This window comes from Vigna angularis, chromosome 8 (assembly GCF_016808095.1).
Source record: "Vigna angularis cultivar LongXiaoDou No.4 chromosome 8, ASM1680809v1, whole genome shotgun sequence".
Taxonomy (NCBI): domain Eukaryota; kingdom Viridiplantae; phylum Streptophyta; class Magnoliopsida; order Fabales; family Fabaceae; genus Vigna; species Vigna angularis.
In genome coordinates this window covers 18,466,741-18,538,829 of record NC_068977.1, presented here as the reverse complement: position 1 = coordinate 18,538,829, position 72,089 = coordinate 18,466,741, and the positions used below count along the sequence as shown (strand labels likewise).

At 36.2% G+C, this 72,089-nt stretch overlaps 3 protein-coding genes across 3 annotated transcripts in view; 1 reads left to right on the top strand and 2 right to left on the bottom strand.

Moving 5' to 3' along the window:
• The first annotated feature begins 9,071 nt into the window (after positions 1-9,071).
• On the top strand, positions 9,072-11,950 carry LOC108346106 (protein SENSITIVE TO PROTON RHIZOTOXICITY 1). The gene is made up of 2 exons (XM_017585089.2): positions 9,072-9,243; positions 10,205-11,950. The coding sequence occupies exon 2, from the start codon at positions 10,234-10,236 to the stop codon at positions 11,770-11,772; it is 1,539 nt and encodes a 512-aa protein (XP_017440578.1). The 5' UTR covers positions 9,072-9,243; positions 10,205-10,233; the 3' UTR covers positions 11,773-11,950.
• A 36,341-nt stretch (positions 11,951-48,291) lies between these two features.
• Positions 48,292-53,952, bottom strand: LOC108344339 (FHA domain-containing protein PS1). Its single transcript, XM_052867745.1, has 6 exons — positions 53,573-53,952; positions 53,252-53,481; positions 49,524-51,977; positions 49,295-49,430; positions 48,834-49,192; positions 48,292-48,741 (listed from the first exon to the last, which is right to left on the bottom strand). The coding sequence occupies exons 1-6, from the start codon at positions 53,850-53,852 to the stop codon at positions 48,517-48,519; spliced, it is 3,684 nt and encodes a 1,227-aa protein (XP_052723705.1). The 5' UTR covers positions 53,853-53,952; the 3' UTR covers positions 48,292-48,516.
• Positions 53,953-69,439: 15,487 nt separating this feature from the next.
• LOC108343817 (uncharacterized) overlaps positions 69,440-72,089 on the bottom strand; it is a 4,002-nt gene continuing 1,352 nt past the window's right edge. Inside the window, exons 2-4 of the mRNA XM_017582209.2 lie at positions 71,809-71,914; positions 69,824-69,972; positions 69,440-69,730 (exon numbers count right to left, since the gene is read on the bottom strand). Coding sequence (XP_017437698.1) covers positions 69,635-69,730; positions 69,824-69,972; positions 71,809-71,914 — 351 coding nt within the window. The 3' untranslated portion in view covers positions 69,440-69,634. The remainder of the gene's footprint in view (positions 69,731-69,823; positions 69,973-71,808; positions 71,915-72,089) is intronic.

The window sequence follows — 72,089 nt, the reverse complement described above, 5'->3', positions numbered from 1 at the left end:
TTGTGATACCACTAGTCAATAGTCATTGTGACCATAAAGAATCATAACCAAATAACTAAAAAAATAAAAGATCCCAAGTAAATAAACGTTTTGGGAGTAGAATGTTTGCTTAGCTTTTGGATGTTTTGTCTTTGTGCCTTCTTAGGTGTTCTATTCGTGGACGTTTATCTTTGTTATCTACTCTTAAAGTTTGTCTTGAGGTGACCTCGATGATTACCTTTCCATTAAATTTCTCTACCCCTTAGACTTTATTGTGGAAAGGTTCATAATGAAATACAGTTCATCCTGGTTGGGTTTTAGTTTTCTTTCTACTTGAAGTTTTTGAGTGTCGCTAGACTTTCTATAGACTAGGTGTAACTTTTGGTTCGTTCATTTTTGGATCCAACTATTATAACATTAGGTTGTTCATCTACTTAACCATATTATTTCTTACACGAAGTTGAATATCTTGGTCATCTCTCCAACTCAAAGCTTGGGCGCTCTTTTAGGGGCGCTGAGCACCAGTTTTTTAGCAAGCTTGCCTAGGCGCCCTAAGTGGGGGTGTTGAGCGCTGACGATGTTGGTCCATGATCCAATGCAGCTATATATAAGGACGTTGACGTCCTAGAGGGAGTATCTTTTGACAGAAGTGACACAAATTCAAACTTTTCCAACTCTCTAGAGGCAGAAGTGGATGCAGAAGCTCTCCTCTTTGGTTTTTAGGGTTTATCTTTCATTCTCATTCCATTGTTCATCTAGTTTCTCCATGACAAGGGGGACCTAAATTCAATTTGTTGTTGGGGAGATGATGTAACCTTGTGAACTCTCATGTATTTGAATTGGTTTTAATTGATATATGCTTCTTTCATCAATTGATAGGGATTTTCTCATTTGCTCTATGCTTGTTATGTTTTGATCATTCATGGCTTGATTTTATGGTCTTCTTTGTTATTGGGAAATACATAGAAACCACGTTCTGGAGAATTTCTCCTAAAAGCAATATTGCCTAGAGATGAGGATAGGAGTTTGGTTGTCTTAAGCTTATAATTCGTAATGCAAAATTAATTATTAGGGATGCAAAGGATTGTGGTCTAGTAATTAAGGATAGACTTTCTTCGCCGAGGGATCGAGTTTTAAGTAATTTAGAAAGTGATATTAACAATTGACTGAAGAAAATGAATTCTTATATGCATGAGAGTAAACTAGGGGAAGTCTAAACCCAGCAACATACTCATCTCATAATTACAATATCATTCATTCACCTTTGTGTTTTTCTTCAATTGATCAAAAGTGCATTCATATTTAATTTATTGTTTTTGCATTCAAAACCCTAAATTGTTCTTAAAAGTCTTAATTAGTTAAGTTATCACATGACTATTTAGTGTCGTGAGTCTCTTGGGAAACTATACTTGGTCTTACCAATTATTATTACTTGATACGATTCGGTACACTTGCCAAGGTCTTAACAAGGTCCGTCTTCAGAGTGATGATGGCTGAAAAGTCCTCGATCAGGATTTTAATGCCATATGTAAGGTGGACATAATCCAAGTTGTACAATGATCTTGCATCAACTATGAGGTATCACACCATCACAGTTTGATGTACATTGGTGTTTAGAAGTTTGTTAGCAGGTCGATGTACCCTTTGGTGTGAACTCATTCATCGATAACCCGAGCAGAGGTTTTGGGAGGGGTTGAATTAGGGTAGCTAGAATGTCCAACTTTGTGAAGGCATGCCAAAATAGTACATGGTCGAGCTACCCTAGTTTGTCAGGACCTTGTGGACTCGTTAGTTAGGGATGGTTGCCGTGATGGCAACCAGGTCATCTTGATCTAAGTTGTTCACAGAAAAATCTTCATCGGAGAAGGTTATAAGTGGTAAGCGTCATGGGGAACTGGTTCTTAAGTTGGTGCTTCTTTGGTATATCTTTTGTACAACAAAGGAATTTCCTCCCCTATGAAACCTTTAGCGATTGTGTTGATGCTACCCCTTTCCTAAGTAGGATTAGATTGGATGATCTGGATCTGAACAACTAGCTGCACTTGTTCAGTTGTTGATCTTGGAAGGGATTAGGATTTAGAGGACCATGTTAGGTTAATCAAATTGTCCTCGGCCCTGACCCCGACCTATGAAGGAAGATTTACCTGCAAAAGACTGTTTGACGCTTAAGATAGTAAGAACGTACCTGCAAAAGATTCTTCGACGCTCAAGATAGTACGAATGTAAGATCATTATTTATAAAGGAATAAGTACGAGTTTCAGTGTGTTTTCCTGATGAAATGCATGTATGTATATAAGGTTTCGAGGACCATGTCGTTCATGTGGTTGAAATAAAGAATATGTCTTTTAGAGACATTCTATTAAAAGATTATTTAAAGGATATAAAAAAATTGTTAAAATTTTAGTGATGGATGTCTAAAAATTCACTATTTAAAAAGGTTTAAAAGTTGTTATTTAATAAAAATAACTCATACTAAATAAAAATAATTAATAATAATTAATGATAATTAATAATAATTAAAGATAATTAATGATAATTAATGATAATTAATGATAATTAATAATAATTAATGATAATTAATAATAATTAATAATAATTAATTATATGTAATTATAATTAATAATAATTAATTATATGTAATTATAATTAATAATAATTAATTATCTAAAAATTCACTATTTAAAAAGGTTTAAAAGTTGTTATTTAATAAAAATAACTCATACTAAATAAAAATAATTAATAATAATTAATGATAATTAATGATAATTAATGATAATTAATAATAATTAATGATAATTAATAATAATTAATGATAATTAATAATAATTAATGATAATTAATAATAATTAATTATAATTAATAATAATTAATTATAATTAATAATAATTAATTATAATTAATAATAATTAATAATAATTAATTATATGTAATTATAATTAATAATAATTAATTATAATTAATAATAATTAATTATCGAATTGAAGGAGGTGCTTTCACAATTATAATATATATTAATTATTACTTAAACATACCATGTGTATTTCAATTTTATGGCACTGACCTAACATTTTAAGATTTACACCTTCCATCATCCAATGTAAACAGAAAACCAATTTTTTCTCCAAATAACCAAACAGAATTTGTTACAATAAGCTTATAATGTAGAAAATTTGTATCAAAAGTAAAAAACTTAATTTTTTATAACTTTGTCTCAAAATTTATTTTGGATGACTTTTTCTATCCAAGGAATTTGTTGAACTTCAAATAATTTTAAAGGTTAAATATGTTTTTAGTCCCTGACCTATCAATGATTTTAAGTTTCGTCCCTCTTTGAAAGGTTTGTTGATTTTCATCCTCTTAGTTTGGAAACTCGTATTTTTAGTCTTTAAAAATCAACGCCGTTAAGTTTTCTATGAGTTGACAAACGGTGAGCCACGTGTGATGTCACATTCCCTGACTACTTTTAATTGACGTGACAGTAAAGGTGTGGTGGTCGATCGGCCTGGTAGGTGGTCGACCACTCGGTCTGGTGGTCGGTCGGCGTGGTGGGTGGTTGCCCTGGTGGTCGGCCTCTCAACCTGGTGGTTGGCCACTCGGTATGCTGGTCAGCCACTCGATTTGGTGGTCGGCCTGGTTGTCAGTCAGCCTGGTAGTTCCAGGAGACTGTACGCTATAAAAAGGATTCTTCAAAAGCTTAAATAATGAGTGGCCGACCGATCAGTAGACCGAGTACCAGACCGAGTGGCCGACCATCAAATCGAGTGACCCACCTTCCACCAGACCTTTACTGTCACGTCAATTAAAAGTAGTTAGGGAAGGTGGCATCACACATGGCTCACCGTTTGCCACCTCATAGAAAACTTAATGTTGTTGGTTTTTAAGGACTAAAAATGTGAGTTTCCAAACTAAGGATGAAAATTATCAAACCTTTCGAAGAGGGATAAAACCCAAAATGACTTGATAGTTAAGGAACTAAAAACATATTTAACCCTAATTTTAATCAACAAAATAATTTTAATACGTAATTGCTTGATTCTTTGGTCGTCCGCACTTACAAGAGTTACATCATAAGTTAAATTATCATAAACTTAAATTGGATATAGTTAACATGAATCATGAAAATACTTAAGGTAGATCTAACAATTAGATAACGAAATTATGTAGTATGTAACTAAAATAAATCCTTTTTTCGAAAAAAAGAATATAAATGAACGCATTTTTTATCTAATAAATTTATTACTACTCCCTTTATATTCATTTAATTATAAATTATTTAGAAAATTAGGACGTGTTTAATAAAACTAATAAATTATTAGTTACTTTAAAAGCTAAATAAAATTTACAAGGTATAAATTTCCCAATTTGCTCTAGACAAAATATAATATATATATATATATATATATATTAAATTTATTGTTCAATATAATAAGAATTATATATGTGATTAATCTATCTTGTGAATATAAAGATGTCATACTCTATATATAATAGAAGAAATATGAGCTAAACATAAAATACAAATAAGGAATAATAACAAACTAACTAAAGATAAAAGATAAAGATAAACACTCATATCAAACTGGTGCATACAAATCGTATATGTATCAAACTTGTTAATAATATTATTAATAAAGACTTGGTGAAAATGTTTGTTTCACCATTCAAGTGATACCACATTGTTAATGATTTGCGAAGACGATATAAAAGATGAAATATCAACCTAAAAGACTCCTCATGAGCAACAAATTTGGAAGGTTGATCCATATAATTTTCGTTTTGTAAATCTTCGTTGAGGAATGAATTGTTGACGTGGATAAAGTCATTATTGAAAAGTCACTACGACTATAAATAAACTAACAAAATCATGTTTGCCACTAGAGAAAAAGCATACATGGACATGCCAAATGCACATGGTGGAAGAAGTCATAAATGAACAGGAAAGAGAAACCCTAAACATCTAGCATTCTCCAACCAAAACACTTAAAAGAGGAAAAAGAACGACCTTGACGCCTTGAATAACTGTCTAAGAGGAGGAGACACGCAACCATGTACGACGAATCTAAAAGAGGAAAACATCGACGTTCTAAATCATTGCATGTGAGAAGATAGGACGAAATTAGGCCTTCAAAAAATTTTTAAGCTCATAAACTAACACTCATTAACTAGAATATTTTGCTTCAAATTACCATAACTAACCATGAACTAATTTGTCCCGAACGCAATAATCTAAAACAAAACAAATAACACAACAATTTTCATTTATTTAAAGTATATAAATCTTATATGAAACTTAAATATTGATAACATGTTCAAACAACACATAATTCTACATAAAACTTATGACCTCGTCACTTTTATATTCAGATTATTTATGAAAAAAATATAAAAGAACATAAATAGTTTCACTATGTAATTATTTTATTTAAGTAACTTCTAAAACCAATATTCAAAATCTGGAAACCAAGAATAAAGTATCATAATATAACAAAAGTTTTAGTATATCACCATTAATTTTATTAAAATTGTTGATAATATGATAACAACAATAAGAGAAGAACAAGAATTTTAAAGGAAAGAGAAATTTGCTTTGATTAAAAATATAATCCGATAAAAATGTTTCCTAGTTCCTAAACTATTATGAGATGTTATTAAATTTAAAAAAAATGAAGATTGAAGAAAGAAAATTAGAAAGTAGTTGGCAAAAAATTATAGAGGAAGAGAGTTATGAAAAGCGAGATGAAGGATGAAATATGTTTTTAAAATTTACACAATCATAGATATTTGATAGATATATATTTATTAAATGAAGTTTAAGTATTGTTGGTATCCTTCATCCAAATTTATCGGTGTATCTTTTAGCATCTTCCTCTTTTAAGCTTTTAACTACAATGTTTCCAAATTTTACATCCATCCTAATCGTTTTAATCTCTTCACTTAATTTAAACTATTAAGGGAATGGTCCCACGTTTAGGTTTCCTAGTAGAAAAACAAGATTCCTAGAAAAAAATACAAGAGTGTTCAAATTAAACTTTTCCAAAATTAAAAAATATTAAAAAGGTAAAATATCATTTTTATTAAGTTATTTAATGTAACAAAAATTAATAATTTTAGTGAAACTAACACATTATTTGATTTTAAGAAAATTATATAAACATTTTTAGTAATATATTTTACCTACCAACAAAAGAGACCTTAATCATCTACAGAAATAATAATTTTCAGGATTTATAATTATAATACGGTCATCATAGGTATAGAAAAAAAAAAACTAAGATAACCTAGAGAAGAAGAATTGAGATAAATGTATATCTTGATTGCTATATATGATATTGTAAAAGAAAAAAAATATACAAAAATAATTGATGTAAATGAGCTAATTTAGTTGGAAATTGAATTATAGGAGCATATGAAGGTGGTGGGGACTGTAATGAATTCCATGAAAAAATGTGTAGAAAGAATCTTTTGTTTACAGGTGTAGAAAGAAAAGAGAATGATGAATGTTATGTAGGGTATCCCCACTCATCTCTAATCAAACCACATCTCCTTTCTCATCTTATCTATCCTTTCATCACATCTCACATTTCACTTTCATACTCCAATCTAGTCACCCATTAAAAAATATATATGATATATGATTTTCTTTTTGTTAGTAGATTAATAAATATATGTATTTAATATCATTTCTATTATAACTTCTAACATATTTTAACTTAAAAATTAAGTAGGTATACACTAACAAATCTTAAAACCCTATGTTAATAAACTATGATGTAAGTATATTTCAAGAGAATTTCTAATTGTGTATGTCAATATATTTTAAATTGTATGTTTATGTGTAAGAGGAAAAACCTTTCTAGGTAAAAAAGTGCACCTGTCCAAATTTATCATCTTTTGTTAATTTCTATCTCTAGTAAATATAGTGTTAAAGAAGAGGGGTGAAGAATTTATTTTATCTCTAGAACATTAGTGAGTTTAAAATAATCAACTTACAAAATATTTATCGATTAATTAGATTTTTAATTTCAAATTTTTGATACAAAATTACAATTCATTTTTATTCGAAATTTTGATAAATTTTTATTTATAAATTTTAAAAAAGAATGAATATAATTTTTTAATCTAATTGCATTAACATATTGAATGTATTTTATGTTATAATTTGAGTTGTTTATACTTTTTGATTCATTTATACTTCAATGTTAGTTAAAAAATACATTTGATACTGTTTTGTTTTGATTTGTGAGGTCGAGGTCAACAATTCTCCTAACTTCTTTCGTCTATTGTTCGATCGATTTAAGGTTATCAATAGAAGGTATTGTGATGCCAAAGTCAAATAATCTAACAATGAATGCATATTAAATATAACCAACTTACCGTAATACCTCAAATCTATATTTATAGATTTTTTATTAGAGTTCGTATTAACATCGGTCTAATTACGACCCAATTTGTAATGGCCTTGTTTTTATTTAATATAATCATCCTTAGTCCTAATGCATGTTTAAGATCAACTGACCGATTTATATTTATCAAACTGATTAATTTGACAAAATTTCTAATTAGTGAATCTAACCAAACTGACCAGACAATCATACCATTGAAATATATTAAAAAAAATAACATAATTAAATTAAAAATATTATATTCATTTATTTTTTAAATTTTAAAATCAAAATATTTCAATAATTCAAAACCATTTCAATTCCACAATAAATATAAAAACATAATTTATATTTATTTACCTTAAAATAAGTGCACATAGATAAAAGAGAAATGGTTGTCCAATGATATGTAAAGTATTAAACTCATTTTTATGTAAACTGAACCAGTATTAGTTTCTATGTATTATTAAAGCAAAATAGTTTATCTCTCAAAATTATTATTATCAAAATTAATAAATTAACGTGAGAACTTTTTAAGGAATTATAATATAGAATATTTAATATATATTTAATTAAACTGATATAATTTTTCAGTCTTATTATCTATCTAAAAACATTCATTTCTTTAAAATGTTATAAATGTTAAATGAAATTTGATAAGATATTAAATGTGATGTTTAGTTAAACATTTATCTAAATATACAATTATATTTTAATTAAATTATTTTTAGGGTTAAATATATTTTTAGTCTCTAAACTATCTATGAATTTGTTTTTAGTCTCTCTTTCAAAGTAAGATACATTTTAGTCCTCTTTCTAAAAAAATCTTAATTTTTTGTCGTCCTTCCAGAAGAATAAAAAATTAACGTTTTTTTAATAAAAGGACTAAAATGTACTTTACTTTGAAGGAGAGACTAAAAATAAATTCTCTTAATAATTTAAGGACTAAAAACATATTTAACCCTTATTTTTATAATTTTTTTAATATAACAAGTGATGTAATTAATAATTTTTACATCATACTAGTAAAAATATATACGTGTATGTTCACTTTTTAATGATAAAAACATAAAAATTAGTTATTTAAAACATAAAAATTAGTTATTTAAAAATAAAAATAGTAAATCAAAATAGATAATTCTTTTTATGTAATATATATATATATATATATATATATATATATATATTATTTTGACGTAATTTTTTTTAGTTCTCATAGATTTATTATTCTGCAATTTTTGTCTCTATAAAAATTTAATGACATATTTAAATATCTAATTTTTTAAAATTAAATAAATTTAGTCAATATATATTATCTGAATTTTAAAAAAAATTTCAGCACGCTTTTTATAATAACATATGTTAAAACTTTTTCTTGAATATTGTTATTTTCCCTTTTGCCAATTTTTAGAATCTGAATAATATATTAGTAATAAAATAAAATTATTTAGTTTAAAAAGACTAGATGTACAACAATTAAGTTCATACAGATACTACAATTATAAGGGAATAAACTACAAAAAAAAATGAATTCTATTATTATAAAAAAAAAAACTTAAATTTAAGGAAGAATCATTAGACTGAAACAAAAGAAACAACGGTTGTGATTGATAGATGAAAAAGTTGATTAGAAACTTTGTCATCAGATTGGTGGGGTCCACAATTTGAGTGAACAAAATTGACCTATACAATTGCAGGTCATAATTGTGGGGTTGACCAAAGCTATCATGGTGCTGCTACTGTGTTCAGCACAACGTATGCTTACAAAGTGAATGCCTATATAAACATTTGCTTGAAACCCTTGTTTTCCTTCTCATGCCACCTTTTTTTTTCAATTGAAATGGAGCAATTTGCTTGGGGCCTCTTTTGATCTTTGAATCTGTAAGTGCTTCCATCCCCTTGTGTGGATTTTATTCTATGAATTTGTGTTGAATGCTCTTTTTTATTTTTTATTTTGTTAAGGGTTATCTCTGAATAGGGTTTTTGCTGTTTTGGGTAAAAAATTGATCTCTCTATTTTCTATGAAATCTGTTTTTCAATTTTGGGTTTCTTAGAACAAAGACTGAGGGGATGAATTAGATACAAAGAGTTTGAAGTTTTTCTTTATAATTGGGGCTTTGTACATGTTGAATTGCCGCTTCACCTGGGGAGTAACGTGAAGGGTAAAGGGGTTTTTCTTTGTTCTGATTGTATGTGGTATGATATAAATATTAAAAGGGAAAATTTTTTGGAATTTGGATCCTGAATATACTGTGAAGAAATATGAACTTGGTATTGTGATTGCTGTGTTTTTTTAATTATTGTGTTTGTATTGATTTAACTTAAGCCTTTGCTAGGTAATTACCCACGTCAAAAGTTAATTGAACTAAAGTGCAGAGAAAGATTTTGTTTCATGGTTTGATTCCTGTATTCAGTCGTAATTTCATGTGGCATGGGATATTTATTTGTACTCTTGTGGATATCTATGTTGAATGGCATATTTCTTCTAATTGGTGGTCATGCTTAATTTTCCTTTTATCGCTGTCCCCTTTTGTCTCTCTTTCCTTTCAAATTTTCCCTGATCACCCTTTATTATTTCTGCCTTGTTGGAACTTTGAAACATAATCTAATCCAACATGGTCCTTGGTTGTGGTAAATTATTTATAAACTATTGATGTTCTTTATGAATGATGAATGATCCATGTTTGGTATTTTTGTAAAAGAGTCTTGGTTTTTTATGGAGCTGACTTGGCTGTGTAATCCATGTAGCTGATCTTACCCAGTGGTGGGATAAGGCTTTGTTGTTATTGTTGTGCTTTGTACACTGTATCAGTTTCTTGATCATATTTCATTTGATTTTCAGTGATCAAGAATCTAGATAAAGAACTTGAAATGGATACAAATGGGAGTCTACGTGCCAACAACTGGGCAAGGTCTTCATCGTTAACCTCGGATTCCATGTCATTCCCAAATTTTGGTCTGCAGAATAATCAACCGAAATGGGATGATCCTTCAAATTCTGATTATGGGATCAGAGCAGAAGTACCTTTCAAAGACTTCAACCAGCCTTCTCAAACTCAGTCTCCACTTCCTTGCAACTCAAACAACGAGATTGAGATCCCAAATCAAGAAAACTGTCATCTGAATGAATCATCACAAAACAGTGCACTCCAAGATTGGGACCCCAATGTGATGTTGAATAACCTGTCTTTCCTGGAAGAAAAGATTCATCAGCTCCAGGATCTAGTGCACTTGATTGTTCGTCAAAAAGGCATTGGACAACCTAATGAACTTGTAACACAGGAACAGCAGCTTATCACAACTGATCTCACATCAATCATTATTCAGTTGATCTCTACTGCAGGTAGTCTGCTCCCATCTGTTAGGCACAACCTTGCAAACACAGCTTCATTGTTTGGACAGATTGATCAGCTTCGTGAGACGACCATTCCTTCCGGGACTGGTGGAAGTAGCAGCTGTATTCAGCCAGAAAATAATGGTGGAAAGAAAATGTCTGATCAGTCCATGCAAACTGATCTACCTAATAACTGTGAAATGGAGCCAAACTACAATGTGGTAGAACAAGAACTCAAAGATGAAGAAGATGTAGATGATGGAGAAAACCTTGCCCCTGGTTCATATGAGATTCTACAATTAGAGAAAGAAGAAATCCTTGCTCCTCACACCCATTTCTGTACAATTTGTGGGAAGGGGTTCAAGAGAGATGCAAATCTGCGAATGCATATGCGTGGCCATGGCGACGAGTACAAAACCCCAGCAGCTCTTGCAAAACCTCACAAAGAATCTGGATCACCAAAGCTTATCAAGAGGTATTCCTGTCCCTATCCTGGCTGCAAGCGCAACAAGGATCACAAGAAGTTTCAACCTCTGAAGACTATCCTGTGTGTGAAAAACCATTACAAAAGGACACACTGTGACAAGAGCTACACATGCAGCAGATGCAACACCAAGAAATTCTCAGTCATGGCTGATCTGAAAACTCATGAAAAGCACTGTGGTAAGGATAAATGGTTGTGTTCATGTGGCACAACATTTTCTAGGAAAGACAAGCTTTTTGGGCACATTGCTCTTTTCCAGGGCCATACTCCAGCCATTCCCTTGGATGACGCCAAAGGGGTAGCTGAGCCACCCAATCATGACAGCAAAGAAAACAGTAAGGTGGGGAATGTGCAGTTCAGTTTTGGATCAAGTCCTTCTTCAAATGGAAATGAAGTTGAACATGTGATGGATGTAAAAGGCAATTGTGATGATCCTCTAAGTTTTTTCTCATCATTGAACTTTGACAACAGCTTTGGTGGGTTTAATGAATTCACTAGACCTCTGTTTGATGACTCAGAAGGCTCATTCTCTTTTGTGATTCCTGGATCTTTCAAATCCGACGGAGTATCCAGCCCTGACAATCTTTTGTAACAGTGTTAGCATGTGTTTGTCTCTTAATGTGAGCAACTACAACTCTGGTTTGTATTAAATTTGTAAAGCCAGTTTAGTTTCCTATCCCTTCAAATTCTTAAGAAAGATGATAGATTTTCTTCAAGATTTTATCTTTTTTCAAAACTTCTGAATAGAGAAATATAAATTTGCACTTTTATATCTGGGTTCTTCAACATTCCATTGCTGTGCTACAAAATAACTTGCCGTTTACAGTTGATTGCACCCCCATAATTTCCAGATCACCTGTTCCGGAAATCTTTCAAAACAAAATTTTCAAAATATTCAAAACATGATTTCTGATCAGAATTTTTTCTATATTTTCAGAATAACTTTTCTAGAACAAATTTTCCAAATTCATGAGATGCCTTATATAGACTAGGATTTCCAGAACAAGATCTATGACAAGATATATGGAATAAGTTTCTTGAACATATGAGATATGTTTTGGAATGAGTTTTCCATAACGAGCAACCCAATGTTTTACTCATTCTTTCTCCTTCCTTTCAAGAGTATGGTGAAGAATGGAAGAGTTTTTAATCCTTTTGCTATTGGTATGGGATGCAGGTAGTAATAATGGAGGTGAAGGAAGAAAAAATCTCAGTATGAAAACTAGCCTATAATTCTTCCTCCACCTCTTGTGTATGATTTTTTGTATAGTTGATTTTTTGAAGCAAAAAAAAATACACGAGATTAATTGTAGAATCTTTTAATAGTAAGAAACTTAAACTAAATTTTGTAAACTATACATAAATGTCTGATCACTAAAAAATCATTTTCATTTCTTTTAGCTTAAACTATTTAACTATAATTTAATGCTTTATATTTATTTATTGTATATGACAACATTATATATGACTGGGTAATATTTTGTCTCTTGGCAAGGTGTTTGGTATTTTAAAAGTATTGTTGAGAATACAAACCATATACACATTCATATGTGTGTGAGCGAGATATAAAAGAATTTAATAGTGAAGTGTTAGTTTTTTTCTTTTTCTTTTTAATAAATTTTTACGATAGAACTTTAGAATATCAGTGTAATTGAGATGCCAACATTTATGACATTTATAGTGATATATGATCTGGGAAGTATTAATATATAAGACATTAGTTATAATAAAAGATAAAGAAAATTTGTGTTATCTCATTTCAAACAAACGACGGCAGTTTAATTTTATATATAGAAAACTTGAGATTTTAATTAAAATTGTGTGAAACTTTTAATATGGTTTGTTGTGTCTATAGTATATTTTTTACCTACTTTTATATGTGTAATTTAATAATAACAAATTAAAGTACTAAAATATACTATATACTATAATTTACAAATTTAACTTTAGTATTGTTTTGAATAAATAAATCTGAATATTTAAAATGATTTATTGGTTGACAGAAAATGATTTATTAAGTTACAATTAGTCACATTTTTATATCTTTGTTAAAAAGAATGGTAACATCCTAAAAATACAGTGTAAAACCATATAGAGAATAATCACATGTTAACAATATTACAGATCAGTTCAACGCTCGGCTATATATAATTACGGCCGAACGACCTTATATAACAGCAGGGAAGTAAAAACTAACGCTAGTTACCACTATTCTAACTGCCACTAGACCGAACGTTCTACAAAAGGAACTCATACCAAGCGGTCTTACAAAATATAAAACTAATATCAGACCGAACATCCCTAAGGTTCGTCCTTCACTTCCTCCGCGTCTTCCAATACTTCTTCCAGCAGCTCTTCTCCTTCTGCTCACATCCACACAGATGATCATTGCAACAGGACAACGACAGGACGTACCACACAGGCAAAAATGATAAACAGGGTAAGCTTATGTAATTTAATTTACTCAATCATAACATACAACATTCATAACAAAACCAACAACGACCACATCATGATTCATACATCCATGCATGCAAATAACGACCACATGAATCAGACTGTCCGGACTGTATGAATCCTGTGTAGCTACGACGTTCGTGCACCCGAGTGATGTAGTAATTGGGATACCCTCAACAGCTGCCACCTGAGGTTGATCCGTTCCGTCCAAGTTAACCTTATGGACTAGGACCTCCTGCCATTCCCACACATGACTTACTCCTCTCTACATGAGAACGAGTAATCATGGAATATCAGGATGAACGCCCGGTAAGCTTTGCCCACATTCATACTTTACCAATCAATAACCATGTTTTGAGATATTCCTCCCTAGAATACTCGTTCATACCCAAATTATTTCATATACATCACATTTCAAATTCTCTCATACTTTATCATCTACATATTCAAATGAAATAAGATCATACGTTCTTATTATAGCCCAAGTACGACTAGTATAACAAGACCGAGCGCTACTCATCTACTTCAATAAACAAACTCTTAAGAGTTCAAACCGGACGCCACGAAGCCTAGGCCGAGTACTAAGACTCTGGCCGAATACCTTTTAAAGACCAACACTGATTTACACTAAATACTAATACTGATGAGAAACTATGAAGTAACGGACGCTATTGAGTTTGAATGAAGACTCTCATTATAAGAACGATAATAATATATATATTACAGAAAACAAGACCCAGCGCTTGGTTTAAGACCGAGCCCTGTAGAACCGAACGCTATAAAACGAGCAATGACCCAAGGCCAAATGCTTATCAGGAACGAGCGTTACTGAGACAAAACGCTTGGTCTAAGACCGATCACTGATAATTTACATAGAAAGAATGAATATATATATATATATATATATGTATATATATATATATATGTATATATATATGTATATATATATATGTATATATATATATGTATGTATATATATATATATATATATATATATATATATATATATATATATATATATATGTATATATAAACAATTACTCCACACTTAGTCTTACTGAAAAAGAACGATAACGTCCACAACCTTAAGTAGTATATAATACATGAACTAAACTGTTTATGCAACCTAAAGAAGGATTACACTTAGGCCAAACACTCATTATACGTATCTATTATTATAGCCCGATCTTCACTCATGCAATTCCTTGTAGAAGAAGAACTTAATATAGACGGACGCTCAAAGGGGAACAAAATGGTTAATACGAACTCTCGGTCAAAGTTTAACAAATCCTATATAGTATTACAGGAAAACTCTTAAATTCTATCCCCAAAACATGAGACTCAGGTAAGACCATGTACTCCCAAGAAGAACCGAACGCTCGTTAACAACTCTCGACCATACTACCACCTTTACTTAGACTATCACAGTTTGAATATCAAGTCCTATCTCAACTCAATTCACAACATGCATCATTCATCCATCCACACGTCCAAACAAGCAGTACACACATATCTCATTCATCAAATAATCAAACAACGTATCATGCAAACATGCCAACGTTCAAACAAGAATTTAATCAAATTATATAAGCTTCCCTTACCTCGACATGTAACCGAACGCTCAACTATGCAGAATTAGAGCTCCCTACTACCAAAGACTTAATGTCCGACGACCACGTTTTAGGAATACTGAACCACATAGAAAACCAGAAACACTCAGAATAATACTACCCACTCAGGCAACTGGAACTAGAGAGTTACATGCGAGTATAAACGAACGTGCTTAAAGAGAAAGAACTCACCAACTCAGTATCACAAACCGATCGGTTTAAATGGAAGCTCTTGACGCCTGGAGTGTTCCAGCGGTGCTTGAGAGGTGATTGGAAGAAGAAAGGGTGAGGTTTTCTTAGAGAGAAGGAGGATATTTTAGAGAGAAGGAGGAGAAAAGAGTTTCAGCAGTTTGGAGAAGAAGGAAGACATGCAGAGAAGTGACACGTTATTTGAAATTTGGCCTTAAATACTGTCGTCACCCAAAACGAACGACCACTCTCCTACAACTACTTGTTTTCCACTAACTGAGACGCTCACTCTCTTCTTGGCACATGGATCCCACTACTTGAAGTTTTTGCGTGGGTTTTAATGGGGTATGACAAGGATAGTTATAGTTTTTAGTATGTGTAAGTTAATAAAGTGGCAATAACTTAAATAATTTTATTAGTTAGTATTCATTTGACATATGCCTGATTTTGATTTTGATTTTGAAAAAAGAGTATCAACTTTAAATAATTAGAATTTAATTTAATTTAAACTACATAATTAGAATGTAATTTAATTTAAACTCTGTACAAATCTAAGAAAATGAATTAAATATAACAAAATTATAGCAACCCGCTTAAAAGTTTTTAAACAAAAACACATGAAAATGTATTATTATCTGATAGAATTTAGTAAAACATGTTGTAGTGGAAAATTTGAATAAAATCCTAATTTTAGTTTACTTCAAATTGATCGAAACGCCTACATACTGTAACATCCCATAAAATACAGTAATAAACCATATAAAATAGAATGTTCACATATATTGATATATCAAATCAGTTTTACAACTAAAGAAGTAAATCACGCTATTGGCTGAATGGCCTTAAATACACTAATACCAATAACGTGTTCGCTCCAAGCAAAAGTGATGACCGAACGGCTTACAAAGTATAAAATGCCGAACGATCAAAGAAACAAAAAGGAAGGTCGTCCTAATACATCAAACTAATAAGTAAACTGGCCGCCAACCGAACTCATTACTGTTCGGCCTTCACTTCAACATCTACGAGGTTTGCTTCCTCCAAATTTTCTTCTTCCAGTGTTTTCTCAAGCAAAGCCTCCCCATCTGCTCACATCCACACGGATGATCATTGCACAGACAGGACGGACGTACAAGTACGATAGACAACACAAGGAAAAACGAAGGGTAAGCTTATTGAATTTAATTCAAGTAATATCATGCATTTCATAACACATCAAACATATCAAATATTCCACAACATATAATTCAATCAAACCCTTAACTCAATCAATTCCTGATACTAGACTGACTGTCCGGACCGTATGAATTCTGTGTAGCTACGACGCTCGTGCACTCAGTGGTATAATAACTGGAATGTTACATCAGCTACTCCCCGAGGTTAGTCCGTTCCGTCCAAGTTACAATTATGGACTAAGACCTCCTGCCGTTCCCACACATGACATACTCCTCTCTACTTGAGAACGAGCCCGTAACATCAGGATGAGCCGCCAGCTAAGCTTACCACATTCATACTTTACAAATCTCAACGTTCATTCTAGAGTCGTTCCTCCCTGGAACGCTCGTTCAAAAATTCAAAATCATAATTTCATTTCTTATACCGTTCTCACATTATAATTTTCCATATTAAAGTCAATTAACTCTTTCGTTCCACTTTCATAAAATGACGAGCGTTCAGCCCTCTTCATAATGAGGACGAACGTTAACACGCTACAGAGAAGTCCTCGTTTCTGAACAAAAGAAAACAAACGCCTTTCCCAAGGACGGACGTTGTGACCACTTGAATCAGTTAAATGAACTGATTATAGAACAATTCAAATGATACTCAGAATAATTTAAATACAATAACTAGGGATCGAATTCAGATGGATAAAGACACCGCAAGGTATTTAGATACTTATACAGAATACGATTTAATCATATAGACTAACCGCCAGTCAATGACCGAACGTGGTAATATGTATTTGTCGAAGTTTTGGACGAACATTACTGAAACTTTTGGACGAACGCTATTTCTACCCATTTAGTAATTAAGGATAAAGAACGAACGTTCGGTATAAGACCGAGCGCTACTTATAACGTACGCTTTGGGTCGAGACCCATCGCTAATTCGAAATAATAGAATTGGGAGTTTATATCAGATGAGATGGTGAAGTTACGTTTTTAACAAAACGACTAAGTGTCCGAACGTATATTTTCAAGCTTCTCAATTCCTCACACACCACTCAGGATATCTACGTTTGGCCGAACGCTCAAACGTAGGACTAATATAAGAGAGCATTCGTCCTCAACTAGAATTCTTTCCAAATGAAAGAATTCCATTTCAAATAAGTTTACTAACAGCACCGAACGGTCAAGAACCGTTCAATGACGAACGTACGTTATCATAGGGAAGTTCAGATTTACAGATTCAATTCTGTTTACTCATTTTTCAGCATATACATTTCATACTTCCAAATAATCATATCATAGTACATCTCATATTCAACATACTTCAGTTCATACTTATAATCATGTATCAAAATCCAATAACATAAATCATACTGCATGCAACACCAAAAACGTCCATACTCTCACATAAAATATATGAATTAAATTGAATAAGCTTCCCTTACCTCTAACGTGAACAGACGTCCTACAATGTGCAACTTGACTTGTAAGATTTACAAATTCCTTCTACCCGCAACGCTTACTACTCTATGAATCAATCATCAAAGATAGATGGAAACAGTTCAGTATTTAACTAAAGAATTCCAGCACCCAGAGTTTGGGCGTGCATGCTCACAAGAACTACAGTTTGAAGGGAAACGGACTTACCGGTTTCAGAACGCTAAAGTGTTCGGTTCTGGTGGAAGCTCAAGGCAACGGGGATCCTTCTACGGTGCCTAAACAGTAATCGGAGCAGAGGATGGTGAGTTGCAGTAGAGAGAAGTGAAAGGTTTTCTAGAGAGAAGGTGGAGAAAATGGAGATCTGAAGTTAGGAAGAAGAAGAAGCGTGCAGAAGAATGAGCAGAGTTTTTCAGAAATGATTTTTCTGTTTGCCCACGCCCCAAAAAAGGACATGCGCCCTTCTGCTGACACCTGCCCTCCATTTACTGACTTCAGAATGTTCCATTTGACACTTGGCAGCTCATGCAATCAGAGTTTTAGTGCATTTTTAATGCTTCTGAGCAAGTGGCGCGGTGCATTTATGAGAGCTAACAGGTGACTAAGCAGTTTATTAAATGAGACGTGACACATACTAATTCATAATAATACTATAACAAGAGGAATTTGAAAATAAAATTTATAAAAATTTATGTGAGATTTGAATGATGATAGATTAAAGAAATGTTTTAATGAGTAAAAAGTAAAAAATATTAAATTATTTTTAATGTAATAATAATATAAAATTATTTTTGGATTAGTTAGAATTATTTTTTAAAAAACTGTTAATAAATAGTTTTGAAAAAAATAATAATTATTGTAATAGAAAAGAATACAATTTATTAGATAGAAAAATAAAAATTAAATATTTAAATATTAAATATTTCTAAGAAGCTCGATACTCTCTATTCTCTTATATGTTATTCTTTGATTCGGTGGTTGGTTATTGCTTTCTTGGATTTTCTTAGATTTCTCTAATATCGTAAAAGTTGAATGTCTTTTTTCTTTTTTACATTTTTTTCCTAATAATTGTGAAGAATGTTTCTTATGATTTGGTTTTGTATATTTTTTTGGTTTAATAGGTTCGGAGGTCCTTATATTTGTGGGTTCGTTTCAATTGGGTCCTCCAATTTTGAAAGTGATCAATTTGGTCCCTAATTTAACAAAATTGAGTCAATAATACCCTTTCCGTTAAATGTAATGGACGACGTTAACTTTTTAAACATGTGGCATGTTGAGGCATCCTTTTATTTGCAGGTGGCACAGTTTTATTTGAAGGATGCTTCAACATACCACATGTTTAAAAAGTTAATGACGTCCATTGCATTTAACGGAAAGGGTATTATTGACTCAATTTTGTTAAATTAGGGACCAAATTGATCACTTTCAAAATTGGAGGACCCAATTGAAACGAACCCACAAATATAGGGACCTCCGAACCTATTAAACCTATTTTTTTTAGATATTCATGATGGCAACAAAATATATATAGAGGATAACTCTTTTAGTTTCTTGATCTTAGCTAGAATTTTAGCTTTTTAGGTGAACGTGTAAGCAAATTACACATCCTTATAATTGAATATACTCTTTGGAATCGAATAGACCATTCTATGCAAAACTTTGTTGGAACTGAATATACAGACACTGGAATTGAATACATCTGTATTGTGTGAAGTAAATATCATAATTATACGAGGGTTATTTAGAATTTTTGTCTTAAATAACTGCAAATCCGAGCAAAGTAGTAGGATTTTAAAACACACCCATCCTTCAAATCTTCGTTTTCATTAACTTTTAAATCACGCGAAGTCAAGCTGAAATTGAGAGCCCCCTCAGGAGTCCTGAGCGCCAGCAAGAGGCCCTGAGGGCTAGTTTCATGTATCGCACTGGGCGCCTTTCAGGGGTGTTGAGCGCTAGTTCTCTTGCAGTTTCACCTGCTTGCCCCAACTTAGGGCGCTGAGCGCCAACGACGTTGGCTCATGATCAGATTTTGATCTATTTAAGGACTTGCACGCCCTAGGGTTGATATCTCTTGATGGCTTGAGCACAAAAACACACTTTTCGTTCCTTGGAGACAAACTTGGGGATGTGGGAGCTCTCATCTTCCATTTCTAGGGTTTTTCTATCTCTTCCATTCCATTGTTCATTTAGTTTCTCCATGATAATGGAGAACTAAACCTTATTTGTTGTTAGGAAAGATGTAACCTCTAAACTCTCATGTATTTGAATTGATTCTGATTTATATATGCTTCTTTCATTAATTGTTAGGGTTATTATTTTTTGCTCAATGCTTGTTATGTTTAACTCATTGATGACATGATATTTGATTTGTCTGAGAATCGACATATATCTTATAATTCATGATTTGGAGAATTTCTCCCACGAGAACTATTGCCTAGACATAGGGATAAAACATTTGGTTGTCTTAAGCTTCTGTTCGTAGTGCAGAATTAATTATTAGGGATGCAAGACATTGTGGTCTAGTAATTGAGGATATGCTTCTTTTGCCAAGACATCGGGTTCTAAGTAATTTAGAAAGTGACATTGACATTTAATAAAGAAGAAGAATTCTTATATGCATGAGAGTGATTAGGTGAAATCTAAACCCCAACAACATTATCATCTTATATTATCAACTTCATCCATTCATTCTAGTGGTTAGCCTCAATTGATCAATTTGCATTCATATTTACTTTTGTTGCCTTTGCATTTGAAAACCAACAAAATATCTTTTCCGCCTTAATTAGTTAAGTAATTACACAATTGTTTAGTGCCGTGAGTCTCTTCGGAAACGATACTTGGTCTTACCATTTATTATTACTTGATACGATTCGGTACACTTGTCGAGGTCTTAACAAGTTTTTGGCATCGTTTCCGGGGACTCATGGTTTAAACTATACTTTTGTGTGATTCTTAACCAGTTAGACTTTTTCTTTAATTTTTTGTTTTTATTTTGTTTTTTATTTGATTTTTTATTTATTTTTGGGCTAATTGGGTGCTTTAGTGCAATGTTCTTTAGTGTTTGTAGGATGAAATCCGAAAATCTGTACTAGGAGCACAAGATCATCATAATCTTTCCTTTTAGGTCTGGAAGTAGAGAAGACTGCCAATAGTAGATGAAGAAGGCAAATAATGAAGAGAAGCTAATTCACCGGTGAGATACAAGAACATGTTATAGGTTATTAAAGTTATTGAGATTGAGACTCCTTATTCAAGGAGAGTAAAGATGGTAACTAAGAAGTTGTTGAAGTTATGTTGGTGTGATGAAAAAGAGAAAAGCACCAACAACAAAAATTCGGATTGTGCTTAATGGTGTCAAGCTCATGACTGATGGATGCTGGACAACATCTATTGAGGGATGCTAGGAGGACTCAGATGATAACATCTACTGATGGATGTTACTAACAACATCTACTGATGGATGCTACTAGATTAAAGCATCTACTATTGGATGCTATGATGATGAAGATTCAGATGAGAACATCTATTGATGGATGTTACTGGATTAAGCATCTACTGATAGATGCTATGTGATTAGACATCTAGTGATGGATGTTACTGATGATGAACAAATTTTTGATCCACGAAAACAGAGTCAAAAACTTGTTAAGACCTCGGCAAGTGTAACCGAATCGTATCAAGTAATAAAACTGGTAAGACCAAGTATCGTTTCCCAAGAGACTCAAGACACTAAACAATTATGTGATTACTCAACTAATTAAGACTCTAAAGAATATATTTTGGGGTTTTTGAAAACAAATGCAATAAAATAAACATGAATGCAATTTGATCAATTGAGGCTAAACACAAGAATGAATGGATGAAGTTGATGATATTGTTGTTGGGTTTATATTTCACCTAATTTACTCTCATGCATATATGAATCCATCTTTCTTCATTAATGTTAATGCCACTTTCTAATTTACCTTAAACTCGATGTCTCGACGAAGAAAGCCTAATCATAATCACTAGTTTACAATGTCTTGTCTCCCTAGCAATTATTCATGCATTATAAAGCACAGAAGCTTAAAGGCAACTAATCATCATACTCCTATGTCTAGGTTTATACTACTATTAGGAGAATTCCCCTGATTGTGATTTGTAAGATATCTCTCAATAATAATCCTAGGGAGAGAAGAGGAGAGCTGTCACATCCCCAAATCGTCCAACCCTAAGAGTACGAAATCTCCTGATACTTACAAATCATAAGATTTATGCTATACATGAATAAAACATCACAAGCATTTGAGCAAAGAAGAATATCTCTAACAATTAATGAAATAAAGCATGTATCTTTAAAAGATCTTGAAGAACAAATTCAATACATGAGAGTTTAAGAGGTTACATCTTTCCCAACAACAATAAAGGTTAGCCCTCCATTGTCATGGAGAAACTAGATGAGCAATGGAATGAAAGAATGAAAGAGATAGAAAAACCCGAGAAGGAGAAGAGGAGAGCCGCCACCATCCCCAAATCTACCCTCAAGGTGTGAAAAGTGTGTTTCTGTGCTCAAGCCATCAAAAGATACAATCCATAGGATGTGCAAGTCCTTAAATAGAACATAAAAATAACAGAAAACAGGTGCAAGCCCATAAAAATATCAGAAAACAGGTCCAAGCCCACTTAAAATGGCGCTCAGCAGAATTTGGCACTCAACGGTAAGTGCGACACTGGCGCTCAGCGGAATTTGGCGCTTAGCGGTGATTTCGGCACTTCAAAACTGCCGCTCAGTAGAAATTACCGCTCAGCGCAACTTTTTTGCACTCTGGTTGACTTTTCTGCATTCTAGTTGACTTTTTTGGTTGACTGGTTGACTTTTTTGGTTTCTGGTTGACTTTTCTGCATTCCAACCATTCATTACTTTAACTCTTCTTTCAAATCATTCAAATAACCTACAAAATCAAAGGAATCTAGCACAAAACCATTAAATTCATCTTCAACTCTCTTATTCACAAAACTAAAGCAAAAACATGAGTTAAAGCAAGTTTCTAAGTCAAAAAAGGTTGATTGATTATCAAAATTAAGTATAGAAATAACGATTTTTCAACCGTTATCAACAGACAATATCTACTGATGGATGCTACTAGATCATGATTTATTTTGCTTTATTTTTATGCTTATTTGAATTTTGTTTATTTTGTTTTTGTTTTAGCTTGTTTATGTACTTGGTTTAATGAATTGTGCTGCAATGGTTTGGTATGATAAACTGTTGTTTGTGATGAGTAATATTCTTGTGTTTGTTCTATTGTTCTATGATGCATGTTGAGTTAATGATTGGTGAGGCTTTTAAGCATAGATGGTGGTTGCTCATAGTTTTTTTAAAAATAGATGCATGATTTCAATTGTGATTAATATGCTGGGCAGGATGTTTATCAAATTGTGGAACTTGAATTAACCGGTGAGCGGTTGAACTCCAGAGTTTTTGATTGATTGAATGCTATTTCTTTGGAACCAAGTATCGTATCCCTGAAGACTCTCGACACTAGACAGTTGTGTGATAACTCGATTAATTAAGACTTAAAATAAAAAGATATCATTGGTTTAAAATGCAAAGACAGAAAATTAAATATGAATGCAATTGATCAATATCAGAGAACACAACGATGAACGGAGGTTGTTTATAAAATGAGATGATTATGTTGTTAGGCTTTGATTTCACCAAGTTTACTCACATGTATATAAGAATTCTTCTTTTTACATTAATGTTAACGTCACTCACTAAATTACTTAGAACCCGATTCCTCGGTGCAATAAGCCTGCCTTAATTCCTAGCATTCCTAGAAAATTAAGTCTAAAGATCAAGCGCTTAAGACGACCAAGTACTCATACCCTCATCCCTGAGAAATATTACCCTTGGGAGAATTCAACAAGAACCTGAATTGTAAGGAACCTCCCAGCACTCATGCAATTCATAAATCATGCTACTAAATGAGTTAAATAGAGCAAGCATTGAAACAGATGAATTCCCTAACAATTAATGATAAAGCATATAAATCAAGAATCAGTTCAAATACATGAGAGTTCACAAGGTTAAATCATCCCCCAACAACAAATAGAGTTTAGTTCCCCATAGACATGGAGAAACTAGATGAATAATGGAAAAGCTTGAGATAGTGAAACCCTAAAAGTAGAAGAGGAAGTTCCCGCCTCCACATCCGCCTTCAAAGAGTAGAAGAGTGTACTGTTGTGCTGCTCCAGCCAGAGATACAAAACCTAGAGCGCCTGGGTCCTTTAATAAAGTCAGAAAAGAGTAGAAACAGGGTCCGGTCCAAAAGAGTCCAAACAGAGCAAAAGTTGGGTCGGATCTGCGACGCACGACGCTCGGGCGCCCCATTTAGGGTGCTCGGCCGGTGGACAATTCTCATGTAGGGCTTGAGCCTTCAATTGGTCACCCAGGCTTCGGGGGCCGCCGCTCGGGCGGCCTAGGTGGGCGCCCGGGCGGTGGGCGTCGATTTTCCGAGGCTCAAGCCTCTAGATAGGGCGCCCAAGCTTTGTGCGGTTCCTCCTTTTGGTTCTTTTCTAGGCCTTTCTGATCTCTAAATCCTTAGCACTTCATCGTTGCTTTCCGCATTCTCTCATTACCTATCAAAAAAAGGGAAATTAGTCATAAATTCATCAAATTCAACCTCAACTCTCTTATTCACACAACTTAATGAAAAAGCATGAGTATAGGCAAGTTTCTAAGTGAAAAAGGGTGTATTTAGTATCAAAATTACATCACAAATAACGGTATTTTCAACAGTTAACACAAGCCTAAACTTAGAACTTTGCTTGTCCTCAAGCAAAACAGATTGTAACTCAGCTTTTCAGAACAAATACTACAATGACTCGACCTTTTTCAAAACCTTTTTCTTTTAGATAAGTAATGACTTTTATCAACTCAACATACAGATATCAGTCAAAGTGCGCAGATGCCTCAATCAATTAAAAATCAGTGTGATGCTCATGTGTTTCAACAGATGCTATCAGCATGAATGATCAATCAAACAAGGAGAGAGTAATCAGAAATTCAAAGAACTGTTCCTCACTAAGGTAATAATAAAATGGTAAGACTAAGTATCGTTTCCCAAAGGACTCACGACCTAGACAATTATGTGATTTGTTTATTAAATTAGACTTGTAAACGAAAACATTGTTATTGAATTAAGAAAAATAAACATGAGGCAAGGTTTTGATCAATGGAATTGAAAGATGCAAAAACGGTTGATGTAGAATATGAATGATTATGTTGTTAGGGTTTCCGACTAATCCTATCTACTCTCATGTATTCAAGAATTCATCTTTCTTCATTAATGTTAAGGCCACTTTCTAATTTACCTTAAACCCAATGTCTCGGTGAAGAAAGCCTACTCCTAATCACTAGTTTACAATGTCTTGTTTCCCTAGCAATTATTCATGCATTACATTCACACAGAAGCTTAAAGGCAACCAATCTTCCTATCCCTATGTCTAGGAAATATTGCTCTTGGGAGAATTTCTTCAGTTCTAGATTTATCTATATTTGTCCATATAAATAACATCAATGATCATGCAAATCAATGATCATGCAATTGAATGAGTTAAACAAAGCATGCAAAGAGCATAGAAGAAAAAAACCCTAACAATTAATGAAACAAAGCATATAGATTAAAGAACCAATTCAATACATGAGAGTTTCAAAGGATTACAACAGTTCCCCAAAAACAATGAAAGTTTAGTTCACCATAGACATGGTGAAACTAGATGAAAAACAATGAAAGAATGAAAGATAGAACCCTAGAAGTTGAAGAATAGAGCTTGAGCATCCAAAATCCTCCTCCAAGGGGTGAAAGGAATGTGATTTCGCCTCTTTCTGTCCAAAGACACTAACCCTAATTCGACTAAAACCTTATATAGTTTCCTAAAAATTACAGAAAATAGGCCCAAGCCTAAATAAATGGCGCTCAACGGCACTTTTTCCGCTCAACAGTAAGTGCGGGTCGTCATAATTGACGCTTACCTGCAGTTTTGGCCCTCAGCAGTGATTGCGGGACTTCAAAATGCCGCTCAGCGGTAAAATTGGCACTGAGCGGTGACTGCGACTCTTCTTTTGCGCACTTTCACTTCCTTTCCTGAGTCCAGCTCCTTACTACTTCAACTTCGTTCATCTAATTCATCTTAATTCCTGCGAAAATAAGGAAAACCAAGCATAAAACCCATCCATCTCTCTTATTTCCGAAACTTAAGCAAAAGCATGATTCCAAGCTAATTTCTAAGTCATAAAGGTTGTCTTTAAGGTCAAAATTAAGTATAAAAATAACAATTTTTCAATTGTTATCACAACCCCAAACTTAGAACTTTGCTTGTCCTCAAGCAAACAAGATGTAACTCAGTCTTCCACCAATCCATATAATGGTTTACCACATTCAAAACTCTTTCTTTCAAGATGAGTAATTACTCAAATGAGCTCATCACAAAGAATTCAGTCAAGATGCACACATTCTTTGGTGTTCACATAATCACATAGTATCCAACAAATTTTATTCTCATGAATGATCAATTAACTAAGCATAGATGTAATCATGTGCTCATGGAATCTTTCCTCACCAGATAAAGTGTTTCACTCAAACACACAAGTGTATAAGAGGTCACATATTCACTCTACTATCACAATGTCACATGAATCATCTTTGCCTTTCATTTAACCACAATCAAACACATTCACAAGCAAGTATCATCGCAAGGGCTTTTCAATGGCTTATAATGTGGTTGGGCTAACAAGAAAATTGGTTTTTCTGTATCACAAAATCCTTGAGTTAAGTGAATAATCTAAACACAACCATTTTTCCTTCTTCCCAACTTTCTTGGCATTGCGCCTTTCTTTTTCTTTCTTTTCTTTCCTTTTTATTTTGCTTTTCACATGCTTAGCTCAATTCTTTTCATATTCCCTTTTTAGACCTCCCAACAATCCCAAACTTGAACATTTATCCATACCACAAGATATTTTTCAACTCAACTCAAGGTAAAGCTTTTCAAAGAGGGTTTTCTATCATGTTCAAGGTTAAGGGTTCAAAGGATAGAACACATTGTGCTCTCTTTTATTGGGCTAAAATCATGCACTTGGCTAATAAAGGGTTACTAACAAATGGCCTTTATCATATGATACATACAAGCAAGTGATTCAATCATAGAAATCTGGGCAAAGTCATTCATGCTTTCAATGGAATAGCATTCAATCACACAAACTCTGGAGTTCAAAACCTCACATATAAGCTCGTCTAATCAGTCCACATAAACATCCTGCTTAGCATCATAATCACAATCTGATGGAAGAAGGATCCAGCTGATTCTGGTGGAAGATGGAATCAATGGAACTTCTTCTAGGAACTTCTGGAATCTGATTTGGAAAGAAGGATAAGCATCATTTTGTTGCAGCGGAAGAAGATGACTTATGATGATGACCGGAGAAAGCATAAACTCTGGAACCCACTCTTCCAACGGTGTTCGGTGGCTGGATTGAAGGAAAATGTATGATTCGGTGATGAAGATAAGGTTGAAGCAGAGGAAGATTGAATTGAACAATGGTTCGGTAATGAGAAATAGATGAAGTGGTGATGGAGAAAATAGAATGAAGGCAAAGGTTTAGGTGCTGAAATATGATGCGGATGGTGTAGAGGAATGCTAGGAATGGAAGCCTAGCTAGGGAGAGAGGCTAAAGGAAACTCTCAAGCTGTCTCTCGGTGACCTTCAATAAGAAGAAAGTTCTGGACATCATCAACAGAAAATAATTCTTCATTCAAATCAAAGGTGCCGGTTACCAGCAATGGAGCAAGGTATTTAAAGGAGAAACAAAGCTCCTGGTTCACACCTACACTTAGCTACGTTAGCTATGATGTAAGGGTCAGCTGTGCAAGTGGAAAGAAAACGTGAGTGGCTACGTGGCCTATCAAACAAGAAGCTGGTGAAGAAACGTGAGTGGCAACTGGTGCATTTGTTGACGCTGGGCGCAAACCCTCATCTGCTAAGCACTAGGCTTTCTTCAACTTCAACCAAGCTGTTGGTTGGAATGTGACTCATGTGGGCTTCCAAAGCAGCTTACTATGCATCCAAGTGAAGATTCCAACATTCCTCTAAGTGAAGATTTGGCTTGCTTCTTCATCCTTGATATTTCCTTGCTTCTTGATTTATCAAGTTTCTTGGCTAGTTGATCCATGATCTCCTAGCTTTATTAGACCCTACAAAACACATATAAACATATTAAATAGAATCCTACTAAGACTTAGAGAAAGAAATTTAAGAAAGAGTCTTTAACAGTCCTTCTTCACTTTCCTTTCTTAGCCTTAGCTTAAGTTGATACTCCTTTGAATGGACTGTCCTAAATTGGTTTCCATCATACCCTCCCTCTTGAAAAACGATTTGTCCTCAAATCGAGAAGATATAAAGAAGCACAACTTTGGTTTGTTACTTTCCTCCTGGATCAAAAATATATCTACAATAAGCATCAAATATATCTCCAATTAGTATCAATCAAAGAAAGAATTTTTTTATGGAAGTAACTTTAGAATAAGGACTTTGTTTTATAGTTTTAAAGAAATCTGAAAGTCTTATTTCAAAAGTAACTTTTCTTTTATCTAGAGTTTCTTGTATCCCTAAGGGTAACAATAAATCAAGATTTAAATTTCCATATTTTGAAGAGGGTAGTGTAATGATAATGGGTGTGGCAATTGGTTCAAAAGAGAAGTTATCATGCAAAGACTTAAAGATAATTGAAGAAGAATTAAAGGATTGGAAACCTTCCCTTTCTGGTTCCCTTTGAATTTTAGGAGTAGAATTTTCCATTAGTAGCAATTTCTCCTTTTCTCTCTTTTCTTTTTCTCTTCTCTCTTCTTCTTTTCTTCTCTCGTCTTCTTCTCTCTTCTCTTCTTCTCCCTTTCTCTTTTCTTCTTCTATCTTTTCTCTCAATTCATCTTCTCTCCTTCTAGTCTCTCTCTTTCTTCTCTTATCCAAGAGTTTCTCGAGTTTTTCTTTAAATTCAATTTCCCTACTAGAGAAACCATCTAGACCTTTCATAAATGTTTTTCCCTCTTGAATGAGGTGTCCCATTAATTCTAGGTCTCTCTTATCTGAACGAGGAACAAAATTTCTTCTCATGCAAGTTCTCAGTTCATACCAATCATGAATGGAGGATTTTCTACCTTTCTTAACACTATATTGCCTATGATTCCACCACTCACTTGCATGTTCTTCTAATCTAGAGAGATATATGTTAAGAGCAAAGGATTCACTATCTCTAGCCAGAAAAGGATGTATTTTATCAATTTTTCTTTCCCAAGCTAAATATGTTAAAGCACTAATGTCCCTACCAAAGAATGAAATATCTTTCCTAGCTTGGTTGTACCTTTCATCCTTCCTTCTTTCTTTTTGTTCACCTTCATTTTGATTTTTCATGTATTGGGCAAACAAGTTCCTAAGCTCACTCATTTCTATTTCTCTCTTGGTGATCATGATTTCCTCATTCATCTCTTTAATTTCAAAAAAGTGGATTCTTAGTTTGAAAAGGTTTAAGATTTTACCTAGAGACAATTCCCAGGTAAGAGAGGTGAGCCAAAGGCCGCTTAAATACCAAGTCTTACCTAGCCAGAATGTCTAAGGTTACTTACTTGACCATTTTCAAAGTAAGATTCACTATTGAATTTAAAAATGGACTCAAACAATCTAAATGAAAGATAAAACACCTATACTTCTAATGGAACAAAATCTTAGAGCATGAAAATAAAACAAAAGAAATCTTAGGTGAGGCTTGTAACTTTGGCTAACAAGACACACTCACCGTCTAATATCAAAGCAAGCAAAGAAAATTGCCAAGATTGGAGAGAGCACCAAGGACTCTTCTAAACACACTTGGTCTTAATGGCCTTTTACAAGAAAACAAATGAAAACTAAAAAAATGAAAACAAATTACAAGTTCAAAACTCAAATAGGATCAAGTTAAACTGCTCTACTGCTCCATGTATTCACTGTTTTGAATTTGTTTTTGTATCTCTCTTGGTGCTTTAGCCCTTCAATCCTTGCTCAAAGAGGATTCAATCTTCTGGAACAGTATTGGCTACTGCAGAGTATTGATTCTGCTGTTTAGCTCCTGATGCAACCGTGAAACTTCAATTAGAGCACATTCATCTCACTCTTAATGGTCTTCACAAAGCTCTCCAAAACAGTTCTGCATAGGTTGAACTTAAATCACGAGAAATTGCACTCTGCTGCAAGGTTTTCCTCTATGAATTTTGCTTATTCAAACTCCAAAATCACGTGGAAATCTGGTTCTTAATCTGTGATTGAATTCAATTCTTTACTTTGAAAATCTGCTACACAAGCTGTAAGACACTCTTCAAGTGAAAACCTGCACTGTTATATCAAACCAGCAAAAATATCTAATGCTTCAAACTGAACAAATTAATGAACTAGCAAATTTGATTTTAAATTAAACAGAATTTGGAGAGCAAACTGGCTAAAATAGATATAGCACCAGAAAACTAGAAACTAAACAGATATAAACAAGATGTGAAGAAATCTGTTTTGAACAACTTTGAGAAGTTGAAATCTGCACCTTCAATTATAGAAACCAGTTCAATTAACAAGTTTTCGAAATCCTTTTGATCATGTAAAATGTTTATCAAATTAGAAACTGTAGAAACCACCTTGATAGCACAATTTAATTTGAGAAAATGGATTTTTCAGTGCCAAAATTTTCCTCTCGGCGAGGGCTATTTAGCTTTGGGAGCAACCTCACAACTCTATTTCTGCACTGTTTTAGGGTACTCTAGCAAGTTTCTTTCAGGTTCAAAACACTCAATCTCTCATTCACTTTGATATGGAGCTGGCCTCTCAAAATTTGGCTATAGGAGTTGCCAATTTTCACTCTTTTTCTCACTGCAGAATGGTGTTTCTAGAAGCTATTTTCCCTTACTGTAAAGGCACTTAGATCAAGAGCTATACAAGTTTCCACCCCTCAAGATGCTACCATTAGCATGAGCAATCACCCTAGCACAAAATCTGCACCAATAAGCATCTAAATAGCACCACAAATCAGATTAAAAGTGACCAAATGACTAGGATTTTAAACTGAAATAGATTTACTTTGATGAACGAAATCAGAATTCCAAGAATGACCAATCAATGAGTTTAAAGCTTTAAAAACAGGTTGGCACGTCAAAAGGAACTTATGAATGGTTCTAGAACTGATTAATAAAGCAAGAAAACCCAAAATGCAGGTTGAAAGACAGTTAGCACGAAACTGTTTGATAAAAACAGAAGGTGTTCGATGAAATGCCTCAAAGAAACCCATATTTTGTGTTTTTGGGTTTTGACTGGGCTGCACGGTTCAGAATCCCTTTTAACACTTTGCTTTGCTTCTTTTAACCATTTAATTCTATTTTAAATCACTTAACCAGGTATTACTGCAAGCCAAATTGGATTTCAAAGCACATTCACCAAAACAGATTCAGTTTTCAACTCTACACCAGAAAAATTGGATTGATTTTGTGGTTTTAAACCCAAAACTGTGTGGAAGTGATTCAACAGCTGAATTACTTCTTCAAACAATTTTATATAATGAATTTAAGCATGTGCAAACTGTTAAACCAATCAGAAACATACTTCAATGCAAAATCACTGGTACACTTCCATTTAAAGCACAATTTGAAGGTTTAAAAGGCAAATCTGCATATAGGCTGGAAAATGACCAAATGAACAGTGCAAACAACTTTGAAATGACAATTTAAACTTGATCAAGCGTTGTAAATGCACAGAAATAGCAAGATTCAACAATTCACCCTGCTATAACCTATTTAGGAAGCAAAAATGCACCAAAAATACCATCAGAAATCAGATTTCAAGGAATCAAGAATAGACAACAAAGAAAATGACTCAAGATGATGTTACTTTATGGAACTAAGCTAGAATTGAGATGCTTAGCATGACCAAACTCAGATTGGACAATTCAAAGAAATTTAGCACGGTGAAAAGCTTGGATTAAAAGCTGAAACAGTGGAATGCTGTTAATTGTGAGCAACCAAGCTATGCAAATTGCATTTCATTGCTTGTAATGGTCTGCTACACTTTTAGCATCATTCAATATCATCAACCAAATTTGTATAAAGCACTAGAATCAAAAGAAATCAACTAGAAAACAGATTCATGATTTAAAAACATAATTGAAATTTTGCAGCAGAGTTCAACACAAATTTGAAATCAAAATGGATTTCTAGTGCTTTAGCTTGTATCACCAAGACTAGAACAAATTCTCATTGCCTTTATTGGTTGATATATGGCTTATCTAGCACTTGAACTCAAGCAAAACGAAATAAACCAGCAGAAAAGAATACCAAAGCAGTGACAGAAATTAAAACTGCAATATTCACTTGCACATGACCAAGACAACACTAAAATTGAAAATTAAAGCTGGAAATGACTCAAACAAAGAAAATTCACCGTTTAAAATAAAGGATAAACATGATAACAGAATGGAAGCACACCGAACAATGATTAATCACACCAAATTAAGAAGAATAGAACCAAAACACAATGGAAACAATATTGGAACAAAAACTAGACAGAATGCAAAAACAGAAACAGAATTAGAATAAAAATGGATGAAATAGCTTAGCTCTTGGTGCGTGGACGACCTAAGCTCATGATACCACATGATGGAAGAAGGATCCAGCTGATTCTGGTGGAAGATGGAATCAATGGAACTTCTTCTAGGAACTTCTGGAATTTGATTTGGAAAGAAGGATAAGCATCATTTTGTTGCAGCGGAAGAAGATGAATTATGATGATGACCGGAGAAAGTATAAACTCTGGAACCCACTCTTCCAACGGTGTTCGGTGGCTGGATTGAAGGAGAATGGATGATTCGGTGATGAAGATAAGGTTGAAGTAGAGGAAGATTGAATTGAACAGTGGTTCGGTAATGAGAAATAGATGAAGTGGTGATGGAGAAAATAGAATGAAGGCAGAGGTTTAGGTGCTGAAATATGATGCGAATGGTGTAGAGGAATGCTAGGAATGGAAGCCTAGCTAGGGAAAGAGGCTAAAGGAAACTCTCAAGCTGTCTCTCGGTGACCTTCAATAAGAAGAAAGTTCTGGACATCATCAACAGAAAACAATTCTTCATTCAAATCAAAGGTGTCAGTTACAAGCAATGGAGCAAGATATTTAAAGGAGAAACACAGCTCCTGGTTCACGCCTACACTTAGCTACGTTAGCTATGATGCAAGGGTGATAACAGTTGAAAAACTGTTATTTTCATGCTTAAATTTGATACTAAAAGCAACCTTTAACACTTAGAAACCATCTTGAAATCATGCTTTTGGTTATATTTTTAGAAATAAGAGAACTGGACAGGTTTATGCTTGATTTCAGTGTTTTATGCAAGTTTTAAGGTGAATTTAGTGAAAGAAGTGAAGAAGGATAGGAATGGAATCAGAAAAGACATTAAAAAGTGCAAAAGGAGAAGCCGCAACCACCGCTCAGCGGTAGTTTACCGCTGAGCGGCACTCAGAAACCCACGTTGGCTCCGCTGAGGGGAAGAAACGAACTCGCGCACTTACCTCTGAGCGGTAGTTTACCGCTGAGCGGTAATATTTTGGGCTTGGGCCTAATTTTCTGTAATTTTACGAATAATATATAAGCTTTAGGGTTTCCTAGGGTTTGTATCTTTGGCTGGGACGAAGCAAACACTCTCTTTTCCACCCCTTTGAAGGAAGATCTTGGATGCTCAGGCTACCTCTCTACCTTTCTAGGGTTTTATCTTTCATTCTTTCATTATTGTTCACCTAGATTCACCATGAATATGGTGAACTAAACCTTGTATTGTTGTTGGGGGATCAATGTAATCTTGTGAAACTCTCATATATGGAATCTGTGTTTAAAAATCTCATTTGAGATACATGCCTTCTTTGATTAATTGTTAGGGTTTTTCCTCTTTGCTCAAAGCATGCAGTGTTTAACTCATTCATTGTCATGATCATTGATTTTGTCGATATGGGAACGTACGGAGAAGTCTAGATCCGGGGAATTTCTCCCAATATTATATTGGTTGCCTTTAAGCTCCTGCACTTCAGAACTAATTACTAGGAATGCTAGGAATTGTATGAACTCGTAATTAAGGATAGGCCTTCTTGACAAGGTAATTTAGAGAGTGACATTAACATTGATGAAAAGATTGATGAATTTCTAAAGTATATGAGAGTGGATAAGATGAAATTGATAACCCCAACAACATACTCATCCATATAAGTCATCCTGTGTTTGTTTTACTCTTTTTGCCATTGATCACATTCATGCATACATGTTTAATTATTGTCTTTTGCATTAAAAACCTACAATCAATCATTCACAAGTCTTAAATAATCAACGAATCAGATAACTAACTAGGTCGTGAGTTATTTGGGAGAACGATACTTGGTCTTACCTAGTTTATTACTTGATACGATTCGGTCACACTTGTCGAGGGTTAAACAAGTTCATGGCGCCGTTTTCGGTGTTCATAAATTTGTCATCAAAGGGCCAGCTGTGCAAGTGGAAAGAAAACGTGAGTGGCTACGTGGCCTATCAAAAAAGAAGCTGGTGAAGAAACGTGAGTGGCAACTGGTGCATTTATTGATGCTGGGCGCAAACCCTCATCTGCTGAGCACTAGGCTTTCTTCAACTTCAACCAAGCTGTTGGTTGGAATGTGACTCATGTGGGCTTCCAAAGCAGCTTACTATGCATCCAAGTGAAGATTCCAACATTCCTCTAAGTGAAGATTTGGCTTGCTTCTTCATTCTTGATGTTTCCTTGCTTCTTGATTTATCAAGTTTCTTGGCTAGTTGATCCATGATCTCCTAGCTTTATTAGACCCTACGAAACACATATAAACATATTAAAGAGAATCCTACTAAGACTTAGAGAAAGAAAATTAAGAAAGAGTCTTTAACAGTCCTTCTTCACTTCCCTTTCTTAGCCTTAGCTTAAGTTGATACTCCTTTGAATGGACTGCCCTAAATGGGTTTCCATCATAATCACAACATCATGCATTTGTTCACATAGCTTGTGAACAACCACCTGTATATCAGCATATAGTGCATAATCTCAACATCAATCAATATCCAAGCATCATCAAGCAATACTCATCAGGCATAAATCACAAGCAAACCATCATAGCAGATAAAGTTTCACACTGAGTACATCCCAACCTATTCTAATAACAGAAGCAAATAAGTTCAACAATTCAAAACAAAAGATAAAAAAAATCCTGCTCTAGAGGTGATAGCATCCATCAGTAGATGTTATCTCATCTCCTCATCAACCCATGCTCTCATTTGAATCTTCCTCCTCTCCGTCATCTTCATCATCTTCAAACTCATCATCATCATCCTCATCATCATCCATAGCTGGAGCTTCAGCTGCTCCAGCTCCCTGAGCTTGCTCCTCTAGCCATGCCACCACATTGTTGAACTCCTCCATGGTCCACCGATGTCATAGGGGTGTATCATACATCCCAATGATCATCTCTGTTGTGGCCACTTGCCCTCTGTGGATTGTCTGCATCCTAGCATCTATAAGAGACATATACATATCTCTCATTTGAAACGACTATGCATCATGAGGTTGTGCAGGTGCTTGTGGTGGTCCTCTTCCTCTACGAGGATGACGTGGTGGTACTGGCTGAGCTGCCTCATCTCTGCCACAATATTGTCTGTAGTAGGCCTCATCAATTGCCTTCCTAGGCCTCTCAAATGGCGGTGTAGAGATATTCACTCCAGCTAGCTCACATAGGTGTGTAATCAAAGAGGGATTCCCCAAAGGTGCCTTATTGTTCATGGTATTTGCACACACCTGTATCTCATTGGCTATGACCTGGCCAATGTTAATGCTCATCCCTCTGAGCACAAAATACAAAAGAAGCGTCCTACTAACAGTAATATTTGAGACATGTGAGCACGACTGGATATTAGCATGAGGAAAGGCCATCCAATACTTTCCTAGAGGAGTCAGTTCAGCTCTCCTTATGTTCACAACTACACCATTCCTGTTTCTCTGAAAGTGCCCTCCAGGCACACATAACACACTCTCTACATCACCAAAGTCTGCTCCTTCTTCCATATTTAGAGAAAACTGACACTACTCACCAGCCCATTCTGTATTTAAAAACCTGTTAATGGAATCAGGGTCATACCGAATGGCGTGTCCTCTAACATAGCTCAAATAATCCTCAACAGGATGATCACCCAACCGCCTTGCATTGGTGTAAAACTCTTTAACCACTGCTATGTTAGCTGGTGTAGGATAAGTGGTTGGTCTCCCCCAGTTCCTGTTCTCCAATTGCTCTCCAAACTGTGGAGCAAAATTAGTTATCAATCCAGCATTCCTTTCCATCAATAGCCTTCTATCATGGACAATATTGAAATGGCACTAATGCTCTTGGGAAAGGAACTTGCTGGCATAGGAGCATTCTGGTTCCTTATCCTTCCTCTTGGATCCTATAGTCTTGATTCTCTTTCCCGATGAGGAGGTCATCCCTACATCAAACACAATTCACAAAACCACAAGACATATTGCTAAGCATTAGTATACCACAAACAACTCCTTAAAACCATTCCTATCACCGTTGAGGGCAAACAGAACCCGTCAGCGCAACCTGTACAGCAAAACCAGCAAGAAAAAAGACTCAAAATACCATTCTGCAGATATCGCGCTCAAGGGAAATTTTTGTTGAGCGGCGATTCAGCGGATTTTTTAACATGCTCCAAAAATGCTTCTAATCTCCACCCACATGCAATCTTCCTAGTTCCAGACCCAAATCAAGTAGTTTATAAGGTCCAAACAGTAATTAATTCATCTAATCATGCATAAAAATCAAAATCCCTAAAGAATCATACTTAGACAACCATGTTCATACCAATTCATGCTTTCAACAACCCTAGAATGTAAAATGCTTGTACTTACTTGGGTGGAGATGCTAGATGAGTGAAGAATGCTCTACGAATGTGCACAAATCATCCCCTAACAACAATACTCTCACCAAACCCCAAACTTGGATGGAAACTTGATGCAAAAGTGGTTTAAAGAGAGATTTTATGAAGGGGGGAGAAGGGAAAAGTGTAGACAACACTTTGGAGAGTGCTTGAGAGTGTGTGGGAAGAGGGAAATCTGAAAGTGACGGCTAAGACGCACCCTAGGGTATAAAAATGACCTAATGGGCCAAATACCGCTGAGCGCAATTAAAACAAGCCCAATCAGCCAAACTGTCACGTTCGCGCTCAGCGGTAATTACCGCTGAGCGGCATTTGCAGCATCAACTCTTCTTCTTTCTAGCTCACTCTAGGTGTCCTTTACCAATGCCTCTCACTACCCCAATGCATTTAGTTTCTCACATCACTCAAACATTCAATCGCTATAATGCAACTAGAACAAAATCAACACAAACAACAAAATAAAGTCAATCAACTAGGCTGCCTCCCAGGTAGCGCTGTTTTAACGTCACGAGTCTGACCCAAAATCCTCATAGACATAGAGAAACTAGATGAATAATGGAAAAGCATGAGATAGTGAAACCCTAAAAGTAGAAGAGGAAGCTCCTGCCTCCAGATTCGCCTTCAGAGAGTAGAAGAGTGTGTTGTTGTGTTGCTCCAGCCAAAGATACAAAACCTAGACCGCCTGGGTCCTTTAAATAAAGTCGGAAAAGAGTAGAAACAGGGCCCGGTCCAAAAGAGTCGAAATAGAGCAAAAGTTGGGCCGGATCTGCGACGCTCTGGCGCCCTATTTAGAGCGTCCGGGCGATGGACGATCCTCATGTAGGGCTTGAGCCTTCAATTGGTCGCCCAGGCTTCAGGGGCCGCCGCTCGGGTGGCCTAGGAGGGCGCCCGGGCGGTGGGCGTCGACTTTCCGAGGCTCAAGCCTCTAGATAGGGCGCCCAAGCTTCGTGCGGTTCCTCCTTTTGGTGCTTTTCTAGGCCTTTCTGAGCTATAACTCCTTAGCACTTCATCTTTGCTTTCCGCATTCTCTCATTACCTATCAAAACAAGGGAAATTAGTCATAAAATCATCAATGTCAACCTCAACTCTCTTATTCACATAACTTAATGAAAAAGCATGAGTCCAAGCAAGTTTCTAAGTGAAAAAGGGTGCATTTAGTATCAAAATTACATCATAAATAATGGTATTTTCAACCGTTAACAGTCAGCAAAGAGAGAAGGTTTTTCATACTATCTATTATGCTAGCAAAGTCTTGAATGAAGCTCAGTTGAATTATGCCACTACAGAAAAGGAATTCCTTGCTATAGTATATGCCTTGGAGAAATTTAGACCTTATCTCATTGGGTCTAAGGTGATCATATACACGAATCATGCCGCTATAAAGTATTTGCTAACCAAGCCAAACTCTATACCACGGTTGATTAGATGGGTACTTTTATTGCAAGAGTTTGATATGGAAATCCGTGACAAGAAGGGTAGTGAGAATGTGATTGTTGATCATTTATCTGGGTTAGTAAATGAGGAAGTCACAAGTAAGAAGAAAGAAATTTGGGAGTCCTTCTCAGATGAAACACTCATGTATATTCAACAGAGGCCATGGTTTGCGGATATGGCTAATTTTAAAGCTGCAGGAGTAATTCCAGAAGATTTCAATTGGCAACAAAAGAAAAAGTTTTTTCATGATGCAAAACAGTTTATCTAGGACGATCCTTTTTTATTTAAGATCGGAGCAGACAATCTTTTGAGGCGTTGTGTTACTAAAGAAGAAGCAGAAGGAATTATTTGGCATTGTCATGATTCACCTTATGGAGGGCATTTTAATGGAGAAAGAACAACTACAAAGGTTCTCCAGTCAAGTTTTTATTGGCCTACATTGTTTAAATATGCTCATAATCATGCTAGAAATTGTGATAAATGTCAGAGAACTGGAAGCATCTCAAGAAGACATGAATTGCCACTATAGGGCATCTTGGAGGTTGGAGTCTTTGATTGTTGGGGGATAGATTTTGTTGGACCTTTTCCACCATCTTCTAATCATGAATATATTTTGATGGTTGTTGATTATGTGAGTAAGTGGGTGGAAGCAGCTGCTTGTCCTAGGAGTGATGCTAGCACTATCATTAAATTTCTGAAAAGGCAAAATTTTGCTTGATTTGGGGTTCCGAGAGTTCTTATCAATGATGGGAGATCTGATTTTTTAAATACTCAGCTAGCAAAAGTACTCAAGCATTATGGTGTGAGGCATAAGGTGTTGCACCTTGTCATCCACAAACAAATGGGCAAGCTGAGGTGTCTAATAGGGAAATAAAGAGGATTTTGGAGAAGACAGTTGCTTCATCAAGGAAGGATTGGTCTCAGAAGCTAGATGATGCACTTTGGGCATACAGGACTGCAGTGAAGACTACTATAGGGCTATCTCCTTTTCAGTTAGTCTATGGAAAAGCATGTCATTTGCTAGTGGAGATGGAGCATCGAGCTTTATGGGCATTAAAATTCTTGAACTTTGATCCTTGTGACATTGCTGATAGAAGAAGAAGGCAAATTCTTAAGCTTGAGGAGATGTGTTTGCATGCTTATGATTTTTCCAGGAATTACAAAGAGAAGGTGAAATTTTATCATGACAGGAAGCTGGCAAAGAAAGTTTAATCTAGGGTAGCAGGTGTTATTGTTCAATTCACGTCTAAAGCTTTTCCTTGGAAAATTGAAGTCTAAATGGTATGGGCCGTTCACAATCAAAAGTGTCAGACCATATGGGGCTATTGAGTTGACAGATCCAAATTATGATGATCCACAAAGAAGTTGGGTGGTTAATGGGCAACGTCTCAAGCACTATTGGGTGGAGAGATTGAACGCATTTCCACAGTTTTGGAGTTGATTGATCTTTGAGCATTATGGCGTCAAGCTACTGACGTTAAAGAAGTGCTTACTGGGAGGCAACCTAGCTTTCTGAACTTTTCTCTTTAAAAGTTTTAATTTTGGTTAATATGTACTTGGCCTAATGAGATATACTTGGATGGTTTAGCTAATATGTGTATGATGAGTAACTTCTATCTTGTGCTACTTTATATACAGGTGGTTGCTCATGATTATTAGAAACTGATGCATGTTGTTAATTGTGATTAATGTACTGGGCAGGATGTTAATAAATTGTGCAACTTGATTTAGCCTGTGAAAGATTGGGCTCCAGAGTTTTTAATTGATTGAATGCTATTGCTTTGGAAGCCTGATTTATTTGGCCTAATTTTTTGTGATTGAACCACTTGCTTTCTTGTTACACATGATCAAGGCCATGTTTTCTTTTCCCTTAGAGACAATGCCAATAGGTGAACCCATCAAAGAACAATGTTTCTCTTTATCCTTTGAACCTTGAGCCTAAAGTTGAAAATTAAAAAAACCCTTTTTGAAATCCTTATCTTGGGTTGAGTAGAGTATGTGTATATGGTAATGGAGAATGGTTCAAGTTTGGGGTTGTGAGAAACCGGAAAGAACTTTGTGAAATTCATTAAAAGAGCATTGAGCAAAAGCAAAAAGCGAAAAAGAAAGAAAAGAAAAGGTTAAGCTTAATGCAAGTAAAGTTGGGAATAAGTTCAAGATTGGTTTCTCACATAAAAGAAGAAAGAGAGTTGATTGTTAATGTGAATAAATGAATTGTGCACTCTCTTAACTCAAGGATTTTGTTGTCTAGAAAAAACCAATGGTCTTCTTAGCCTGACCTCAATATAAGCCTTGAAAAGCCCTTGTGATGATAACTTGCTTGTAAGTGTGTTTTATATGTGGTGAAATGAAAGGCAAAGTTGATTCATGTGACCTTGTGATAGTAGAGTGTAAGAGTGTCACCTCATTATACACTTTTGAGTGCTTGAGTGAAACACTGTCTTTGGAGAGGAATAGTTTCATGCATCATAGGATAACATTCTTGCTTTGTTGTTGATCATTATAAGTTTGCATGTGTGTTGTGATTAAAGGAGCACCATAGTTGAAATTGATTGACCAATGCATCAATATATCTTGACTAAGATTTGTATGATAAGCAGATATGAGTGATTACTTGTCTTTGAAGAAAGTGTTTTGTGATATGTTGAACCATTGAAGTATTGTTTAGGCTGAGTCATATTTTTTTTTTCTTGAGGACAAGCAAAGTTTCAAGTTTGGGGTTGTGATAATGGTTGATTTCACCGTTATTTGAGAGTAAATTTTGATAACAAATGAACCCTTTTTGACTTAGAAATTTGCCTGTTCTATTGTTTTTAGTTTATTTTGATGAATAAGAGAGTTGAGGTTATAGTTGAAGATTTTATCACTAAATTCCATTGATTTTGTAGGAAACTAGGATGAATTGGAAGAGGAGTTAAATGTCAAGAAGTTGAAAATCAGAAAGGACAGAAAGAGCACAGAAGAGAAGGTTGCTCAAGGTCGCATGATGCTTGGGCACCCTCTTATGGGGCCCTCAGCGCAGGAGCCTCGCAGTCACGCCTGAGCGCCTTCTTTGGGGCGCTGAGCGCCAACCATTATGTAACGTCTCACACTTGGGCGCCCTAACTGGGGCATTGAGCGGTGTCAACGTTGGCCCATGATCCAAATCAGCCCTATTTAAGGATTTGCTTGACCTAAAGAGAGTATCTTTTGACAAAATTAACACAAATTCATATTTTCTTCAACTCTTTGGAGGCGGAAGTGGATGTGGAAGCTCTCATCTTCGGTTTTTAGGGTTTATCTTTCATTCTTATTCCGTTGTTCGTCTAGTTTCTCCATGACAATGGGGAACTAAAGTACATTTGTTGTTGAGGGATGACGTAACTTTGTGAATTCTCATGTATTTGAATTGATTTTAATTATATATGCTACTTTCATTAATTGTTAGAGTAATTCTTCTTCGCTCAATGCTTGTTATGTTTAACTCATTCATGGCATGATGTATGATTTGCATGAGTACTGGGAGGTATCTTACAATTCATGTTCTGGAGAATTGCTCCCAAAAGAAGTATTGCTCAGGGATGGGATATGAGTTTTGGTCGTCTTCAACTCCTAATCGTAAGGCAGAATTAATTATTAGGGATGCAAGGGATTGTGGTCTAGTAATTAAGGCACAACTCCATAAATTTCAAAATAATAACTCCACAATCATATCTACATCAAACGAAGTCCAAAATACAAATGATGTAATACTAGTTCAATCAAATCAAGAAATTTTATAATAAAAAAACAAGATTAAAAACCTACGAGTTTGGTTGTATTGGAGTGTGCACATGTTAGACCTCAAAAGATGGTTTGTTGTCATCGTAATGATTGAACAAATGTCCAAAAAATAATTTAAGATTATGTGCCTGCAAAACAACAAAGTCAACTTGACGTTCCAATAAATCAATTTACCAATACTACATCCATCAATTACAAGACTTACAATTACAATGACAATCTTTTTACGTTCTTTTCTATTGTGGCCAACACAGTCCAGTGCAAACATTTCAATGGATGAAATCTTCACGGCGTAGTACCACCAATGTCTGTCGTGGATAATTGGAATGAACAACTACAAACAAATAAATATGTCAACAAATGTAAAATAAACCATCAATATTATCTCAAAATACTTTGTATGACATTTAATTGCACTAAAAATTCAACATTAACAAATTCAACATTATACAAATATTACATAATATAGTTTATATAATATTTAAAACACAATTACTTTATACTAATATTACATTATATGATATAACTTATATAATATTTAAAGTACCTCTCTATATAATATGAAAATATTATATAATATAAGCTATATATAAAAACGAAACCAAAACCTAATCGCATTATTATGTTATGTACGCACCTCTCTAACCAAATAAAAAAATATTTTCTATTTCTTCAATCTGCACCATACTTAAAAAATAAAAACAAAATCATCATTTACTCCTTACTACTAAAATTTTTTTTACTGCTGGAACAACCAATTATAGACTTAAACTCAGTGCATAAAACCCTACACTATAATTTTACATATACGTTTACTCTCAAAGAAAATATCTAAAAACTTATCAATTAAACAACGACTCAAACTAAAAAAAAAACCATAAACACTGCACCAGAATAAACTTCCTGCATCAGCTCCTAGAGAAATATATTACATGACTTAAACCACTTAAATAACCAATTATAGCGCATTATAAAGCAACGTTAGGATTGCTGAACCAATTCCATTCCCAGCATCGAATGAACATCATAAAAGAATCCAAATATTTTCATATTTTCTGTCTAATCACCGTTACACTTTGGTATTATATATATATATATATATATATATATATATATATATATATATATATATATATATATATATATATATATATATATATATATATATATATATATATATATATATATATTGATGTTTATAACAAAAATAAGTAAAATTGTTATTGCACTCCGATTACCTCCAAAATATAACTTAAACATTGAAATTTATATCCTTATTCACAATCGCACAAACTTTTTACTAAGCACCATTTTTCACAATGATTCATAAACTTAAACAATATAATGATTCAAATTATATACTAATATTTGTCTAATCATTCGCTATAAACTTTGCACGTCACTTACATTTATAAAACTCCATGGTCAAACTTAAAGCACCACACATCTCTAGCCACATAAATGCAAGCCATCAGAAAAATTCACCAGCGACAAGCAAGAAGACTCACGTCCAAGAATCAAATACTCATGGCATCATAGTACCAACAGACAAATTATCACCCCATACTCATGAGAAGCTTCACTCTACTAACCAAATTCCTCCATTACACTACACCAAATAAGGTTAAAAAAAATATCAATAAGACCCATAAAACAGAGGAACCCCTAAATGGTAAGAAAAATTATAAAATAACTCAAACCCACCGAACAACAACAAACCATTGGCGAAAGGAACGGTTCCACGGTGGCGAAACGGTGGAAAGGCGACGATTTCAGTGGTCGTTGCTTCCAAAAGGTAGATCGATGGCATAATGTGCTCCCGTGAATGACGACAGTTCGCAGAACGGCCAAAACTCCGTCAAACGATAGTTCTGCTCACACGACGCGCTTCTACTGGGTGCTCCTTCTCTCTAGGGTTCTCTCCCGCCCAAAATGAAGTCCACCACTTGAAACTCCTCCATCCCTTCATTTTCACATCATTTTTGTTTTTTAATTTCTTGTACACATGGACCATTGACAATGTGACACATGAATATGTCAAAATGTTGTCAAAATTTGTTGTCAAAATATCATTACCCTTGTAATAATTTATACAAGAAAGTTTTGTTGGAATTAAGCCGAGTTTGGTAGTTAGTTGGTCAGGACAGTTATTGATTAATTGTCCAGTTGTGTTAAGCCGAGTTTGGTAGTTAGTTGGTCAGGACAGTTATTGATTAACTGTCCAGTTGCTTTTCATTTTATAAATATTGAACCTCTGTTCTTGTAAAGTATCCTTTTTGAGATCAGTGTGAATAATACATTTTCTGTGCATTTGAGTTTTACTCTGTCTTTCTCTGTTCATCTCCTTGATCGTTCGGTGTAAAGGTCTTAAACCGATCGGTGTTGTTCGTGTTCTTGCTGGGTCGTTCGGTCATCTACGTTGCAGTACTGTGTGTTCGTAGTGTTCGGCTAGGGACGTTCGTTCTCCAGTCGCATACGACACTCATACCGTTCGGTCATCTGCGTTGTTGTATTGTGTGTTCGTAGTGTTCGGCTAGGGACGTTCGTTCTCCAGTCACATACGACACTCATATCGTTCGGTCATCTGCGTTGCTGCACTGTGTGTTCGTAGTGTTCGGCTAGGGACGTTCGTTCTCCAGTCGCATACGACACTCATACCGTTCGGCTGTGACGCTAGGTGCAAACCCTTGGTTTTCCTTCTATTCCCAACAGTGGTATCAGAGCTTCAGGTTCGTGATTGGGAGCTTCGTATTCATCTAGGGCTTGGCGGAAGCTTGTCAGAAAAGTGATTGAAGCATAAAGAAGATCAAGACTGTGTTTCTTGGTGAAAAGATCGAGGGTGTAAAGAATGGCCAGCAGAGATATGTCTGTTAATCTACCTGTTCTCACAGACAAGAACTGGAGCAGATAGAGCACACAAATGCGCATCTTGTTTCGTGTTCAAGATGTCAACAGTGTAATGGAGGGAGCAGTTTCTGTGTCTGATTTGCGCGGCACTAAGAAAGAGGAGTTTAAGAGGAAAGATGATAGAGCCTTGTTGATTATCCATCAGTGTGTGGACGATAAGCATTTTGAGAAGATACAAAATGCGGCTTCAGCAAGAGAAACATCTTGGTGGGCTATCATGCCGGAGGGGAAAAAGTGAAGAAAGTAAAGCTTCAGTCGTTGAGGAGACAGTACGAGCACCTACTGATGGAGGATGGTGATAAGGTTAGTGAGTTTTTCAGTAAAATACTCTCAATTGTTAACCAGATGAAAAGTTGTGGTGACACTGTTACTGATCTCATGGTGATTGAGAAAATCATGCGGTCACTGCCCTCAACATTTGATCATATTGTGGTGGCAATAGAGGAGTCGAGAGACCTTGGAAAACTCAAAATAGAGGAACTACAAAGCTCTTTGGAGGCGTATGAAATGAGGATGCGTGAAAAGAATCCCATCAAACACGAGGAGCAGGTTTTGACAGCCCAACATGTAGAGAAGAAGACATTCAAGAAATGGAAAGGGAAAAATGGTAAAGGGAAGTGGAGAAAAGATAGGAACAAAGATGATCAGAATGAGTCTTCAACAGAGGATGAAGGCAAATCTGAGAAGAATTTCTAGAAGAAAGACAAAAGGAATATTGAGTGTTTTAATTGTCATAGGTATAGGCATTACGCTACTGAGTGTTATGCTGAAAAGAAAGAGTAGAAAAAGGTTCAAGGAAAGGAGGCCTATACAGCTCAAGTGGAGTCTGATTCAGAACCAATCATATTGATGACAACTACATCTGAAGTAAGTTCACCCTCTCAAGACAAATCATATGACCTGCAACAGAGATTGGTTAGTAAATTTTCCTGAGTCCGAAAGGAGCATGGTGAAATTTGCTGATGAGAGCACCTCGAAGGTAGATGGAGTTGGTGATGTGGTTATCAAAAGGAAGAATGGCTCGCGTATCATTCTAACTGGTGTACTGTTTGTGCCTGCGATAAGGTACAATCTTCTGAGTATTGACCAGTTAATTCAAAAAGGTTTTACGGTAGTAATGGGAGATTTCAATAAGGTTGAAGTGTTTGACAAAAAGAAGAAACTGATCTTGAGGAGCAAGATCTCGAAGGATAAAACTTTTCAGATCAACCTAGTGAAGTCTGCAATGAGTGAAGAATCTGGCGAGATCATTATTGATACACGGACTGGTGACGAGGAAGGTTTGGTGCATGTAGCTATGCTTGCATGCACAAACTCGATCGGTCAAACAGAGGATGAAGATATGGTTGCATGCGCAGAATCGATCGGTCAAACCGAGGCCTTGAAGAAGTCCGTGTGGAAGGAGGAAATCGTTGAAGTGAATACTACCAAAAAAGCATGGGGAGTCGGTGTCACTGGTGAAACGAGACATGGAGAACACCATTCGGTCACGTCTTTCAGTCAGGGAGTCATGGGAGAACCAAGACATTACGAACATCGTTCGGTCAAGTCATTCAGCCACACCCGACCTCAGCATTCATTCAACCAGCGTCACACAAGAGCGTCAAAATGGCAACCACACTCAAACCGGTCGGTCATGTCACTCAGTCGCTCTTTCGAACCGTTCGGCCTTGTCTGCACAGCTCACACAAGTTGGCGTCCGCCTTCGTCACGTAACTAGCAAGATCACACCGTTCGCTCACACATCGATTGGTCAAAACCGTTCGGTTGTCTCAACGTGATGCACGGGATAGGCTGGAAAGAATGGTTGCTTCCCCGCTAAGTGCTCGGCTTAGAGGGGAGTGTTGGAATTAAGCCGAGTTTGGTAGTTAGTTGGTCAGGATAGTTATTGATTAAATGTCCAGTTGTGTTAAGCCGAGTTTGGTAGTTAGTTGGTCAGGACAGTTATTGATTAACTGTCCAGTTCCTTTAAATTTTATAAATATTGAACGTCTGTTCTTGTAAAGCATCCTTTTTGAGATCAGTGTGAGTAATACATTTTCTGTGCATTTGAGATTTACTCTGTCTTTCTCTGTTCATCTCCTTGATCGTTCGGTGTAAAGGTCTTAAACCGATCGGTGTTGTTCGTGTTCTTGCTGGGTTGTTCGGTCATCTACGTTGCAGTACTGTGTGTTCGTAGTGTTCGGCTAGGGATGTTCGTTCTCCAGTCGCATACGACACTCATACTGTTCGGTCATCTGCGTTATTGTACTGTGTGTTCGTAGTATTCGGCTAGGGACGTTCGTTCTCCAGTCGCATACGACACTCATACCGTTCGGCTGTGACGCTAGGTGCAAACCCTTGGTTTTCCTTCTTTTCCCAACAAGTTTAACTCATTTTACCTAGAAATTTGAAGATTTTATTACATTTGGATAAGATTGTATCATGCAAGAAAACTAGTTTTAGAAATGAATTCTTGGTGGATTTAGAATTTAGAATTTAAGATTTAGCTTTGTTATATTTGTGATATTATTTGGTTTCGTGCTTTGAAGATTTATTTGTATCGTATTTAGTAACTAAAAACCTGTTGAATAAAATATTCACGACACGTGCCTGAGGAATAGTTTATCTTAATGTTATATTTGTAAAATTAAAAATTATTTTAAAATTGACAAAATTAATATCTTTACCAAAAAATCTAAAATACTACTTTTAAATATCTGACGGTTAAAGTTTCCTATTATTTAACTGCATCGCAGGATAAATTCACTAGTTTTTAGTAATTTTTGTTTAGCTTGTTCAAAATATTAACTATTTGTTCTTTAATATTAGCTTCATTGTTTTTTCTTAATCGCAGTATAAAGTTCTTTTTCGAAAGACAATACTTTTAAGCTATTAATCTATAATTTGAAAAAATAAAAGGTCTGTAATAAATATTATTTGTTTCAAACCTTGCAACATAAAATAAAATTATTATAAATATTAGGAATATATAAAAAAATACCATTAGTCAATAATTATTATTTATAGATGGGAATTTTCGGTAACCCTTTCCTCAAATTGTGCTCTGGGACGGGAATTGGGTCCCTGCATTTACAGCATTCTAGGGAAAAAAGTTTAGTTCGTTTGTAGATTATACTAAAAAAATTTAAAGAGGAAAATTTTATTTGATATACCCATTTAAAATCAGTTTAACATAATTTTTTCTTCCATTAATTGCTGTTATAACCTTCTAGATAACAGATTGGTTATTTTTTAAGCTACCCATTGCTTTCTACCAAGCTGAACATCTGATTGATTGGTCATGTTTCTTAGAAGAAAAAAGAATTCAATATCTCTGTTCAGCAGGATCAACTGAACTGTTTTTGTCAGTGGGGCTCAGAGCCCATACTTGGAATTGTGAAGCAGAATGAGCTTCAAACCGCTTGCAGTTGTCTTTGATGACTTGCACAAAGGAGCACGATAATATCTCTCTCTTAAGACCACGTCGTCCTTGCAAGACCAGGTCTGTCCTCGAGGAGAGCTATTGGTCCACAAGAACCTCTCAGAGAATGGATTCACTAGACTCTCACGAAACTCCTGCACTGCCTCACAAAGCAAACCCTGAAACAGTCACAGAAAGAGTGGTGTTAAAATATATAACTTTTGAAATACCAGAGAGTGGAATAAAATGGGGATAATATAACTTTTGATACCTCTGCCATGCATTTGATTTTCAAAGGGATATCCTCACTGAGTAGGACAACTTGTCCATCATTTTGGTTTCTTCTATACAGAAGAGCAAAGTCAAGGATGTGATCTTCTAAGGTTGGTGAAGCAATTTCCATGCATTTCTGGTATGAAGGAGAAATTACACTGTCTTCACTAAACTGAGACTGGGGAGAAGCAGGTGGGGTTGGAGCAATTAACCTTCCTTCATCTGCTGAGCTCTGGATTTTAATCCACCAATTTGTCTTCACCATACATTCTTCAATCCATTCCAATGCCAAGGAAGCCTCTGAAGTTCTTCTGAAGATTTTGAACTGTCGCATCATACGGTCCAGTTCCCTTATGACTTTGACATTGCAGAGTGATAGTTAGACTCATGAGAAACAGAAGTAATTCATTTATTTTAAACAGTAAAAAATAAGAAAAATGATAGTTTAAGACACATTACCCAATCTTGGAATGATTAACCGAGTCCCCTTGAGGCCTTGTAGAAGCTGCAGAGCTTTCCTTGATTCCTTGTTCACAAGAGAAGTAGTATCCACAATCATGTCCCAGCTACTCTTCTTTGGCAGCCCACTAATATCCTGCAAATTAAAACAGATATAAACATACTCTACCCAGTTTATTGAATCATTCTAAGCAAACATGAACGCATGATATTTCCTGTGGAAACTTACTGAAGGGTGGTTAATGTGCTGGTCTAAAATTTGTCCACAATTACTGAAATGAAAGCTTTTGGCTGAAGAAACAGGGGAAAAAGTGTTTGATTTTCCCTTGTCTGCTGAGCTATTTAGTGATTGGAAAGGTACCCTTTGCACTCTGTCCTCTGATGTCACAAGATGTTGCTCCTGTGCCAAGTTGATTTGGCTGCAAAAAGGCTTTCTTTGCAACTTTTGATTTTCTTTCCACGGAGACTTGGAATGTTTAATTTCTGCCACCTTATCCTTCTTTTTAAGAAGCCGCAATTTAAGGGCATTTGGACTGAAGTTTTCCTTATCTGGAGTGAAGACTTCTTCGTCCTCTTCTTCCCAAGCCAAATCAGAGAAATGACCTTTTGAGATTGAGCTATTTATCGTATCATTCTGGTTCAGTATGCTTTCATTTTGATACATGTCAGGATTACACGTACCCTTTGAAAGGGGTGACTTTTGAGACTTGAAACATTCAATTTCTTCTACCTTACTCTTATTTTTCAGGAGACTCAACTGAAGGGTATTTGGACTGAAGTTTTCCTTATTAGGAGTAAAGATTTCTTCTTCCTCTTCTTCCCCATCCAAATCAGAGATGAGATCGTCTGAGATTGAGCTATTTATTATATCATTCTGGTTCAGGTTACCATAAGCTGGGCCTATGCTTTCATTCGGATACACGTCAGGATTAAACGTACCCTTTGAAAGGGGTGACTTTTGACACTTGAAACATTTAACTTCTTCTACCTTACCCATATTTTTCAGGAGATGCAATTGAAGGGTATTTGGACCGATGTTTTCCTTATTAGGGGTGATGATTTCTTCTTCCTCTTCTTCCCCGTTCAAATCAGAGATGAAGTCTGAGATTGTAGTATTTTTTCCCGTTCTTTCATTTGGATATAGATTAAATATACCCCCCTTTGAAAGAGGTGACCTTTCTGACTTGGAACGGTTAATTTCTTCTACCTTACCCTTCTTTTTCAGAAGCCTCAATTGAAGGGTATTTGGACTAATGTTTTCCTTATCCAGGGCGAAGAACTCTTCCTCTTTCTCCCCATCCGAAACAGAGAAAAGATCCTTTGAAATTGTTTTGTTTATGATATCCTTCTGGTTCATTTTCCTTAAAGCGGTGCTTTCATTTCGATGCTTTGAAAGGGATCGTGACCTTTGTGACCTGGAATGTTTAATTTCTTCTACTTTATCCTCCTTCAATAATCGCTTCTGGAGGGTATTTGGACTGAAATTTTCTTTATCTGGAGTGAAGATTTCTTCTTCCTCTACCTCCCCATCCTGTACAGAGAAAAGGTTCTTTGCGACTGTTCTATTTCTGATATCCTTCTCCTTGCTCATTGCAACTTCAGCGTCAACGTTGGCTACATTCTTAACTGTGCTCTTGCTAGTTCGAACCTGAGGAGCTCTATTAGCTTTACCTCTTCTTGACCAAATATTATGATTTGTTGAAGTTTTCTCCACTGCTTTTACACAGCTTTCAAGGATTTCCATATCAGACTGCATGGTCTGGTCCTTATTCATAATATTGAAAACTAATTCTTGTGTCATTGATAAATTGACTGACTCTATCTGACGTGATGTGGGGGAGGAGATGATACCTGTGCACTTGTTTCTAACATCTTGAGTTATTTCATTGAGTGAGTGCCTACGGTCATGACAAAATTTATCCTTCCCCAGCTGTGACTGTGATCTATACATGTCTTGCTTGTCTATGTCAGATGAAGAATCAATAGCAACTATGTCAACAATTTTAATCTGCTCATCGAGTGTTCCTAGCACAGCTTCCTTGACTGGTGGCAACATATCCACAGAATCCATATTTCCACCTCCAGCAGTAAAATCATCTTCGGCTAAACTTTTCTCATCAAGAGGCGCAGGAACTGGAAAGGCATCTACAACACCTTCATCATCTCTGTCTGTACATTCATATTCACATTCAGTTTCTTTAGGCAAGTTGAAATGAAGCTTTTCAAACGAATTTTCATGACCAGGTGGCAATGAGGAAGAAAGTGTATCATGTGGAGTATGGTAATGCAGCATTTTGGTCTCCAAAACAGCTTCCACAGCTGGCAAACATAAAGTCTCAGACAATTTTTCTGTCAGTATGTCATGACCTTGGACAAGTGATTCCACATAAGGTGGTGATAGAACCTGACTTACAGAGTCACCCAAATTTTTTTCACCATCAGATATTTGGGTTCCAATTGCTTCCTCTTGTGATGGGCTCTTCTTTTCTTCCAGCATCCAAGGTGCCAAGTGAATCTCCTCTTCCACAGTTAGTTTTACATTCTCATCAAGGAATAAAGAACTTATATCCTCGACAATTGAATCCACTTCCACAATTAGTTTTACATTCTCATCCGGGAATAAAGAACTTATATCCTCAACAATTGAATCCACTTCCATTTCAGCAGGATAGCCATTCAACTTCTGCAGTTTCCAAAAGCAGAAACGTAAAGATCATGTTATAATACTTAAACAAAACAACAAAGGAAGCCTGGTATATATAGTTCACTATCAGTACCCAGTTCAGACATAACTTACAAAAACACTTGAATATATACAATACAGCACAGACAAAGGGACACGAATATTTTAAAAATTGAAACACATGACTCGACTAATATAAAAACATACAAAAATGTCATAAATAAAAGCACAAGACTTTGAATCGAAACAATAATATTATAATATTATTATGTTTTTTGATCTTACTGCAATGTTATCATTTTTTCCCTTATATAAAAGTGAATACAATTTTTAAAAAAACAAATGTTCAAAATAATACAAAATGCAGCTAGACATTAATGCATGGTAACCTAAGGTGTGGTATCTTTTGTGTGTACTAAAAGTATTCCTTAGCAAACAGGGGAGCCTAATGTCCAATCTCTTCCGGATGTAGAGATGAATAAAGTGAGTTTTACCTTTTGAAACAATTTATTTTTATACTGATTTATATAATCAAGGTGATAGTCTCATTTATTTATAAAATAAAATGCTTTATAAAATAAAATGCAGCTACGCAAAACATGCTTACACATTGTGATATTTCTACAGCTTAACCGATAGCTAAAACAGAAACGTAAAGATCATATTATTACCTCTTCAAGACATAACGATCAAGAAAAAGTGATTTACCTTTCATAACAACAACAAAGACTTCGATCACTTAAAATATCTCTTCAAGACATAAACACGAACAAGATGAAATTTACCTATCATAACAAAGTCTTTTTCATGCACATGACCACTGGCAAAGTCCCATTGGTATCTCTTCAACACATAAAGATCAACCAAGTAGAAGTTACATATCATAAAACAAATCGTTTTCATACAAATGACCTGGTAATGAATTATCTACCAATTATGTCAAGCTTCTTGGTACATTGAACACTTATAATAATTGTATTTACATACGAACCTCAAGCTTTTCTCATGCAGCTCAATTACCGAAACACCCAAACAAAAACAAAATAATTCATCAGAAAATAGTTATACCGCCATTTAATCATCACAATCACAGCGTACAGAGTAAGTTTTTTATTTTTTACAATCAACAGCTTAAAAGTCAGATCAAATCCAATGTTTGATTCGTTTAAAGGACAAAACGCAGAAGTTATTAAGCATACTATTCAAAAGAAATGAAAAGAAAGCAAAAGAAGATATCGCAAACACCTCGTGTGAATCGTTCAATTGTATCGTACCTGCATTTTCTCTTCTTCCTCCTCCTCCTCTTCTTCTTCTCCTTCTTCTTCTTCGGCAAGCACATCCAATTGCGCAACGAACGGATTTTCCAAATCATAGGCGCGACTAATCGGAATCCAATGTAGACGGTAAACCCTACTGGAAACCCCGATCCTGAGCACGTCCCCCTCCCTCATCTCCACACTCACCATCGGCTCGATCCTCTTTCCCGACACCCACGTCCCGTGCACTGCAACGTCATCACCAACCATCGTTCGTTTTGTTCATTCATTGGACATCGAACCAATCAATGAAAACAAGAAAAGAGAGCGTTAGGTTACCGGAAGACAAATCGACAACGGAGAAGGCGCGTGTGGATGGCTTGGAGCGGATCTGGAGGTGGAAACGGCTGATGCTGGGGTGCGTGAGCATGAGGTCACAGTCGGGGTGGCGCCCCACGAGGAGAACATCCACGTGCTCGCCACGTGACGCCTTTTCTGGCTCCTCCGGCGGCTTGTTGACGATGAAGATGTTCTTGAGGATTGTGTTGTTCTTGAGCACCGTCAGCACAGGGATTTCACCTTCATCTTCCTCGCCTTTCGCTCGCTTCTCAGAACCCATTCTCTGTGTTTCTTTCTCTGGTTTTCGATGACTGTTGCCGAATTTGGGTTTGAAGGAGTGAGCAAGTGAGTGAGGTTTAACGAATAAAAGAGAAGAAGGTTTTGAATTGAATTATTAGAGAATGCTGACCGTTTATTTGCGAGGTGCAACGGCTATTTCTACCTGCGTTTTAATTTTCTTAAAATCCGATATTTTTTATAATTTAAATTTTGTGATTTTGTTCCATCGAACAGGAGTCTTGAATGTCCGTAACTTTTAGGCTTAGTCTTTAATTTGTTAATTTGATTTATTTTAGTATTATTATTACTTTTTAGTTTAATTTAGTTTTTCAATTTTTAAAAAAGTTTAATTTAATTTTTTCTATTAGATTTAACATGGTGACCATGTATCAATTTGTGAAATTTTTAATTTTAATTTTTTTAATTTAAAAAAACATATTTTGTCACGTATGAGATCGTAGTTGTGTCACGTAAAAGTAATAATTAACATAACTTGACACTTAATTGTTTATATTTTTTTTAAAATTAAAAAATCAATATTTTACACCTACCATGTCAATTTAAAATAAAGGATTAAATTGAATATTTTTAAAAAGATTAGATAATTAAATTGAATTAAAAACATAATAAAAGAATCAAAATGAACCAAACTAATAAGATAAAGTAATAAATCACTAACTAAGCCTAATTTTCATTTTTTTACTAATTTGTTTTAATAATAATAGTTATACAAGTTTATGCAAGTTTTCATTTTTTTTTTAGGTTGAGAAACTTATCTCTTAGGCCTGACCCTTTTTACCATTCATAATATTATATATGATTTAAGGTAAACTAAATATTAAAGAGTAATAGTTGTACTTATTAACTAAATAATCGTATCAAACCTAAGATTATGGATTGTAGAAAAATGAATGTACTGATGTTCTTTTTAGAGACTAAGTTACAAACAACTAAAACAACTTTTGTTTCGTATTGAAAATTTATTTTATAGTTATGTGTGATAGCTCTATAAAAATCACCACTATCAGAAACAGTGAATCTTTGGATAGAGTAAACTTTGTTCTCACTAATATTGAAATATGTGTGTCTAATGGAGGCATGAATTAAAACGCCCTATTGTCACATTTTTAGATATTGAAAGTTAAAACAATATTGAAGAGTAAATACTTTGTGAACACTTTATATTGCACTATACCTCTTTGTCCTAGAGTACAATCTTCATTGAAAAGGAGGTTTGCTTTTAGTATAATCTTTAACAAACCATAACATCATCACTCGAGTAATGGTATTCTAATTTTCCCTCTCAAGATTCAGTTTGATTGTGGAGTGACATTGTTTTTTCACAATAAATATAATGAATAATGAATGCAACCCGTTAATTTTACAACGCAAATGATGTCTACAAATGTATATATAGAGTAAGAAAATAGAGAATAAATGCCAAACAATCAATGTTGATTTGATTTTCAATTTTAATTTGGTTTATGAATTCATAAAAGATTTTTGTATTGTGGTCAATAATTTGCTAAAATAAATTATAAAAGTAGACATGCAAACGATGCACAGTTTCCTTCTAAACCTTTATATATCACTAAAAATGGATAACTACAATTACAAAACAATGCACATAGAACAGAATGCAGTCTCGATCAGACTAGTTTCTTGAAAAAGGAAAAATTATTGAAAAGTAATTTATGAAATACCACATGCAGATATCATATGAATGTATGAGAAAAACTTTTGCATCTTCATAGAGAAAGAGATAAAATTTGAGAATAAGTAAATCATAAACAAATCTATGTGCAAAAAAAAAGAGAGTAGAATTTCTTGTGGGTCGAGCTTATGCTATATGAGCCAAGCTTGTCCCCACGCTTGTCCTGCTAAGCTTGTCTACTAGCTTATATAGTGTCGAGCTTGCTACTTGTCTCTTGTTGAGCTTATCTCGACGTTTTTCCTATCAAGCTTGTATAAAAATAGTTAACTACAACTACAAAATAATGCACACAGAACAAAATTTAGTCCTGATTAAAGTAGTTTCTTCAAAAAGGAATTTTTTTTAAAACTACTTTATGAAATGTCATATGCATATGTCATAAATATGCACCACCAATTAAGAAGATTGAATTAAAGATATTTCGAAAAATAATGCAAAAACTTTATTTATGACCGTTGACATGCACAAATGTTATAAGAAAAGGGTAGACAACAAAGAGATCCCACATGTAGATGTACGGTCGTCAACAAAAAAATAATACAAATTTGACAGGAATATATGAAAAAAACATTATATCATCTACAAAAAAAATGAACGGATAAATTTCTAAAAACAAATATATATATATATATATATATATATATATATATATATATATATATATATATATATATATATGAATGAAGACCTACTATAGTTATCTCTTACATAATTATAATAATAATTAAACATATTCATACAAAAATTATATACCTCTAAATACTGTTACACCAAATCTAAAACCTACTACTATTTTATAAAATTTAATAAGATAGAAAATTTAACAATCTAATTCTAAACTTCAGCATCACTTCCAACCATCCAACTCATGCGACATCCTTATATATACAAGCATTATGATTTAACCTTAAGGGCAAGTATCCTTCAGTGTCTAAAATCTCATTTAAAAAATGCTTTTGTTTTATCATATATAAGGATGTAGCATGAGTTGGATGGTTGGAAGTGATGCTAAAGTTTAGAGTTAGATTGTTAAATTTTCTATCTTATTAAATTTTGTAAAATAGTAGTAGGTTTTAGATTTGGTATAAGAGTACTCTTAGAAGTATAGAATTTTTGTATGAATATGTTTAATTATTATTATAGTTATGTAAAAGATAACTATAATAGGTTTATATATATTTATTGAGAAATTTATCCTTTCATTCTCTTTGTAGATGATATCTCTTTTAGTAGTTGTATATTATTAAGATGTGATGTTATACGATAAAGAAATGGTGAAAAAAAAATGGGATGATCACGTAACGAAAATGTTTAATGTTTATTCAATGTATTATGAAACTAGTATGTGACCCGTGCATAGGCATGCGCTTTTTTTCACCAAACATTAATAAAAATGTATTATTATTGAGTAGGATAGTAGGTATTATTGTTGTAAATGAATACAATTTTATATTTCACCTTGTGAATATGAGTTTGCTGTTACATTTTAGTGATAATTTTAATACTAATAATAATAATAATAAGGTTTAATATCTCTGTAGGTCCTTATTTTGGCCCGGAATCTCAATTAAGTCCCTTTTCTTTTTTCCGTCTCAATTGGATTTTCATTTTTGTAAAATTGTAGCAATTAAAGGCCTACCGTCAAATTGGACAAACGGCCGTTTAATTGTTCGTTACGTGGCATGGGCAGTGTTTTCACTAATCACAGGTGGAATTAAAAAAAAGTTTTGTATTAAAAAGTATGAGGTTAAATCAGCTTTAGGGAAAGGGCATAGTGGGAAAACTCATTATGATTCCCACTTTAATCATTCATTGTTGTTCCCCTTCTCCTTCTCATACACTAAAACAGAACACCAAAACAGAACACCAGAACATAAATGATATAGAATCTTAACCTCAAACCACTCCTTCAGCTCCACCAACCGCTCCAAGACGGCGTCGAAAACCTCTGCCGCAAAGTCGCAATCCGGGTCGAAACGGGAATCGTCAGAGTTGGAGGAGGAGACGAATTTGCAGAGGACCAGGGCGACGCCCTCGGCGGAGAGAGTCTAGAGGAAGGTTCTGGAAAGTTCCTAGGAGGAGAGGGAGTCCTTGACGCCGGTGAGTCGGAAGCCGAGGGGAATGGTTGAGGTAGTTATGTCTTTGCTGAGGCATTTGGCGATGTAGTCTTCGGAGTGACCGAGGTGCCAGGTTCGGGAGCCGATTTTGACGTCCATGAGGGAGGGTTTAGAGTAGGGGGAAATGAAGTCCTGGAGGAGAAGGTGGGTGTGGGGGCTAGAGATATTATCCACCATTCAAAACCATTTTCCAATTTCCAATTTTCCACCGCTTCTCAAATCCCAATCAAGAAAAACACTAAATCACACAAAAATGGAGATATTATCACAAATGTGGTCTATGTTAGGGTTACTCACCGTGCTCCAAAACGTTCTCCCATCTCAGCTTCTCTCATTGCTCCATTCCTTATACGAATCTCTACAAGATCTGCTTTCTCCATATTCCTATTTCGAGATTCCAGAGTTCAACGGCTACTGAGGCGTCGACCTTAACGACCTCTACCGCCACGTGTACCTCTACCTCAATGCCGCAAACCACGCCCCCGGCACCGCGTGCCGCCGACTAACACTCTCTCGCTCGCCTTCCTCGTACCGCATCTCCTTCGCCGTCGCCCCGAACCACACCGTCCACGACGCCTTCTGCGGCCAACGCGTCACATGGACGCACCACGTTGAGACTGCGCAGGACTCACTTGAGGAGAAGCGCAGCTTCACACTCCGCCTCCCGAAGTGCCACAGCCACTCTGGTTGTGTGTGAGAAGGAGAGGGGAAGACTAATTATTGAAGTGGGAATCGTAATGAGTTTTCCCACTATGCCCTTTTCCTAAAGCTGAGTTAACCTCGTATTTTTTAATACAAAACTCTTTTTTAATTCCACGTGTGATTAGTGAAAACACTGCACATGCCACGTAACACACAATTAAATTGTCGTTTGTCCAATTTGACGGCAAGCCTTTAATTGCTACAATTTTACAAAAATGAAGACTCAATTGAGACGGCAAAAAGAAAGGAGACTTAATTGAGATTCCGAATCAAAATAAGGACCTACAGAGACATTAAACCTAATAATAATTTTGAAGATAATTTATCATGCATGTAAAAGAAGCACAGTGCACATACTTCTGCACATTGCTATATAATTTAGACCTCCTTCATACCAAACATTTGTGATAAAGAAGAAATGTAAAATAGCAGAAAAGTCATTGGTCTTGAGAACTTGAAAAACCGGTTAATATTAAATTTCACATAATATGTACTAAGAGAAGTCTGAAGCACATAATTATTTGTGTTAATGGAGTTTTAGGTGAAATAATTTTTTGTTACATACAAAATTAGTCCATAATAAAATTGGAAACTCCAAAAAAGAATTCAGATTTTTATACCTAACATTTAATGTAAAGCGAGTCATAGCATAACCTTATTGGTCTTGAAATGTTTATAAGTAATCACTGTAATGATATTGTATACTAATACAAATTCACATATTTATTAAATAATGAGAATAAAAATAATGAAGCATTCTTCCTGAAAAATAAAAAGAAAAATGCTAAAACACCTAAAAACGAACTACATTATTATCCCTTGACAATATATCATCCAAATAACACCATGTACCATAGGATACCTGAATTCACCAACGGTCGACTTTTAGGATACCTGAATTCACCAACGGTTGACTTTTAACATCATAAGCGTTTACGGGTTGATGTCGATCACTTGGCGATCGAGCACCAGTGACACTCACATGTTGATGTCGATCACCTGGTTGTCACCGACAAATCAGTGACATTCGCATGTTGATGTCGATCACCTGGCAATCGACAATCAGTGACATTCGCAGGATGATGTCGATCACCTGGCAATCGACAACCAGTGATGTCGCGACACATAGCGCTCGCACGACAGCCAAACGGTTTAGCAGATACAAACGGACAGTTACGAATATTAGTCAGATACCACGAATCACGAGAATAACTGACCCAGTATCAGACACGATCTAACAGTTACAACTCCCAAGTAGTCAACTTCGGTAACTGACCGAATTTTCAGGTAAACGGTTTATTTTACTGTTTTAAATACACAAAGCACACCAGAAAAAAAGGTACGTTTTTCCCTTTAGAGAAATTAAGAGAGAGAAATTATTCTTCTTCTTGATCACTTTGAACTGAAAAGATTGAGGGGATCCCTTTTCTGACTTGAGCGTCGGAGTGCCTTTGCAGGTACCCAGCCCACTTTCCCCTCAGAGAGCATATCATAGGAAGAGAGGTATCACAGTAACGGCGTCACAGGAAGGAGCAGTTGAGGTTTGTTAGGTTCGTATCTCGGTTTCACATCCATACAGAAACATTTTGGCACCCACCGTGGGGCCGAGATTTGATATCCCAACGACGACCACCGGAGCTATGGAAGACTTCAACACTCGCGATTTGATCCAGCAACTGCAGACCCAGATCGAGGCACAAGCACAAACTATACGGGAGCAGCAAGAACTCCAACGCAAGCAGGCGGAGGAGCTGGCGGCACTGAGGGCGCAACGCCCACCGCTAGAAGTATCTGCCTCTAATCGGCAGGATAATAATGAAGCGAGTCACCATGGAGGACCATCTGACCCTTTTGGCGGGGGGAGGAAGGGGCCTACTTCCATGCGCCTCACTAACTTGCTCCCATTCACGGAGGCCATCATGCAAGCGCACATGCCAGATAAACCTCCCCCAGCGTTAGAACGTTATGATGGCTCTACCGATCCCGACAATCACCTGCGCAACTTTGTAGACGCCATGGCGTTCTACACAAACAATGACCCTGTCATTTGCAGAGCTTTCTCCTTATCCCTTAAGGATGAGGCCTTGGAGTGGTTCCACACTCTTCCACGGAATTCGGTAGATTGTTTTGCGACAATTGAAACTCTGTTCAGAAAACAGTACGCAACCAACAGAAAACCGGAGATGACTGCTGCTGAGCTTGTGAATACCAAGTAGGAGAAGGATGAAACACTGAGAGAGTTCATGCAACGATACAATGAGACGGCTCGGCGTGTGAAAGATATCAATCACACCTTCATCATCAGCAATTTACCTTCGTGCTTAAGGCTAGGACATTTTGCGGAACAATTATATGCTGACCCTCCAACATCTATGGAAGAACTGCAATCCACAATTGCAAAGTTCATCCGCATCAAAGATCTCCGGAATTCTCGGAAGAAGCAGCAGTAGGATACCTCCAACCATGATACCAAGAAACCCGCCAAACGACCGACCAACGACTATAAGCCAGACCGAGCACCTCGAAAAGAGTCGGGTTGGACATCTAAATATGATCGTTACACGACCCTCAATGCACCGAGGGCAAAGGTGCTCGAAGAGGCTTTGCATGCCGAACTCTTAACCGTACGGCGAAAAGCTACCCCAAAAACCGCTGACAATAGCAAAGCCTGCCGTTTTCACATGAACCATGGGCATGACACGGAGGAATGCAATATGGTGAAGAATGTGTGTCGACTTCACCGACCTCAATAAAGCATGCCCCAAAGATTCGTACCCCCTGCCTAGCATCGATCGTTTGGTAGATGGAGCCTCCGGTCATGTGATACTCAGCTTCATGACGCATACTCGGGATACAACCAAATCCCCATGTACGCGCCCGATCAGAGCAAGACAACCTTCATTATTGAGCGTGCTAATTACTGTTATGAAGTAATGCCGTTCGGTTTGAAGAATGCCAGGGCTACTTATCAACGCCTCATGGATAAAGTTTTCCATCAGCAGATAGGACGATGCATGGACGTCTATGTCGACGACATGGTAATCAGAAGCAATTCTGTGGAACAACACCTGCAAGACTTAAAAGAAGTATTCGGCCAAATCAGAAGGTATAGCATGCGCCTTAACCCTTCCAAGTGTACTTTCGGCGTTCCAGCGAGTAAATTCTTGGGCTTCATGCTTACACGTCGAGGCATCGAAGCTAATCCAGACAAATGCAAAGCCGTGCTCGACATGGCCGCTCCAAAGACTCTAAGGGAGGTACAATGTCTGGTGGGTAGGCTCACAGCCTTGTCTCGCTTCATTCCGAAGCTAGCCGAACATATCAAGCCCATCCTGAAGAGCTTAAAAAAGGGTATCACACGACACTGGGACGATGATTGTGAAACAGCATTCAACACTGTCAAGCACATTCTCACCAGTCCTCCCATTATGGCTCGACCGGATGCTGGATCCGACTTACAGCTATATATCGCAGCATCCCACCATGCTGTCAGTGCTACCTTGATACAGGAGGCGTCATCCCTCAAGCTAATATACTTCATCAACCGTACACTTCAGGGAGCGGAAGAGAGATATTCTCGAATTGAGAAGATCGCACTAGCTCTCCTCACGGCTTCACGTCGACTCCGACCATATTTCCAGAGCCACCAAATAATAGTCCGCACCGATCACCCCATTGCCAAGATCCTCCGCAAACCCGACCTAGCAGGACGAATGGTTTCTTGGTCGGTGGAACTGTCAGAGTTTGGTCTTCGCTACGAGCCGCGGGGATCCGTTAAAGGTCAACATTTGGCAGACTTTGCGACTGAATTAGTGCCCACACCCGAAGATTCGACATTAAAGTGGCTCCTCAGCGTCGACGGATCCTCGGACAAAAGGGGGGAGGAGCCGGTGTTGTCCTAGAGGGACCGGATGGTTTAGTCGTAGAGCAAGCCATCACATTCAAGTTTCCTGCCAGCAACAACCAGGCCGAGTACGAAGCCTTGATTGCTGGTCTATCCCTGGCCACTGAGTTCATGGTCACTCGCCTAGAGTGACGAATGGATTCAAAGTTGGTGGTCGACCACGTAAGTGGAACTTATCAGGTTAAGGATAATCAGTTGCTGCGCTATTTCCACAAAGCTCAGACCCTGCTTCAAAACTTCGTAGAGTTTAGCATCGTCCATGTACCCAGGGAGCAAAACGCAAGGGCAGATCTCTTGTCTAAATTAACTCACTCTAAGGAGCGAGCACAATTGTCCTCAATCATTAAGATGACGCTCGACCATCCAGTCGTGGAAGCGTTCGTCACCAATGTGTCGACACCGATAACAGACTGGCGCCAGAAGGTCAAGGATCTTATGGTGAAACAGGAGCAAGGAGAGACGATTACTGTGACCGACTCCAAACGCATTGCACGTTTCGTATGCATAGGCGACGACCTATACCGCCGCGGACACAACACTCCTCTATTGAAATGCATATCCGAGGAAGAGGCGGACTACGTCCTACGCGAGTTGCACACCGGGATATGTGGATTTCATTCGGGTAAGCGGACACTCAGGGCGCGCATTCTTCGCGCACGATATTATTGGCCCACGATCGACCACGATTGTGAGACATTCGTCAAGAAGTGTATCTCCTGTCAGGCACACGGTCACGACATTCATGCACCTCCTGAAGAGTTGCATAGTATTGTCGCTCCCTGGCCGTTCGCTCAGTGGGGCCTCGACATAGTTGGACCATTACCACCTGCTAAAGCGCAAAACAAGTTCCTTTTCGTGGCGGTCGACTACTTCACAAAATGGATAGAAGCCGAGCCGTTGTCCGTCATTAGTGCCCAACGAGTGCAGAAGTTCATCTGGCGCCTCATTTGTCGGTTCGGTCTGCCGCAGAAGATCATTACTGACAACGGTCGCCAATTCATCGAGCGTAGACTGGAAGAATTCCTAAGTAATTTGGGCATCAAACATGTCACATCGTCAGTCGAACATCCTCAAACGAACGGCCAAGCAGAGGCCGCAAACAAAGCCATACTAACGGAGTTAAAGAAATGACTCGGTGAAGCCAAAGGGTTATGGGTGGAAGAACTACCCGAGGTTCTGTGGGCGTACAGGTGCACTCCTCACGGATCCACAGGGGACACACCATTCAACCTGACTTATGGCACTGATGCCATGCTCCCGGTCAAGATTGGCGAACCCTCCTTAAGACGAAATATCACTGATATGTCGCTTAATGAAGAACAGTTGCGGATAAATCTCGACATCCTTCCTGAGCGTCAAGAGGTCGCTACCGTTCGTGTCGAGGCACAGAAGCGAATGCTCTCTCGCCGTTACAACACCAAGGTCAAACCCAGAGCCTTCAAAAGCGGCGATCTGGTATGGCGAAAACGGGGAGAGGCCAGGAAGAACCGAGCGCACGGCAAGCTCGCAGCCAACTGGGAGGGACCATTCCGCATTATAGAGGACATGGCGAACGGGGCATACCGCCTCCAGCTCCTTGACGGATAGCCAGTTCCCAACACATGGAATGCCACTCATCTTAAATTCTATTTTAGTTAACATTCATTTTTTATCCTTGAGACATTATTCAACTCAATTTCAAATAAAGAGTATATTTCCCTATTGTTATTACTTATTTCATCTATAATTTCTCGAATATCGAACCCTAGGACCATTGTCGATCGTCTTAGGCGTGACTACATATGAACGAATTGGAAATGCTCCATCTGGTAGATGTTCACCCTTGAACACCCAATCCCCTTGGGATACACTCCCCCTGGTAGATGTTCACCCTTGAACACCCAGTCCGCTTGGGATACACTCCCCCTAGTAGATGTTCACCCTCGAACACCCACTATCCTCCTATTCGACACTCATCCTCGATGGTCGCACACGACACTATTATCATACTCGACATCGACACTTAAGATATCATCTTCTTAGTCGATCATCATCTTCGACATGTATTTATTCAGGTAAATATTCAACGCATAAGTTATTACAGAGGAAATTCACAACATCCCCCAACACTTAAACAATTTTCAAAGTTCACCATTCGCAGTCGTCAAAATTTCAACAAAATCCAGTTCGAACATTCAAACAAACATCTATGTACACATTTACATCCCCATGTAAGATCCTAGTCTATTACAATATTAGGTGTGCCGTCAGCAACATCTCCGACAATCTCTAAGGCCAGTTCATCCACAACGACCGCTTCATCACGATCCTCGTTGGCAACCGCCTCTTCACCCTCTTCTGCTTCCATGAAAGCATCTTCAGGAATTTCGTTAAGAGGTCTCAACTGACCCTCATACACGTCCTTCCGAACATCAAACTCTACTCCCTCGGTCGACACCTCGAGTAAGTGTCCGACCTGCCTTAGAGCCTTCCGGAATCCCCTGGTATGTTCAATTACTACCGCTTCCTTCAGTTCTTCTATCAACTCTTGGTCCTTCATCGTTTCTTCCCGCAAATCATCCCTCTCCTTGGTCACCGTTGCCCCTGCCTTCTTGACCCGTTCTAGCTCGATCGACAGCTGATCACGCTCCTTCGTCAAGGTCAAGCCGACATTGCGAGCATCGTTCAACAACACTTCAGCTTCTCGCAGTAGTTGCTCTGACCGTTTCTGCTTTGCGTCGCAGGCGGCATGCGTCTCGGTAAGCTCCTTCAGCTGGGTCCGCGCCTGGTCAAGTTCAACCCGCAGAACACCTCTGTCGGAGGCATACGCAATGTGCCAAGCTAACATCTGTGAGCGAGTAGTCATCTCTAGCAGGGCGTCGGCCATTTGTTGCTCAGTCATGCTCTCCACCACCCTCTTCTCCGAGTTGTCGAGATTGAGATCGACCTTATGACTCAAGGTGAAGGAGGGATCCCATACACCGAGAGAGAGGGGACGCGCTGTCTCATCTACCGTATCCTTCTTCTTCTTTGACACAGCCCCGCTAGTGTCGACCACTTTCCCTTTCCTTTTTCGGACCAAGGGCTGCTCTTCGACGGCCACTGTCTCATCAGCAGAGACCGCTATCACCACTGGACCGGTTGGTTACACTTGCATACGTTGAGAGGATGACCCTGGACGATTACCTTCAGCCCTCTCGTTGTCGATAGCTTGGAACCAATTTCGGCCACTTCCCTTTCTCCCCATTATCTCTGTTAAACAAAAATTACCCTACAACAGTCAGCCACAACTAGGAAACAAATAAAGATAACAAGAAGAGAATCATACCAAATACCCTCGAGTCAGCATTGTCGTGCTCGAGGCAGTTTACAAGCCGACGGGAAGAAAAGGGGCGTGGCAGTGCCGTCAACACGTTCAGTGCCTCTAACTCCTCGATAGTCATTTTATCCTCGGCCCACGAGGTAAACTTCAACGGTTCATTCGTCCAGTACAATGGGAACTTGGGGTTTCCCTCACCATCAAAAAAATGCCTCCGCCTAGGATCAAGGATCGACACTTTGAAAAATTTATTTTTGAAACCCCTATACGATTGCAGGTAAAGCTCTAGAAGGGCATTACCCGGCTCGGATATCAACGACACCCAACCCCTTCTCGCAGCCGGTCGACACCTAAAGAAATACAGAAACAGCGCCACAGTCGGCCTGATAACCAAGGCCCGGCATAAAACAACAAATGCCTGCATATACCCCCAACTGTTGGGATGCAGTTGACTGGGCGCGACATTTAGGGTCCTCAACACATCCATTTGGAAGGTTGTGAAGGGCACTCTCAGATACAAATCGTAAAATGGCGACGCATAATAATAAAAGAATTCTCGGGAGCTATTCTCCCTTCTGTGGAACACCCTCTCGTCTTCCCTGCAGGCTACCAACCTCACACACGCGTTGTACCCTAGGGTTCTCAAAATACAGCTATTCTCTACCCAATCCGCTAGCACGGCCCTACTCCTAAACAAGCTACTAAATTCTCCAACTTCACGTGCCGCCCAGTCATAATCACCATCACGGGCTGACGATGTTCCACATGCCTCTGGGCCTTCACTCCCTACGTTTCCATAACAAAACGCATTCTCACCACAGGGCACAGTGGTGATATCAGGAATCTCCGCCGCTGACGACGGCTCCGGTAATTCCCTACCGGCGCTTTGCACCTTTTCTTCCATTATCGATCAAAAACAAACCACACTAGAACGAAGAAAAGATTGAATGTTTACCTGGAATATTACGTATGAAGGCAAGAGGATCGAGTGATTACGCAGCACGCACCGGCAGGCAGAGGGCACTCTTAGGTTTTGGTAAGCGTTTTGGTAAGCACAACGCGTCTTTTCATCTTCGTTTCGTATTAAAGAAGGTAAGAACACAAGCGCATCCTACGCCGTCAGATCAATTCCAGTCCAATGGCTCTAATTTCTTGTCTCTTCGTTTCCCCAAAAAAGCGGGAAAACCCTAGAACTTCTAACCCCAAAACGGTGCGTATTATTTCCCTCATCACAACCCACTCAGCGTCCTTTAGTAAACACTCAAGCAAAACTCTGCGCTCGTTTACTCGGACTCGGGGGGCATGTACCATAGGATACCTGAATTCACCAACGGTCTACTTTTAACATCATAAGCGTTTACGGGTTGATGTCGATCACTTGGCGATCGAGCACCAGTGACACTCACATGTTGATGTCGATCACCTGGTTGTGACCGACAAATCAGTGACATTCGCATGTTGACGTCGATCACCTGGCAATCGACAATCAGTGACATTCGCAGGATGATGTCGATCACCTGGCAATCGACAACCAGTGATGTCGCGACACATAGCGCTCGCACGACAGCCAAGCGGTTTAGCAGATACAAACGGACAGTTACGAATATTAGTCAGATACCACGAATCACGGGAATAACTGACCCAGTATCAGACACGATCTAACAGTTACAACTCCCAGGTAGTCAACTTCGGTAACTGACCGAATTTTCAGGTAAACGATTTATTTTACTATTTTAAATACACAAAGCACACCAGAAAAAAGGTACGTTTTTCCCTTTAGAGAAATTAAGAGAGAGAAATTATTCTTCTTCTTGATCACTTTGAACTGAAAAGATTGAGGGGATCTCTTTTCTGACTTGAGCGTCAGAGTGCTTTTGCAGGTACCCAGCCCACTTTCCCCTCAGAGAGCATAACATAGGAAGAGAGGTATCACAGTAACGGCGTCACAGGAAGGAGCAGTTGAAGTTTGTTAGGTTCGTATCTCGGTTTCACATCCATACAGAAACACACCATGAACTAAATATTGAAAAATAAAATCTGTAAAGCATATCTTTTAACAATCTCAGTGTGTACCATACAAAACATTAATGTAAAGTTCTCCAGCAAACACTAAGATTAATGTAAAGAAATCAAAATGGCAGGTGTTTCAAACAACAAAACGTGCTAACACTATTCGAAGAAGAGGAAACCAAAAAAACAATCCAAAGGTATTACCTTTTCTTCAACCCAGACGAATACGTTTATGAAACAGCTGAAAAAGAATACGTTTATGGAAAAAGAATACCTTCAAAGAACAACAGTGATGAGAATATGTGGAGAAGAAGAACCCTAAACCAAAAAACACAATTGTAAAGAACAACACAACTGATCACAAAAACCCCTGCAATAATCCATTTCGGATCATTCTATTCCATCAAAATATGTGTGTTTTAGAAAAAACCACTGTAAGTTAAACCAAATGATGCATAAACCACTGAAATTTTTGGTTATCAATACGTGAAGAAAGGATAAAAAGGAGAATTTAGCCTATTCACAGGACCAACAAAAAAGAGAGTTGAAAAATTACGAAATAAACCAGCAATGCACACTCTAAAAAGCAAAGTAGAATGCTCAAAGCAGTAAATTGGTCGCGTAAAATCACAGAAAACCTAGCTTAACTGTATGGGTATTTATGTATTTTTTCATGGTAAACATTTTTGTGGTTGTATAGTAGATATAATCGATAGATGTATAGTAGATATATTAGAAGTAGACATTCTATTTATATTGAAAATAACACTGTGACTTAAAATCTCTAATCTAATAAACCATGAAAAGAAGGGAATGATTTTCATATATATTTGGACAATGGTGTTAAAGATGATAATCTTACGTAGTTATTTGAGTCCCATAATAATAGAAGTTTTGATTTGTGTCCAAAAATTGGCTCTGAGGTGATAATCAATGTGTTAAAAATTTACGATCTAAATTACATGAATAAACATTAATATTTTTTTAAAATGTTAAAATTGTCATAGTTGTATGGTTTGACTATAAATACTTTTGGATCCATTCTTTTATGGAGACTGAAAACATTAAAATTTAGGACTACTCCTTTTACTAGTACACTTTATTCTATTTTTAAATTTTACACATTTCACTCTTAAACGTCGTCTTACTAATAATAATTGACTATACTTTTTCATTTGTTTTGTAGTGTTTGATATTTTAGGAAGATTTCATGTACCCAAATATTGTGACATTTTTAAACTTTAAATTATATTTACTTCATGTTCACTTTATAATTATAACTTGTTAGTTTGGACAATTTGTATTATAGACAAATTGTGTTATATTTTTTTTTTAATGTTTTGAATTATTTTAGACAAACTGATAATACTTTGACTTTTGATTTACTTCAATGTTTGAATTAATTTTTGTAAAAATAATTCTATTTTTTTTTAATTAATTTTAATTCAATTGACCTAAGACAATCCAACTCCCTCAATATTAAATTGGATCAGATTAAGTTTAATAGCAAAAATTGCAAAAACCCAACCTAATGGGATACTGATTTAGTAGATTGGGTAATAAGTTTATCCATATCTTACCCCACCCTCAAACACCTACCTCCAATTTAATCGAACCAGTATTTTAGCATGTGAAATTTACATGATATATATTTATTTTATACAATTAAAGGACAAACATTTTAAATATGTAAGTTATATTTTAATTTAAATTATAACCAATTTTTTTTTATTTATATATTAGTTGTATTGTTCAATTAAACAAATAGTTTATACTATATTACAAAAATACGTTTACTGCTTAGAGATTAGAGTTTTTGGTTAAAAAATATTCAAACAATTCGTTAATATTGTAACATTAGCACTTCATTAGAGACTCAGCCCCTTTATTGATAAAAGGAGCTAAAAGGTTAAAAAATATACCGTAAATAGAGTACACAAACATAACTAGAAATAATAAAAATACTAAATAAGCAGATCTTAAAAAAGAAAAACAAAATTCTTGTGCAAAACCTTATTATTACATTGCCAAGCATGAACTACTCTTGTTTGTTACGAGCAGCCCTTGCACGATGTCTCAGTTCAGCTCTTTTCCACCTAACAATCAAGTAACATAAGGAGAAGAGTGTATTGACCTGCACATAGAGAAAGATATTTCAAGTCAATGTTAAATGTGAAAAGAAAAAAACCAGCAGCACTGAAATGGTTATGTGATGGAAAATACTAACCAAGATTATCATAGAAATGATAAGAAGAGGTCCAGACCAAAGAACTGACATAAATAGCCCACTGGGATCAAAGTAGTTCTGACCAGAGAAGCTTTTCCAGTTTTTACCCATAATTTTGTTCAGAGGCTCAGCAAGATATACACCAGCCACTGCATCAAACAATTTGTACTAAGACAAGCTTCAAGAACAACCAAGTCTTTTCCCACAAGGGAGATTGAATGCATGCTACGCAAACAACGTCATAATGTTCTATTGTGGGAACAAAGAGGAAAGTTAATAGAGACTAGAACTTCAGAAACATCTGCAAGATTGCAAGCATACAAGGGGATGAAAAAATTAATGACAGTTAGACCACATACGTCGCAGGGATTATAAAGGGTTCAATCAATACAAAAGGTAGAAGTCACATAATGTTGATATAAAAGTGGGAGATTGATGGTGTTAAAATGATAAACAACTAGTCACAGAAAAATAGCACTAGTTATCAACAAAGTTTAATAATGCTAGTAAAAGATAAATATAGTCGTCGTTGGGTCAATAATTACCACAAAAATTTTAAAATTTTAACAGATGGCCCTTAAGATGGTATAGTGCATGTGCATCACTTGCTCTTCAAAACCAAAGGGCTCTTGCATAAGAGGCATGTCGGATGTAAAACCATTCCTAGGCATCCATTTCTTTACAGTCTATTTATCAAGGAATCGTCGAGTTCAGGACATAGATGGTTAATCATGATACATAATGAAATGATATATCACTGCTTAGACCATTGTAGATGACTAATATTGAGCAAATTTCACAATAATATCCTAAACATCAGTAAATCTAGGATATCCTAAATAGAACGCAATATTTCTTACTTATATTAAACAGCCTTTGTTTGCATCATCATCCTCTTTTCAGGATTTAAATTTATAATGATTCTATGAAAATCCTGCCCATTAAGAATTTAACTTAATTTTCCCCAAAATGAAAATTGTCTCGGAAAATTTCAGCCTCACATAAAACGTATGGTACAATTGTTACCCTACCATCTTTATAACTTGATTTCTTTCTATAGGCACAAAGCAAGAAATTTTTGCAGAAAGATAGCAAACATCAAAGTAGAATAAAATTTTCTAGACTCTACTACTGAACTTTAAGTACGATTCAACTTTTGTGCTTTATGAAAGACGAGTTCAGCACATCTAAGACTAATGCAGAGAATCCGTTATGTTCATATTTGCTACTGTTAAACTAGATAAATCAAGAAACTAGGTAATACTGTATCAATCCAGTGAAATTACATCAACATTTCTTAAGGTCCTAATGCACTCCCCTTTATCAGACTAATGTTTCTCCCCTAGATACAATACATACCAACAATCTGCCTAGTCAGCTCATCCACATCCCCCTACAACCTTCCTCTTCAAATAGATTCATAAAGTTGTGCCACTCGACCCATTATCTAAAGCAAGCCCTGTTAGGATAAAGTGTCCTAAAAGAATGATATATCATCAAATTGGTTATGAATGAGCTTGAATATTCAATTGGATTAAATAGGTACTGGATATAAATGATAATCCATCATCAAATTTCTCATTTTAAAAGAAATATTTACATAAATGATATGGAGAAATTTACAATAATTTGAGCTCTTCACACTGCAAAAGAATATATTGTTTCAAGATGCTAAAATGGCTGGATTTTGTCCCACTAATTTGACAATAGTAGGTATATTTGCAATTCTAGAAACATTAACAAGAAAAATGCTTGCATGAAGCTCAAAGCCAAACATAATATTGGACAGCATTCCTCTCATTTTCAGACAATTTGTGTGAGGCATTTTATTTCAGCTAACATGATCAAGCAAAGGCAAGGCACTAACTTTACTATTAGGAAGGATTCAAGGAAATCAACAAAATGAAACAAGAATTAGGCTAGCTGCCTCAAAATAAATATATCAGTTTTAATTCAGCCTAAAATAAGTAAGGAATGTAACATACATGTCAAAAGGAATAAAAACATTTGAAAGTTCGTTTTCTTTCTAGAGATGATAACTACAAGCAGCAACACAACATGGAATCCTGCTAATCCCATTATCCATGGTTCCTGAAGCAAAGGGTAAAAAGAAAAATTAGTAAACCAAAAAGGAGAGTTCAGAAAAAGAAAAGTGATAGAGATTGAACAATCTGAGAACAGAAAACACTGAAGGTCATGATTTGAAAACCAAAGTACATATGTAAATGTTATAAGCATTGTACACTAAGACAGCAGTATATAGATA

Excerpts from the sequence above, each read along its gene's own strand:
- LOC108346106 (XM_017585089.2), top strand. The coding sequence starts at position 10,234 with ATGGATACAAATGGGAGTCTACGTGCCAACAACTGGGCAAGGTCTTCA.
- LOC108344339 (XM_052867745.1), bottom strand. The coding sequence starts at position 53,852 with ATGGGTTCTGAGAAGCGAGCGAAAGGCGAGGAAGATGAAGGTGAAATC. Across the intron at positions 53,482-53,572 it reads CGTTGTCGATTTGTCTTCCG|TGCACGGGACGTGGGTGTCG; the intron begins GTAACCTAACGC and ends ATGACGTTGCAG. Across the intron at positions 48,742-48,833 it reads AAATCAAATGCATGGCAGAG|GGTTTGCTTTGTGAGGCAGT; the intron begins GTATCAAAAGTT and ends TGACTGTTTCAG.